The 72,089-nt window shown below is 45.1% G+C and overlaps 1 long non-coding RNA gene across 1 annotated transcript; it reads left to right on the plus strand.

The window, feature by feature from the left end:
- The first annotated feature begins 44,305 nt into the window (after positions 1 to 44,305).
- Positions 44,306 to 50,105, plus strand: LOC138746354 (uncharacterized). The gene is made up of 4 exons (XR_011346895.1): positions 44,306 to 44,416; positions 45,542 to 45,731; positions 46,349 to 46,429; positions 49,744 to 50,105. It is a non-coding gene; the product is annotated as an uncharacterized lncRNA (long non-coding RNA).
- Positions 50,106 to 72,089: the final 21,984 nt, after the last annotated feature.

A 72,089-nucleotide genomic window follows, 5' to 3' on the forward strand; every position in this document is an offset into this window, starting at 1 on the left:
TCTGTTATTTCTGTTATTGCTTGACTTTGAATATCTGTTGTAAGTACTTTGAGACTTCAATAATGTAGCAAATGTGCACAGCAACATTCCAGTCAGGAGTTTGTATCTCCTGGTTGACGAGCTTTTCTCTTTTTTACACAATGCTTTCTAGATCTCGTCAGTAAGAAAAGAAATATTGTGCATGTTGAATATGTCATTATGTCTAAAATTAACACTGGAAAAGAGTCAGTAACACCAAGGTAAATAGCACCCTTTAGTGGCTGGTCCAGTTTCCTGACGGGCACAAGTTATCACTTGGTGGCGACAGTGATGTGAAAATGTGGGTAAATTATTTTGTATATGATTTATACATGTTAAAATTAGCTGTTGTTTGTTCCAATTTCAGGTAGGTGTGGTTGCAAAGTGGGTAAGGATAGAAAATACTTGGGGATAAAAAACTGGGGCTTGCATTTGATGGTGTGAAAGTCAAAATGGAAACTCAGAATAAGGCTCATCTGATTTAGCAAGCCACTGGCTCTTATACTTCCACCAGAAGAGAATCTAGAATTGAATTTTGAGTCATTTACGGTGGGTAACTTCAAAGTCTGTTGATAGTAAGACTAAATTAAGAGCCCTTTTGTCCCTGGCTGTGCTGAAAGATTGTTTTGTTTATTAACTAAATCTTTCTGAAAGGGAGAATAGTGTGAAGCGGCTTTCCAACTCGTTGGTGATGAATCTTGCAGTAAGATCTTTCAAATAATTATAGATTCCTAATTCCTCCCAGTCCTCGGGCATTTTCTCCTGCAATCTACATCAGTTACCACCATCCAGGGATTCTCATGAAGGGTAAGTTTCAAATTCACCTCCTCCAACCATGTCCGCGCCCTCTGTGGCAAGAAACCCAATCCAGAGTAAATGACAGATTGGCTGAGCGCCTCCACTTGGATCACAATGGCCATCTTGGCTCATGGTCACAAGATGTTTTAAGTTCCATTCCATTCCCACACTGACCTTTGTCTTCTGCCTCCTCCATTGTCTGGGTGAGGTCAAATACAAAGGAACCATCTCTTATTGAATTTGTGAATCGATGGTATGAATATGGAATTGTCCAAGTTCATGTAACCAGCCCACACCCCCCCAGGTTTTCTCTCTGTCCTGTTGATCCACCCAGTTCCCCTCATATTTTCCCTTCCAAACCAGATGACTTATAAATGTGGGCAGAGAAATGGTAGATGGGAGTTTAATCTGGACAAGTGTCTTGCACTTTGAGAAGAGTTGTAGTCGTGTTGCAATGAGGGATCTTGGGGTGCAAGCGCGAGCTCCTTGAAAGTGGCAACAAAAGTGTAGGGTGTTTAAAAAAAAGTATTCTTCATTGAGCAGGGCATGAAGTATAAACGTGGTTAGACCACATTTCAAGTGTTTTCTGCATTTCTAGTTGCTGCATGACAAAAAGAGTTTATCAGGGGTTGCTTGGGATAGAGCATTGGTTCTGGGGAGAGGTTGGACAAATTTGGATAGTTTTCTCTGGAACATTGGAAGCTGAGTGATGACCTGGTTGAAATTTATCCAATTATTGTAGTCCTGGAGAAGGTAGATTTCTTCTTCCCCCTCCCCTGTGGGAGATGTAAAAATACTACGATGCCTATATTGAACTGAGAGGGGAAAAGGAGAGAAGTGAGGCAGGTTTTTGCACAGTGCGGTGGGGGTCTGGCCCACGCTGCCAGGATAGTGGTGAAATCACCACGATTTAAGAGGCATTTGGTTGGGCACATGAACAAGAGGGAATAATGGGTGATGTGTATGGACCATGTGCTGACAGATTGGATTATGCTCTGTTGGGTGATGATTCATTTCTTTTCAAGGATTGTTGCCGATGGGCAATAAACTTTTCACAAAGGTCTATCTCCAATGAATGTATTTAGAACATTTCCATGAGTTAATTCCCTGTAGAAACACCAGTTTATCATTCAAGCTGTGTAGCTACAGCAATAATGCAACATTTGAAGGCCATCATTACTGAATCCATTTTAATCAGCCTTCACCTTGTACAATGTTCAGTTGAGACAAGAAAATCAAAATGCAACTTTTAACCTCAAGGAAAGATGAGTAATCCTCTGTACCACAGAATTATTGCTGAAAAAATATTTGGAAAATTTTGTGAATTCAGCTTCCAAACAGTTGATGAAGAGGAGCCACAACAACATTTTTAAAAATTAAACCCAGAACATTTATTAGAAGATGTTTATCACAATAAACATGTTCAGGTTCAGTCATGATCGATTCGAGAATGGCATGTGGCAATAATAAAAGGAATGCAGGATAGATATATTCCAAGGAAAAAGAAATTAATGATTTGAATTGTGGTTTAAATGGTTTTGTGGCCAAATTTGCGGAGGTCATCAAGATAGGGGACAGAGTCGGAAATGTAGAAACCGTAAAGTTGCAGAAGGATATTGACAGATTAGGAAACTGGGCAAAATGATGGCAGATGAGATTTAACACCGAGAAATGTACAGTTGTACATTTTGGCAGTGGAAATAAACAGGAAGCATACTATTTGGATGGGATGAAAATTCAGACCTTGGATGTGCAAAGGGACCTGGGTGTCCTTGTGCAAGGAAAACTAAAAGTTAATGACCAGGTGAAATTGGTAATGAAGAAAGCGAATGCTATGTTGGCATTCATTTCAAGATGAATAGTGTACAAGGGAAAAGAGATGTTAATGAGGCTCTATGGGGCACTGGTGAGACCTCCTTTTGAGTACTGGGTGCAGTTTTGGGCCCCCTATCTGAGAAAGGATGTGATGTTGTTGGAGAGGGTTCAGAGGAGAATGATCAGGATGATTCCCAGAATACAAAATATAATGTACGAGGAGTGTTTGACAGCTCTTGGATTGTATTCATTGGGGTATCGGAAATTAAAAAAGAAAGCTCATGGAGACATTTTGTATTTTGAAAGGTTTAGTTAGGGTGGATGCGGGTAAGATGTTTCCCTTGGTGGGTGAGTCGAGGACAAGAAAATTAGAGGTTATCCATCCAAAACAGAGATTGGGAAGAACTTCTTTCGCCAGAGTGTCATGGAGCTGTGGAACTTATTGCCTCATACAGCAGTGGATACCAGATCACTGGGAGTATTTAAACAAGAAATAGACAAGTATCTCGTTAGTGAGGGCATGAAGGGATATGCGGAAAAGGCTGGAAATTGGAAGGAGTGTAGAGTAGCTCAGTGTGTATTTACGGAGCAGATTCGATGGGCCTGGTGGCCTGGTTCTGTTCTTTTGTCTTGGGATCTTGTTCTCATTTGAGAGAGATTATCGAAGGCAACTGAGAAAAATGGAAACAATTTGAGGCAATTGTTGGAGTAGGTTATTTGTTTGCCATCTCTATTTAAAATTCCAAAATTATCTGTCACTTTGGATCAGTGCTGGTCCCTCCAATCCCTGAGGAACATAGTCTTTCTAATATGTCATGTGTTCTTTCAGCTACAAATGATTCTCTTTTTCAAACATGGCCACAGGTTACTCGTGCTTCATTTCTGTCTTACAATCTTTTTGGGTGGTTTTTCAGTTGTAAATGTGGAAAATTCCATTTTGGGAGTGGATTTCTTGTCACGTTTTTCCGTGATGTATTTGAAAAAACGTTGTTGTGTGGACTGCAGCTCTTGAATGCAACTGAGCTGCATTTGTTGTCCTTCCAATGCCATCTGCTGCCTGACAAGCCTTCAACCTGATTCCTGCCCTTTCTAAGCCTTGCGCAAGTGTTTTCCTCGCCTCGTGACCCCATCGTAACGGTGTACAGACATGCAATAAGCCACCATATAAAGGCAGGGTCTGAGACGCAGGTCGTAATGCCCCCAGATTATCTTAAAATCGCAAGATTGGATTGGCAAGAGTTGGTGTCGTCCACAGATCTGACGGCTGCTGGGCTTCACGGTTGCATATGGTTCTGAAAAATAGTAGGGATTGGCGGCCTTGCAGAGATGATCGTCCCCTGAACAATTCCACCGTGCCTGACTGATACAATATTCCAAATTGACAAGACTTCTCAGCCAACCTCCACGGCAAATATGCATTTGCTAAAATAGATCTAGTACATGGTTACTATTAGATTCCATTTGAGTCTTCGGATGTCACGAAGACAGCAGTGATGGTCCCGTTCGGCATGTTCGTGTTTCTGAGAATACCATTCGGTCTATGGAATGCAGCTCAGACATTCCAGTGGTTCATGGACCACGAACTCACTGGCCTTGGGTTTTTTTTGGTGCTTGTGTTGATCGAGGAGATTCTGGTTGTAAGTGTGGATGAAGAGAAGCACAAGAGCCACCTTATCTCATTGTTTCCGAGGCTTGAGGAATGTGGCATCGTGATAAATCCCAGGAAAGTGTTTCTAGAGCTGCTGATCTTGTATTTTTGGGACGTAGAGTTATGCAACATGGTATTTTGCCGGATGAATGGGAAGTGCGTGAATTTTGAGTATTTCCTCCCCCCATTAAGGTTTGCCAATTGTGATGGTTTTTAGGTATGAGGAATTTTTATCGCTGTTCCCTGGTGAATGCCACAGAATCTCTATTACCTCTTGCTGAACGACTCAAAGGATCTGATGTCTGCTTCAAAAAGACCTTAACTTTGTGTATGCTTTCCATGATGTGAACACTTTTCTTGCAAATGTCACTAAGCTTGTACATCAAATGCCTAAGGCCTTAGTCTCTTACAACAGATGCATCTGTCAGTGCTGTGGGAGCAGTGTTCGAACAGCTAGTCTGTGGGCAATTGGAACCTTTGATGTTTTTTTTCAGCGAAGCGGTCACCGGTTCAGGCAAAGTATAGTACATTTGGGCAAGAACTCTTAGCTATCTATCTCGCAGTGAAACATTTCTGTTTTAAAAAATATATATTTATAGTTTTGTATACAGTTCAATATAATAATAGAATCGTATCCAAATGATACGTTCAATGATCAAAATAGAATAAAAAAATAAATGTTGTTCTGTACATAAAAGTGAGAAGAGGAAAAAAAGTATAAAAGAAAAAAATACAGATCTAGGTGCAAAGCTCCTGTGATTACTATTCCCTCCCAAAAGGAAAGGCAGGATATTAATAAAATAGTAGAATTAAACCAACATGATAAGGTTCAACCATTAAGATGAAAGAAAAGTGGTGGTGGGGTGGAGAAGTGAATACATTAGATATCCAAACCCATATCTAAATATGGTTTCCATATTTTGAAGTAGGTATCATACCCAGTTCTAATATTATAAATCACCTTTGCTAAGGAAATACAATTTTGCATTTCCCCACAATCAATTTTAAGATGGGATTCAGATCTAAAACATGAATTTGAAAAATTAGGAATAAATTAATTGATGTGCCATTAAATATAATTGATGAATAAGTTATTATTAACTAATCTATCAAAAACATTAAGTACTGTCCCAACAAATGTCAGACCAGCAAAAAGGGTCAATTTCAGTTCCCAAATCCAATTCCCATCTTTCTTATGATTTATTCAAGTCTGGATTTGGAGATTCCTCTTGAAGTAGAAGATACAATTTGGAAATGTTTCTTTGTAATTCCCTCATGGATCCCAATTTCCAATCCAATATTTCAGCTTTTTTATTGGAAGGTCATCCTTTGACCATTTGTACAGACCACCAGCCTCTTATGCATACTGTATCTCTACTTGCCAAGGGAGATTCAGCACTTGCACTTCATCCTTCAATTTTCATCGGACACACGTGACATCTGAGAGAAAGCGAATTGGTACCCAATCCAGGTGCGACATTACATACAACTACTGACATCAATTTCAATGCCATGGCTCATGTACGGTGCACTGATCCCGATTTCATCCGGTGTAACCAGATCAACTCTGGTCTCCATCTTCAAGATGTGACCCTGGATGAATTGGCTGAAATGTTGGTCTGACTTTTTTCCCCCAACAGGAAGGACTAGGCTATTTGTGTGGGCAGCTATGAGGCAGGAGATTTTCCCTTCACAATCTATCTATTCCTGGTGGAACAGCATCAATCAAACTGGTTAAGGAACATCTTACCTGGGTTCATTTAAAACAGAATGTTGTATTATGGGCAAGGACTTGCTTGCTGGGTCAATGCCCTAAAGTCTCCAGGCACATGAAATTCAAGCTAGGGGATTTTGTTGTTTTGGATTCCCATTTCCAGCACGTGCACCTTGTGGCTTGAAAGGTCCACTTCTGCCATCTCGGCAATGTACTTTTCTGCTCACGTGTGAGGACAGGACTACCAGGTGGAAGGATGAAATTCCTATCATCGGCATCTCTGCAGAGACAATTGATGGGACTTTTGTGGATCATTGGATTCCATCATTTGGTGTTCTGGGCACTATTACAACAGATCGAGGGTCTCAGTTCGAGTCAGCATTGGTCCGAGCTCTCACTGATCCTCTGGGCACTACCTGAATTATGGCTAAGCATTTCAGGGCCAACAGCTTCTTTGAGCATTTTCCTTGACGATCAAAAGCACCATTGACATCAGGTGGCAAATCATCGACATGGAGCGAACGTTTGCCCATGGTTCTCTTTTGTGTGACTACAGCTCTTAGGGCAGATCATGGATGTTTAGTGGTAGAGCTAGTCTATGACTGTATGCTGACCTTGCCAGGTGAGTTTGTGAATCTGAGTCCAGACACAGTGCTCATGAACAGGTCAGTTATCTTGATTTTCTTGGAAAAATGAGATTACTTTGATGTTCTCCTATGTGGCAGCATCATCTGCAGTGGATGTGCCAAATGATTTACAACACTGTACTCGTGTGTTTCTTTGGCATGATGTTGTTCGTAAACCACTTTAGCCCATTTACGATGATCCTTTCCAGGTCTTATGGCACCATCCATAGTGTTTTGAGATTGACAGGAATGGAAAAGGTAACACTGTTTCCATCAACAGGTTGAAGCCTGTGTATTTTGAATGTCCATGTTCTGCATTAGGGCCGGAGGGCCGGTGCGCCGGAGGGCCGGTGCGCCGGAGGGCCGGTGCGCCGGAGGGCCGGTGCGCCGGAGGGCCGGTGCGCCGGAGGGCCGGTGCGCCGGAGGGCCGGTGCGCCGGAGGGCCGGTGCGCCGGAGGGCCGGTGCGCCGGAGGGCCGGTGCGCCGGAGGGCCGGTGCGCCGGAGGGCCGGTGCGCCGGAGGGCCGGTGCGCCGGAGGGCCGGTGCGCCGGAGGGCCGGTGCGCCGGAGGGCCGGTGCGCCGGAGGGCCGGTGCGCCGGAGGGCCGGTGCGCCGGAGGGCCGGTGCGCCGGAGGGCCGGTGCGCCGGAGGGCCGGTGCGCCGGAGGGCCGGTGCGCCGGAGGGCCGGTGCGCCGGAGGGCCGGTGCGCCGGAGGGCCGGTGCGCCGGAGGGCCGGTGCGCCGGAGGGCCGGTGCGCCGGAGGGCCGGTGCGCCGGAGGGCCGGTGCGCCGGAGGGCCGGTGCGCCGGAGGGCCGGTGCGCCGGAGGGCCGGTGCGCCGGAGGGCCGGTGCGCCGGAGGGCCGGTGCGCCGGAGGGCCGGTGCGCCGGAGGGCCGGTGCGCCGGAGGGCCGGTGCGCCGGAGGGCCGGTGCGCCGGAGGGCCGGTGCGCCGGAGGGCCGGTGCGCCGGAGGGCCGGTGCGCCGGAGGGCCGGTGCGCCGGAGGGCCGGTGCGCCGGAGGGCCGGTGCGCCGGAGGGCCGGTGCGCCGGAGGGCCGGTGCGCCGGAGGGCCGGTGCGCCGGAGGGCCGGTGCGCCGGAGGGCCGGTGCGCCGGAGGGCCGGTGCGCCGGAGGGCCGGTGCGCCGGAGGGCCGGTGCGCCTCCTGTCTTGCAGTATCATACGCGATCAGGCTGAACTGTCAACCATCCAGACCGTTACCCTGGGGACAGTTCCATTCAGTCACCTCCTTGCATGGAGCGGAGGCTGGAGGTGGGGGCTGTCACGGTGATGTATCTGCCTGCTTTGGGAACGGTGCCAGTTGCCGCTGATGATGTCATTGGATCGTCGCACTGGAGGAATAGCCCACGTGCGCAGGTGCGTTAAGCGTCAGTATATGGGTGATGGATCTCGGACGCAGGAGGAGTTGTGAGAGAGGGTCAGGATCACCGTGTGGTACTGAGCTAAGGAGAAGGTCAAAGGGGTTTGGCTGGGTGATGTTTGGGGAGTTGAAGAATGCAATGTTGTGTCTGAGGAGGATAAAGAATGTCGACTCCATTGTCTTCTGGAGGAAACGAGTGAGGGTACTCTTTAATTGTTTGTAAACGATGGTATATCAGTGCCGTTACAAATCTAACCCTTCCCTACCTCACACTCATTACTCTCTATTATATTTCCATCCATGCATCTTCGTCTTTTGAATGTCCTCATTGTACCAGCCCCCACCTCCACCCCAGCAATGCATCCCAGACCCTCACTTCTCTGTAATTTTTTAAAACTTGTTTAGACGATCAAATCAAAAGATGAATGAAGTTCTACTGCTTCATCTCGTGATCTCATCATCATTTCTTTGCAAATTATGGGCAAATTGAGAGAAAAATGTTTGTCTTAAATAGACACTATGAAGGAGAGGGGGAAGGGTGGATCCCTTATTATATCTGCTGGTCAAATACTGCGAGCTGCATTGTTACACCTCTTAACAACATATGTTGAAGAATACTGCGGAATGGTAATGATCTAAAATACCCAAACTGGAGAAATAAATTGAGATGAATGCCTTTGGAATGAACTTTGGAAGGCATCATTGGGTTTTCGTGACTTGCTCATGAACCAGAATTTCTCTCACTTGGGTTCTGGCTCCTGAGCCTATTCTCTTGCTTCCATTTCAATGAAGTGGCTACTTTCCCTTCCTGGCTCCCATGCAAGCTCGCTGTGGCTTCTTTTGTACTGACTGTCATTATGTTGTTGCAAAGTACTGTCCATCCATCTTTTCTCAAAATCTGTACTAATCCGTATCAATTCACGAAATATTGATGCTCTCCATTTATTGACTTCCTTGATTTGAGTTTCTTCCTGTCCAACATGGTTCAACAGTGGATGGCAGAATCGCAACTCTGTTGCACTGCCAGTGATAGGGATGGGGTTCAAATACTACTCTCTCTGTGAGGAGTTTTTATGTTCTCCATGTGTGTTTGTAGGTTTTCCCTAGGGTGGGGGAGGGGGGTCCAGATTTTTCCCACTGTTCAAAAAGCATGAGCGTGTTGAAGGTGAATTGGGAGGCACAGGTTTGTGGGCCTAAAGGGTCTGTTAGTGTGCTGTAACTAATCTTGAAGTATCACATTGACTCTGATATGTCACTAATGTAAATCTTGGTAGTAATGGTGTGTATGATTCAGCTTTGTCTTGATCTCTGCGGCTATTGGCCTCGCCTCTCATGCGGAACCCTATAACTTGGGTGTTTTGGAATTACCTCGTTGTGAGGAGTATATCTGAATGAATAGCTTCACTAATTACTCACCATGTTCATGTTTAAAGTCCATCTATCCTTGTCTGCCCAGTCTGGACTGGAAAATTGTAAATGTTACTCCACTCTTTAAGAAGGAAGAGAGGCAAAAGACTGTAAATTTTAGACCAATCTTCACATTTAAAAAATCACGTAATTTGTTATCTTTTCCAAATAAATACAAGCTTTCATTTTGCCAACTATTCATATTTAAATCCACATAATTTTTCCAAGTAATCCCAATACATTCAATTAGAGATTTATCCATTCTTAAACCCATTGTTAAAGTTGTAATATACCCCATTTTAAAAAAGCAGTGGATCTAACATTAAAGTAGTCTCCAATAATTCTGTCTTAAACTCTTTAATTTTTATCCTAAAAGACTTACTTTATCACACAACCAGACAGAATTGAAAAAAAAAAGTACCAATTTGAGTCCCACAATTAAAACATAAATCCGAATGACTAAATCCATATCTTTTTAACTTTTCCGGCATTTAATACAACTGATGTAGAAAATTGTAGTTCACCAAATTTAGTCACACTATCTTCACACAGAGTAGTCCATCCTTCTTGGGATAATTCTAAGGATAAATCTTTCTCCCATTTAGGCTTCGATTTATCTAAATCCAGTTTAGCTATTTTTTCTTGCAACAAAGAATACATTTCTGAAATAAATCCCTTTCTGCCCTATTTACAATTAAATTTTTAAATTTAGTTAACTTAGGCATGTTCAATTCCCGCCCAAAACTCTTCACTACTGGAGCATGTACTTGAAAATATGCAAGCAAAGAATTTAACAGTACCTCAATTTTTTCCTGAAGCCTAACATAGGAAAAAAATATCCCATCTTCAAAACAATCTGCTAACACTTGAACACCTTTCATCTGGCAAATCTTTAAACACTGAGATTATTCATTGAGAGGGAGATGTATTTATCCTGATATGATGGAATTTGTAATGAAACCTTATCTCCAGTTCCTATTGCCAGATTTCTTTTATACCAAGTATCACATAAATGTCATAATACTGGCACATTATTATAATGCAAAAGACGAGGAGTCCATCCAAATATACACTGATGTATAATAAAATGTGAAATCTGTGATAATAACATTTTAGCCCAGTGTGGAGGTTGATTAACATTGAACATCCTATTAATAAATTTTAACTGATAATTAACTAATAATTTAATGAATAATTCTGAAAATGAGGCCATTGTAGTCCCTAATGCATATTGCCATGTTAAGTTTTGCAACAATACTCTAGCCAATGTACCTTTCTATAAAAATATTCTGATTGCTGCATAACTCTTTAAAAATATGTTTGGAAGCGAAGATGGAATTGATTGAAAAAGGTATTGAATATAAGGAAAATTATTATTTTTAATACAGTTCACATGTGCCATTCATGTCAAAGGAAGGTTTTTCCATTTGATTAAATCAGCTTTAATTTTATCAATAGAGAAACATAGTTCAACTTACACAAATGTTGATAATCCACATCAACCATTACCTCTAAATATTTAAGTTTCATTTTTCATCTAAGCTGTGTAATCTGTTTACAAGCAGGATAATCTTCCTCTGTAATTGGTAATATCTTCCTCTTATCCCGATTAACCTTATAACCAGACATTTCTCCATATTGTACCAAACAGGTTTGCAGATGTCATAACAATTACTGAGGATTTGTTAAATATATTGGTACAAAGGAACCTTATATTCTCTTCCTTTATTTTAATCCCACTAATTTTATCATTTTGTCTTATAGCTTGGGCTAGCGGTTCTATCACCAATGGTGACAAAGGACAACCTTGCCCAGTGAAGCGTGTTAAATTAAACGTATCTGAAATTTGTCCATTTGTCACCATCCTCACCAAGGGATTTTTATACAAGTCTTTAACCCAACCAGGCAAAAAAGGTCCAAACTTAAATCTTTCAAGTATTTAAATAAAAAGTACCTTTCAACTCGATCAAAAGCTTTTTCTGCATCTAATGCCACTATCATTGATTGATTCAAACAATGTCTTGACACAGGAATCAACGTCAACAGTCTAACAATATTTTCAGAAGAAAATCTATTCTTAATAAAACCTGCTTGATCAACATGTATTAAACATGATAAATACTTCACAAGTCTATTAGCCAATACCTTAGCTACTATCTTATAAACTACATTTAATAACGATATTGGTCGATATGAGGCAATTTTCAATGGGGCTCTTCCTTTTTTGCAATAACTAAGTCTAGCTCTAGAAAATGATTCTGGAAATGCTTTTGCTCTTCTGTAGCTTGTTTAAGAACATCCATCAAAACAGGAGACAAGACTTCATAAAATTCTTTATAAAACCCTCCTGTAAACCCATCTTCTCCAGGTGATATTCAATATCACTTCTTCAATTTCTAAATCACTGAAAGGAACTTCCAATTCTGTCCTATCTTTATCGTCCAAAACCGATAACTCCAAACTACCTAAAAAAAACTCAACACGTTCCTCATCCTGTTTTAATCAAAAGGATATAAATTCTGGTAAAATGAGTGAAATTCATCATTCATTTCCTGAGGTTTAAAAGTAACTCTTATATTATTTCTTATCGCATTTATTGTCCTTGATGCCTGTTCAGTCTTTAATTGCCAAGCAAAACTTTATGCGCTCTTTCTCCTTACTCACAGTAATTCTATTTAGATCATTGTATTAATTTTTCATATTAATATGTTTGCATTATATTATAACAGTTTCAACTGAATCAAAAAAGTATTTTTATCCACAGTCGAATTTCATTGGGATTCCTTCTCTCAAATTGTTATTTCCTTCTCCAAATTTTGCCTCTCTGCCAAATGCTGCGTCTTAATTCTTGCAGAATAATTGATTATCAGACCTCTTAAATAAGCTTTTGAAGCATCCCACAGAACAAATTTACTTTGTACTGAATATGTATTAATTGGCAAATAAGATTGAATATGGTCTTTGATTTAACTTAGAAACTTTGGGTGCTTCAATAACATCCCATTAAACCTTCACCGGTTAGGGGTGTCTACATTATGCAAACCAGAACATGTGCAGGTGCACAATCCTTTATCCAGATCCCTTTGGGGGGGGGTGGGGGTCACTGTGTTCTGAATTTCAGATTTTTTTGGATTTTGGAAAGCCAGATTTAAGCCCACCCAAATTATGCTGCTGTATCCACCCCCACTCCATTCCAGTCACACTGATATTTTTGCTCCACTCCTCACCTGCCTGACTCGCGCTGCCATCTCTCTCCCACTTGCTGATGTTTGGAGCTTTCCGGATTTTAGATGTCTGGAAAAAGGATTGTGTACTTCTACTTAACAATGAGGAATGATCCGATAAAATCCTACTCATATACTCTGCATGTATAAATTTACCCTGTAATTGTGCTGATGTTAAGCAAAAGTCGATTCTCAAAAAAGGATCATGTCTGAGTGAATAAAAAGAAAAGTATTTTTCTGTCAGAATTAACTTACTCCACATTTCCACCAAATTCAAATCTTTCATTGAGTCTAACATCCATTTAGCCATTTTGGTTCTTTGTACAGTTTTTAGAAATTTATCCAACACACAATTAAAATCCCCACCAACCAAAATATTTTCATTAGCTTGACCCAGATTCAAAAAAGTTTCAGAAATAGCATCTTCGTCATTTTCATTGGGTGGATAAACATTCATCAAAGTCCATGCTTCAGCAAAAATTTTACAATTCACCAACAGCTCTCTACCCAATGTGGCAGAGAATGATTCCAACTGAAACGGTATCTTCTTATGAACCAAAGTAGCAACTCACCTCTAGCTTTCGAATTAAATGAAGATGAAAAACATGTCCTACACAATCTCTCATCAATTTCATATGTTCTTTCTCAGACAAACGAGTTTCTTGCAAAAAGGCAACATCAACCTTCATTTTCTTTATATATGCCAATATTCCCCTCCTTTTCATTTGATTATTAAGTCCTTTAACATTGAAGGTCACAAAATTTAAATGAGCCATAACTTAATTTCCTCTTGAGATTGGCACTTCACAGAGCAATTACATATTTTAAAAAACCTAAACCCCCCCTTTCAAACAATAAGAAACCCGTGTAAAAAATGTAAAAATCTACAAGTACAAAAGTCGGACCCCCCTCTGTGGACCAGCTGCAGTTAATACCACATTTGACAGATGACTTTAGAAGTAGCAGAGTCAATCACCACCCCCCCAACCGAACATTAAAACATCCCAGTGATAACACCCACATTGAGCTTGAGCTTCATCTTCAACATCACTCACCAATTCTGATTCCAATTCGTTTCCCTGTTCTGTTCCCAATTTTAACCTTGGGCATTTTCCCCATCAATTCCTTCAAATCTGGGAAGGAATTTGCAAAAGATAATGCACCATAAGGACTCTTAAAACATTGAGACTGATCTGGCCCATAAATCACCTTAAATATAATCGGATACCAAAAAGTAAACTTATACCCTTTCTTCCATAGCACTGCTTTGACCAGATTAAACTCTTTCTGTCACTTAATAATCTCCTGACTTAAATCAGCTTAAAATAAAACCCTATTGCCTTGAACCATCATTGGGCTTTGATCAAGGCGAGCTTTCTGAACTGCAAGCCGCAATATAATTTCTCTATCCTGATATCACAAACATCTTAAAATAACTGCTCTTGACATTTGACCCAGAAAAGGTTTTCTCCTTCACACCCTATGACCCCTATCTAAAAGGTCTCGACTCCCAACATCTCTGGAATCCATTTCCAGAAATAATTTTGCAGGATCTGAACCATCAATATCTTCCGGCAGACCAACTATCTTAATATTAATTCGACAACTTTGATTTTCTAACGAATCAATGTTTTTTAACAAATCTCTCTTCTGGACATCCTAGCCTGTAAACAACTCCTCAATATGATCTATGCTCTCCGCATAATGGTCCCCACAGTCCTTACAGTCAATAAAAATGTCTTCGATCTTCTTAAATTGATCTTGTCTAGTGTCCACTGCTGTTAAACTCTTATTAATATCAACTTGAATAAATGTAATTTATTCACACATACCAGCCATTATTTCCTTTATACCAGCAAATTGATCATTTAAAGTTTCAAAATATTAGGTCATAGAAGACATCATCTTTTCATTTGGTTGGATCAGTTCTGTAGACATGAAGTTGACTTCCATCCCTGTTGCAGGGGCCTTAAAGACTGGGGAAGGTGTCTGTGGTTAAACAACAGCTTTCATTGGAGATGGAGATGTTGTTAAAGCCTAAGGCCTTCCTTCAGTAAGTCCAACTGCAGCAAATAGTCATTCGTGCTCTTCTTCTTCTCGAATTTCTGAGTTGTCCTCCTCCACCTCATACCTGGCTGCCCTACTGCGGATTTCCTGCATGTGAGAACATCCATCCATGCTGAGAAGCTCAGTAGCACCAGATGAGCATCTTCAGATGGGCCGCTGCATACAGTCATTCGCCTTCCCGCGAACACGCGCGCACATTCGGGCACCCACCCCCCTGGTCTCCTTAGTCAAGCCAGGCTTGGGTCGGATTCCACGCTCACTCTCCTGGCCCACCCCCAGGCCAAAGATCTTGGCGATATCTTGCGTCTCTGGAGGCGCAGAGGATGCAGACGTTTCTTCCAGCTTCTCTTGGGTTCCACATTGAGGATTTGGATCTATCTCTAACTGCTCCTGAGTTTCCTTCTGGAAGGTCGGCCTTGCTTCTTCTGCACTTTTCACAGGTTGAAAACCTAGGTTTTTTTCTAAGTTGCTGGTAATGAAATGGTATTGTATTAACTGACCAGTATCGGCATGGGCTGGCCACCCTCCTGATGACATCCTCTCCGAGACTCCTCCCTGGACTCCTCCCCTGTGACCCAGGCCATAAAGGTCGAGCCACCTCTTCCATCCCTTCACTTACCTAGCTTGCACGCGGGCCTGCAGTCTTGTGTGTAATAAAGCCTATCGCTCCCCTTAGTCTTTGTCTTTTTGATTATTAGGGCAACTGTCAGTGCCCAACACTGCTGTTTTCCTTTCTTCATTTCCAGAATCCTACAGTAGTAAATTAATGTTCAAAACATTGATAAAGTCAAATAATTCACTACAGTTCGAGTATTGAATAGTTCAGTCAGGGAGAGGTGTCTTCTCACGTCATTTTCCGATGCCATCTTTCCACGACCCCCCCCCCCTCCCAACCTCCCCTCAGCTGACTCCTTGAACACCATCCAATCCATGAACTCTAGGCAGCCCTGCAGCTGTCTTCCCTCACGTGACCACCTTTTGGTTGTCCTGATCTCTTAAGTGTTGTGAGCAATTTTAGGCCCCATTTCTAAGAGAGGATGTGATGGTCCAGAGATGGTTTAAAAGAATGACCCTGGGGATGAGAGGAATAATTTGATGGTTCTGGGCCAGTACTCGCCCGAGTTTAGAAGGATGAGGCAGGACCTCATTGAAATCTGATGAATAGTGAAAGGGCTGGATAGAGAGAATTTTGCCAGTACTGGGAGAGTGTAGGACCAGTGGGCACAACCTCAGAATAAAAGGATGTCTGCTGAAAACGGAGATGGAGAATCATTTTCATCTCGAGCAGTGATTTTCAAACTCCTCCTCCACACCCCCACCCCCTGGATCATATTCCACTTAATCCTTGTGCCAGAAGAGCTCTGTAGTAAGGAATTACTTAAGGTGGAATGTTATTGGAAAGAAAAAGTTTGAAAACCACTGTTTTAATTGTACGTCATTGACTTATTCTGTGTGTGGTTTCATAACTCTAGAGGAAATGGACCAATGACAATTTTTCTCAAGCAAAATTTTTCCTTCACAATTGGGTCAACGGCAGTCTTTCTCAGCCTTTTTTCCCATTCATATTCCACTTTAAGCAATCTCTTACTCATTTTTCGACACTCCAAGGAATAAAGTCCCAACATGTTCAACCTTTCCTTGTAGCTCAACTCCTGAAGATCTGGCAGCTTCCTAGTAAATCTTCTCTGCACTCTTTCAATCTTACTAATACCCTTCCTGTAGTAAGGTGACCAGAACTGCACACAATACTCTAATTTTTCCCTCACCAACATCTTTTACAACCTCACCATAACTTCCCAACTCCTAATTTCAATATGTTCATTAATGAATGCCAAGATGACAAAAGCTGTCTTTAGATCCCTGTCGTCCTGTGACACCACTTTCATGGAATTATGTAACTGTGTTTTATCTCTTGCCAATTTCTATCACTTCTTTGTTCAATTTCATAATGTTGACTTCTGGACTATTTTATTGTGCCCCTTGATCTAGAGAGTTCTGGCAGAGCAAAGCAATTTTGTTTTCTTTTGTCAGGTCAAATTTTGTCACATTGATCCAAAAACAAGTATTTTCACCATTCCTTCATTTCAGATTCTCTGCAGCTGTCGTATTGTACCTCACAGTGACAGCATCATGTTTGTCTTGTTTATCCTTTACCCCTCCATCCAGACAGATGTGCTGATCAGCGAGTCGACTCCACTCATCCAGCACCACTGCCATTTCTGCTGCTCGGGCATTTCATCCCACATATTGAATTTGTTATTTCCCCTCTTCTTTTTTCTCAGCAAAGAGAATCAGGTTAATTTGATATTCTTTCTGAATCCCAGTGAAAGGTTATCGACCTGAAGGTTTTAGCTCCAATTACTTTTCCAGTAGATGATCCGCTGAGTATTTCCAGCATTGAGTTTTTATTTTACTGCCTTGGTATATTGCTGAGTACTTTGAATGGGAGAAGAAATGTGGGTTGGGTTAAGTAAAGATGTCTAGAATATGGAGTGGATTTAGAAAAATAGACGTAAAAATGGAGGGTCATGGAAATAGTTAATTCATCTTTTTGAATTTTGGAGTCTCCTGCTGGAAAGCGCAGAATACTCATCGGGCTTAATTCAAACCTGCCGGCAGCAAACTCTTAATGAGGTCCCATCTTGTCCTGTGGAGCCCAGCACATATAACCATATGACCGTTTACAGCATGGAAACGGGTCATATTGGCCCTTCGAGTCTGTGTCAGTTCACATGAACAACTCCACTAGTTTTCACCTCCAACACTCTGGCCATATCCCTCCAACCCCCTCATATCCATGTACACATCCAACCTTCTCTTAAATGACAGCAAGGACCCTGCCGCAATGATCTCTTCTGGAAGATCATTCCATTCTGCCACCACTCTCTGAGTGAAGAAGCATCTTCTAACATTCCTCCTAAAGTTTGCCTCTTAACTTGAACTCATGCCCTCTTGTTCCAACCACCCCTGCCCTCAGGGGAAAGAGTCTACTCACGTCTAGTCTATCTATTCTTTTCATAATTTTGAATACCTCTATCATAACCCCCTTCATCCGTCTACGTTCCAATGAATAAAGTCGCTGTCTCCTTCATCTTTCTCTGTACTCTAGATTTTGTAAGCCACGTATCATTTTTGTAAATCTTTTCTGCACCCTCTCCACCTTATCCATTTCCTTTCTCTATTTGGAGACCAGAACTGAAAACAATTCTCCAAACCTGGCCTCACCAATGCCTTAAACAGTTGCAGCATCACTTTCCAGCTATACTCTAGTCTATGCTATGATTTATGAAGCCCAGCAGACCATATCTCAGGATAAGACCCACTGTCTTAATGTCCCTCATATGGAAGATTTTGCCTCCCATCTGCACACTTCTGTGCTTTCTCCACGGTTGATCTTATCATGAGATACCATCAGATCCCATCCATAAGGAAGACATTCCTAAAACGGTGATTATTACCCCTTCTGGGCTTTTTGAATGTCTTAGGATGCCACTTGAGTTGAAGAATGGTGCTCAAACCTGCCAGCGGGTTATAGACACTTTGGGCAGAGATTTAGAGTTCCCTTAGATCTACTTGGATAACATCTGGTAAAAACAATGGCATCACGAATATGCTGTCCAGACCGACTATATATCATATCCAGGGTGACATTGATATTTCTGAATTAGCCAGTATCCAGGCAATGGACCCAGATGTTCAGGCATACAGTCCGGCCATTACTAACCTGGACATACAGCAGAGGGCAGCATAACTGGGTGGCCAACCTTACTTTGTGACATGTTTTTGGGCTACATTAGACCAATGTTTCCTGCATCTTGGAGGAAACACCTTATTGACCAGATACACAGCTTATCTCATCCGTCCATCAGAACATTTGTCAAGCTCATGTCAAATAAATATGTATAGCATGGACTGAGAAAAGGCGTCGTGCAATGTGTTTGCACATGTACCTCCTGCCAGACTGCCAAAATTCAGTGCCACACTAAGGCACATCTTCAACATTTCCTGACAGTATGCAGGCAGTTGGAACATGTGCATGTGGACCTGCTTGGACCATTGCCAGAATCTAAAAACATGAGATACATTCTAACAGTTGTAGAACATTTCACGCGCTGGCCAGAGGCCGTCCCGTTGCCATCCAGTGACACTGAGACAAGGGCCAGAGCAATCATCGTCAACTGGATGGCTAGATTTGGTTTTCCCACATTAATTCAATCCGCGGAACACAATTCACCCACGTTCCCACCAGCAACTGAAGTCCACTTTTAAGGCCCGAATCACTGGTCCCAATTAGGTTGATGAGTTGCCATGCATTCCTTTGGGAGTGCGCACAGCTCCAAAGTAAGATATGTCTGCATTGTCCGCAGAGATGGTTTATGGTACGGTCCTTACAGTTTCATGGGACATTCATTTCAAAACCAACTCTGATCTGAACTACCTTCCACAGCTTCGACATGGTATCGTGATCAGCAAAGCTTTTCCAACCCACTGGCTTGGATCCCCTTAACAGAATGTACCCCACCACTCCTGGACACTGATTTTGTTTTTGTGCGCAGACAGGACCGAGGAGTGCTGATACAACAAGCGTATGAGGGCGTTTTCCGCGTGGTAAAGAAGAATGGGTTTGAGTATACTTTAGACATTGGGGGACATTCGCAGCTGTTTAGTTGGGACAGACAAAACCTCTGCCCATTTGGATCCCGCTTCACCCTTTCATTGCCCCCAGCCGAGACGATGAGGGTGTCCACCTAAGGTGCATGCAACTGGTGTTTTACTTTCTGGTGACGGTTCTGGTGGGGGGTGGGGTGTGTATCAGTAATGTAGCGGGCCGAGAGAGCCAGGTTCTTTGGCGGGCACATGAAATCATAAGGCAGACAGCTGGGAACTCATCCATTTAATTGACCGCATGCACGTGGTCCTGCGTGTCGAGGAATGGCACGTTGATCTGTGATTTCCCCTGCCGGAAGGTGCAGGACACTCACAGGGCTTAATTTAAACCTGTGGTCCCGTGGATCTACAGCAAACTCACAAATGATGTCCCACCTTGACCCATGGAGCCTGGGACACGGTGTAAATAGAAGAAGCCTGTAAAGACTGAATAAAGCAGTTTTGTGTTGACTAACCTGGTGTGTGTGTGTGTGTGTGTGTGTGTGTGTGTGTGTGTGTGTGTGTGTGTGTGTTTCATCCATCTCACAACCTGTGGGAAGATGCTATTCCCTAGCATGTAAGTCTTGATTTTGATGATGGACGTGGTTAAACATGCTGTTCACTAGATCAAAATGGTCTTTGTACTATTCCTTGAGCCCAATTTGAATAACACTCCCAGTAAATGTCATCCACAGAAAAAGGGAGACCCCAGTGATCCTCACTACTCTGCATCATTGCTGTCTGATGCTATACAGCAACTAGACCATCCAAAGGTCGGGATTCAACTGCGCTCCTGTAAAATCTCAGGATGAGAGCCGTTAGCCTTGACTTTCTCAGGTTCCTTGGGAAGTGTAGGCCCTTCCTGACCGATAAGGAGGTGTGATCGTTCTGTGTATTAATACGTGTGCTGTATGGATGGGAATTTTATGTGATTGTATTGTCTATTCTTGCTCTTTAACAATCTTTAGTGGATAGAAGTAGTCATTGTACTTTAGGATGTACAATCATGTACAGATTGTCTTTAAATAGCCATTTGGCCCAGATGTCTATTCAGTCCAAGAATACTTTCCATCACAGGCAGATTTTAAGCAATAACACCATTCATACTTAAACAAACATTGTTTTTAATTTTCTTTTTAAAAAAAACAGGATCAAACTTTAACTTATCACTATTAACAGCCTTCCATTACCCCCTTCTAATTCGAAGTGCAGGTGTATTTAATGTGCATAAAGTTCTTTGACACAACTCCAAGTTCACCGGTGTCTATCAATTCTTATACTGTGCATAGAATTCAACATTTATGAATTTGAATATGAATGATAAGCTCTGGTGCTTAAAAGTAAATGTTTACCCTCCAGGAAAGCTCTTGTTGGTTTCAGAGAGGGATTTCCTGCTCATTGAACACACATAAACTGATTCCCTCTGATCAGCCACTTTGGTGTCTTGCCAAAGAACCTTGACCCATAAGGGTTTTCCAAATGATAACCTCTTCTGCAGGTCACCATTGATTTCCTTTTGTTTCCCTTATTTCAGGTGAAACATCATTTCTAGCCAGCCATTTCCTGTTTTTCAACAGGCTGAACTGAGAACTCACGAACCATCTTAAAAACAAGATGCTGGCTTGCCATCTCTCTCTCTCTCTCTCTCTCTTTTAGAAAAAGCCTATTTGGTCTCTCTTGTCTGCTTGCAAAACCACATGACCTTCTTAGAATAGCAAACTGGTATCAGCCAGATGACTGCACTGGACTCAAACTTCTGAGTCCATTAATCTGTTGCTTTAAAACAATAATCCATTTACACCTGCTTTTGAAATTCTTTAGCAAAACAGTCTCCTTGTTTTGTCTTTGTAAAGACTCTCGGCGCCTGAATGACTCACTCTCAGCAAAGCTCTTGTATTTTAAATAAGAGCTATTTTGTGCAGTGTATGTGTTTGTTTGTGACCTAAACGACTCCTCCAATCCATCTCTTTCAAAAACATCTCTATATACAATGTAAAATACATAATCTGTCACAGGACAGATGCAGCAGAGGAGTTGTGATCAAATCAATGGTGTCCTTGCAAAAAAAAAGTGGGAAGAGGTATAATCTGTTGAGTGGAGTTTGTAATAGTTTGAAACTTGAACCTCTCTCTATTTCAGGAGACAATTTACTGTCATGTAATTTAAAAGTGTCATGTCACACAAAATTGCTTTTTTCTTGCTATAAGGCAGACAGACTTACCTCTGGCAGAAATTTCCTGAAATGCTTCTTGCAGTCAGAGAAAGACTGAGTGCTCCCCCCCCCCCACCCCCCACCACCCCAAACCCTGGGCCAAGTCACTGAGGGTCTGTGGATTCTCTTTTAATGCTCACAGATGTATGCTCCAGTTTTGAACCTCTGACATAATTAGGAACCATTTAGCACTCACTCGTATCCCAGGTCTGATACCTGACACCCTTTTAGCCAGTTTTGACCAAGTCTCTAGCAATCCACAGCCTGGTGTGAGTTCCTTGACTGCTTTGTCCAGAAGCCCACAGCCTGCGTGGGTTCCTCTCTTCAAGTCACCAACAACCTGCCACCTATGTGGGTCTTTCAGCTGCAGAACCCCCCACTGGTCTGCTGCCTTGGTCACTGACCCATGGATTGAATCCTCTGCTTCTGAGATGTTGGTGGGGTGTGGTCTTTCTGTTTTCTGGTGCCCTGCACTAGTCGTCCGCTTCCCCAGAGTTCACGGTGGCGAAGAAATCTAACAAATCTAAATTTAAAAAAAATTAACTAAGAGGAGAATCTCACATGTCTAGAGGGATGGAAAGGGCATTATTACAAATTGAAGCCTGATATTTGAATATTCAGGTGCCAAATTTGCAAATATTTCTCAAGCTATATGTAATTTTTTCCAAAGGAATACAAATTTGAATTTTTGCATGTCATCTTGGCATCCCTAAAAATATATGGGATTTCCAAGTAAGTTCAATACATGTCCTCATCACCGCTAACGTTAATTTAACAAATTTCAATTGATATATTAATAGATTTAATTTGGTCCTTGTTCCTTCCATATTTCTTAATAAAAATAAGGTCAGATTCTGTGGAAAAACATCTCCTATAACTTGTTCCATAAATATTGTAATTCTCCCCAAAAAGATCTTGCATTAGGACAAAGATAAGTTGAATGCAAGAAAGTTGCGATATCTTCACCACACCTTAAACATTGATGTGATAAATCTGATTTTATTCTATTCAATTTCACTGGTGTAAGAAGTAACTGTAGAAGAAAAACTAGTTGTGAATTCCTTCCTCACTGCTGCAGTGTGGAACTTTGGTCAATAGATCCAAAATGCTGCATTGAAGTGAATTAATACAACTCCCCTGGATCACGTGATCAAGAGAGCAAAAATAAATTATGAAAGTAAGCTTGCGGCAAATATAAAAACCGACAGCAAAAGATTTTATAAATATGTCAAGAGGAAAAGATTGGTGAAATCCAGAGTAGGTCCCTTGCAGTCAGAATCAGGGGAATATATAATGGGGTGTAAGGAAATGGCAGACCAATTAAATTCTTACTTTCATTCTGTTTTCACAAGAGAGGATACAAATAACCTCCCAAGGATGTTGGGAAACATAGAGACTAATGCAAGGGAGGAACTGAAAGAAATCAGTATCTCTAAGGACATGGTCTTGGGGAAATTGATGGGATTGAAGGCAGATAAATCCCAAGGACCTGATAATCTACATCGTAGGGTACTCAAGGAAGTGGCCATTCAGATAGCAGATGCTTTAAGAATTATTTTCCAGAACTCGATAGACTCAGGATCAGTACCCATGGATTGGAGGATAGCTAATGTTACCCCACTATTTAAAAAGGGGGGTAGAGAAAAAGCAGGGAATTATAGGCCGGTGAGGCTTACATCAGTAGTGGGCAAAATGATGGAATCCATTATTAAGGATGTAATAGCGGAGCATATGACTAGCAGAGAAGGGATCGGACAGAGTCAACATGGATTTACAAAAGGAAAATCGTGCTTGACAAATCTATTGGAATTCTTTGAGATGGTGACAGGTAAAATAGATGGGGGGGAGCCAGTGGATGTGGTGTACCTGGACTTCAAAAAGGCCTTCGATAAGGTCCCGCACAAACGACTGGCTTACAAAATCAAGGCTCATGGGATTGGGGGCAAAGTATTGATGTGGATTGAGAACTGGCTGGCAGGTAGAAGACAGAGAGTTGGGATAAATGGCTCATTTTCTGAGTGGCAGGCGGTGACCAGTGGGGTGCCACAGGGATCTGAACTGGGACCCCAGCTGTTCACAATTTACATTAATGATCTGGATGAGGGGATTTGATGTAATATCTCCAAATTTGCAGATGACACTAAGCTAGGAGGGGTTGTGTGCACGGAAGTGTGAGTCAGGAAGCTCCAGTGTGATTTGGATAAATTGAGGGACTGGGCAGATACATGGCAAATGCACTAAAATGTGGATAAATGTGAGGTTATCCATTTTGGTAATACAAACCGGAGGGCAGATTACTATTTGAATGGCAATAGATTAAGAGATGGGGAAGTGCAGAGAGACCTAGGGGTACTTGTACACCAGTCTCTGAAGGCGAGCATGCAGGTACAGCAGGCGGTTAAAAAGGCAAATGGTATGTGGCCTTCATATCAAGAGGGTTTGAGGATAGGAAAAAGGATACCTTACTGCAGCTGTACAGGGCCTTGGTGAGACCACACCTGGAGTATTGTGTGCAGTTTTGGTCACCTTATCTAAGGAAGGATGTTCTTGCAATGGAGGGAGTGCAGAGGCGATTCACCAGGCTGATACCTGGAATGGCAGGAATGACTTATGAGGAAAGATAGTGCAAATTGGGATTGTACTCGCTGGAGTTTAGAAGATTGAGAGGGGATCTCATAGAGACATAAAATTCTGGCAAGACTGGAGAGAATGGATGCAGATGGGATGTTTCCAATTGTGGGAAAATCCAGAACCCGGGGCCATGGTTTGAGGATAATAGGCAAACCATTTAGGACCGAGATGAGGAGGAATTTCTTTACCCAGAGGGTGGTGAATCTGTGGAATTCATTGCCACAGAGGGCAGTAGAGGCAGGTTCATTAAATATATTTAAGAGGGAATTAGATCTATTTCTTCAGTATAAGGGTATTAAAGGTTACGGAGAGAAGGCGGGGACGGGGTATTGAACTTTAAGATCAGCCATGATCTCGTTGAATGGCGGAGCAGGCTCAAAGGGTCGAATGACCTACTCCTGCTCCTATCTTCTATGTTTCTATGTTTCTATTGCCAAATCAGTTTCCTGAGGAGGTTTTCAAATCCAATAGCCTGAGTCACCTGACTCCAGGTGCAGCTTTAAGATAAAATCCTTGCTGACATCTGCTACATGACTGATGTAAAAACAATTATACTGAACTAATTTATGTCTTGCATTGAGATCCTGATATGGACCTCCCCATATTTGCCAATCAATTACAATATTCAGATCCATTTCCCACCTTTGTCTCAACTTATGAACTTCTCATTTAAAAGTTCCTACTTGTAATAAAGAGGACATCATCAAATAATTTTTTTTAACAATTCCTCTTTATAAGGAATTTCTATTTCAGTATAACATGGTTGGTCCCTACTTATCCTTCAAATATGCTCTTAGTATAAAACGCAAAGCTTACCAGATTCATGTAAAACAGCAATAATTACAGTAATACTAAAGCAAGGGAAAGATCCACTCACACCAGCGTCATATTGACCAATATCTTTACTTAACACAGATTATAAGAAAATAGCTAAATTATTAGCAAATAGATTAGCAGAGTATTTACCGAAAATGGTAAATCTAGACCAAACTGGATTTATCAAAAAAAGACGCACAACAGACAATATTTGTAAATTTATTAACTTAATTCATGCAGTAGAAGGGAATAAAGCACCAACAGTAGCAGTTGCTTTAGACGCAGAGAAGGCCTTTGACAGAGTAGAATGGAATTATTTGTTCAAAGTATTGCAAAAATTCAGTTTACCGGAGAAGTATATTAATTGGATTAAAGCATTATATAAGGGACCATTAGTGAAAATGACAGTAAATGGACATGTATCAAAGCAATTTAACTTAAGCAGGTCAACACAACAGGGATGCCTACTATCACCTTTATTGTTTGCGTTAGCTATAGAACCACTAGCAGAATTGATAAGAACAGAAAATAATATAAAAGGGATAAAAATAAAAGACAAGGAATATAAAATCAGTCTATTTGCGGATGATGTTATAGTGTACTTAACAGAACCAGAACTATCAATAAAAGAATTATATAAGAAATTGAAGGAATATGGAGAAGTGTCGGGTTACAAGATCAACGTAAATAAAAGTGAAGCAATGCCTATGAATGATGCGGATTTCTCAAAATTTAAGAAAGAATCACCATTTAGGTGGCAAATGCAAGCAATAAGATACCTAGGTGTACAAATAAACAAAAATCTCGGCCAACTATATAAACTCAATTATTATCCAATAATGAAAAAATTACAGGATGATTTAGAGCATTGGAAAGATTTACCATTAACACTAATAGGAAGGATAAACTGTATTAAAATGAACGTTTTTCCAAGGATATTATACCTATTTCAGGCATTGCCAATACAACTGACAGAGAAATTCTTCAAGGAGTTAAAGAAAATAATAAGGAAATTTTTATGGAAAGGGGGGAAACCGAGGATAGCACTAGATAAATTAATGGAATGGTATAAACAAGGAGGCTTACAACTGTCAAACTTTAAAAATTATTATAGAGCCGCATAATTAAGATACCTATCAGATTTTTATCAAACAAGGGAAAAGCCAGATTGGACTAGATTAGAATTAGATAAAATAGGGGAAAAGACACCTGAACACATATTTATAAATGGGATGAAAAATTGGTACAACATAGAAGTTCTCCAGTATTACATCATCTACTCAATATTTGGAAGAAGATTCATGTAGAAAGAAATAATACAAATTATCAATTACCAAAACTAATATTGACGCAAAACAAGTTACTCCTTTTTACAATAGATAACCTTTCCTTTAGAGAATGGGAGAAAAAAGGGATTAAAAGAATAGAAAATTGTTTTTCAGGAAATAGATTATTATCCTTTGAACAAATGAAAGATAAATACAATATAACTCAAGATACAGCACTGGCATATTACCAATTGAGATCCTACTTGAAGGATAAATTAGGAAGCAGTTTGAGTTTGCCAGAGGGAAGTAACTTTGAATATGTGATTACAGCTACAATGATAATCAAAAGATTTATAACAAATATGTATATTAAACTGCAAGAAAAGGGGAATGAAGAAACAAATGGTAAAACTAAACAAAAATGGGAACAGGATTTAAATATAAAGATAAAAAAGGAAACATGGGAGAAGTTATGCTCTGGAACGATGAGAAATACAATAAATATGAGGTTACGTATGATACAATATAACTGGATACACAGGCTATACATTACACCTCAAAAGTTAAATAAATGGGACCCAACAGTATCTGATAGATGTTTTCAATGTAAAAAAGAAATGGGAACAACAATTCATGCAATCTGGACATGTGAAAAAGTAGAAAAATTTTGGGAAGATCTCAATCAGATATTAAATAAAATAACAGAAAACAATATGCCAAAGAATCCAGAGATCTTTCTCCGAAGTAACATAAAAAACAAAGAATTTGGAATTGATTTGGAGGATGCACAAAAAAGATTTGTTAAGATAGCTCTAGCCGTAGCAAAAAAATGTATTATGTCAACCTGGAAATTGGAAGATAATTTGAAAATACAACAATGGTATATAGAAATGAATAAATGTATTCCATTAGAAAAAATAACATATAGTTTAAGAAATAATATTGAAATATTCGAACAAATATGGGAGCCTTATATTAAACACAATAGCGAAAACCTACTGGGGACAATCACTACCTAAGTTAACGGAAGGAAAAGGAAATGAAAAGAATGGACTCAGTGGAATTTCTGGTGTATTTTTATTGAATGACAACATTGTCTGACTGGTTTAATGTATCCTAGATTTTATACCTTAAATGGACGGGAGGGGGGAAGTGGGGAGGGTGGGAGGGGAGGAGGGAGGGGGGGGAGAAAATGACATTGTATATGTGTGAAAAGGAAAAAATGTGTATCATGGTTAATGTGATTTATGGTGTGAAAAATAAAAAATTATATAAAAAAAAATGCTCTTAGTTGGAAATAGCAAAAAAGATTGCGATGAGTTATATGATATTTATTTCTCAGTTGCTCAAATGACATTAATTGACCCCTTTCATAACAATCTTCAACATTTATAATCCCCTTACGAAACCAGCTATCCAGCAATTGATGATCCTGAAGATACGAGGATACGAGGATTTTGAATCAAAGCCATTCTGGGTGATGTACATCCACTTACACCAATTACATCATTTATTTTATTCCATATATTAATCAAATGTTTCAACAATTGTGTTTCTTTATCACCAACCATTAATTTTGATTCCCACTTGTACATAAATTCTTCTGCTTTTCCCTCTCCTATTTTATTTGATTCTATTTTATCCCTTTCAAAAAAAGAAGCCTCATTTGAGCTGCTCCATAACAATTTTTAAAATGAGGAAGCTGCAGTCCTCTCAATGCAGAATTTGCATTGGGTTACTTGTAACATGGGATTCAATCGGAAATGGGTTCACGTGACATAAAACCACGATGCAGAATGTTTTCTAAGAATGGAACACAAGAGGAGGGTTGTCTAGGTCTCCAGCAGGATATAGATCACAAGATATAGGAGCAGAAGTAGACCCGTCGAGTCTGTTCCACCATTCTTCCACTCAGCCCCACTGCCCAGCTCTCTCCCCATTACCCTTAATTACTTGACGTATCAAATACCTGTTAATCTCTGCCTTAAATACACCCAATGACCTCACGTAGGTTTTACGACGCACTGACAAAATAATTTTTTCCACATTTGTTTTAAATTGACACCCTTTTATCCTGAAATTATGCTCTCCTGTCCTAGAATCTCCTACCAATGGAAACATCTTTGCCATATGTACTCTGTCCAAGCCTTCCAGCATTTGAAATGCCTCTGAGGTCCCCCTTATCCTTCTGTACTCCAACTAGTACAGTCGAAGAGTCGACAATTGTTCCTCATACACTAACCCTTTCATTCCTGATATCATTCCAGTAAATCATCTCTGACCTTCTCCAACACCAGCACATCTTTTCTCAAATACAGCACCCAAAACTCTAATTCTGATTGAATGGAAAGGGAATTCTCCAACAACACAAACACAACAGTGAAATGATATTATGTCTTGTTGATATTTACCACTCGGGAAGGTTCTTGTTGTGTTGTTCAGGGAAGCATTAGTGTTTTTGTGACTCAATGTACCAGCATCTGAAGTTTGTTATCTTTTCAGAAAAGCTTGATAGCTTTAGCATGGAGCAGAGCTGAACCAGGTCTTTGCAGGTATTTAAGGGAGTGTGTTGGCAGGGCTTGTTCTGGACCAACAATCTCACCAAATGACTCTGCTTGAAATCAAGATTCAAACCATTTTGAGCAATACAACAGGAATTGTTCAACAAGAGCCTGGTGTTCCCTGAGGAGTTTTCTTTCAATAGTGGAAATTATTTTTTTAAGCCCGTTAATCTTCCTGATACAGATGTTTGTATTTAACTTTCAGGTTGCTATCTGTTGTAAACTTGGAGGCCTTTAATGGGGTGAGTGGGTGGAGTCTTTGCTTTAACCAAGCAGTTCTCTTGCAATTTTCCAGCTGTTGGATGCGATTCAGTTGCTTGCAAGTTTAGCAAGTGGGATTTTGATGTGAAATTGCAACTCACAGCATCATTTTTGTGTTTGAAAATGCCAATGTGAAAATTTTAACTTCAGTCTTCTTGGTTTGCTCAAGTTTACAGAGGAAACGTTGGGTGAAGCTGAGAAGACAGTGTTGGATGCCCATTTGGCGTATCGGCTGGGCAAAGCAGAAAGCACAAAATGAGGGGCTGAAAAAATAATGAAGCAGACTGAAGTGCCGTTGAACCAAACCCAGGTAAAGAATTTAATTTTGTGCAGCGTACTTAAGAGACCAAACGATTTAGGCTTTTCGTGATGACCTATTTAAATGAACAAAATCTGATTAGAATAGAAGTTTATGGAATGTTTGGAAGTTGCCACAAAAAAATGGAGCATATAAATTAGATGTTGTAATTAAGATAAATGAACAATTCAATGAGCCTGGTGTCACAGTATCTGCCTCCCTCTACTGTACATCACCGTTAAACCTTCTCCCCAGTATGAACCTGATGTCAAAGTATCTGACACTGTTAATCGTACATCAATGTTAAACCTTCTCACGAATGTGAATCCTGTCTCAAAGTTTCTGCCTCAGTCTATCGTACATCAACATTAAACTTTCTCCCCCCTGTGAACCTTGTGTAGTAGAATCTGCCTCAGTGTACCGTCCATCACCGTTAAACCTTCTCCCCACTGTGAACCTGGTGTCACGGTATATATCTCAATTTACAGTATATCACCGTTAAAACTTCTCCCCAATGTGAACCTGGCGTCACAGTATCTGCCTCAGTCTACCGTACATCACCGTTAAACCTTCTCACTACCGTGAACTTGGTGTCACAGTATTGATCTCAGTCTATCGTATATCACTGATAAACCTCCTCCCCACTGTGCACCCGATGTCACGGTATCCATCTCAATTTACCGTACATCACTGTTAAACATTCTCCCCAATGTGAACATGGTGTCACAGTATCTGACACAGTTTATAGTAAATCACTGTTAAACCTTCTTACTACTGTGGAATCCATCTCACATTTTCTACCTCATTCTACCGTTCATAAACATTAAGCCTTTTCCTCCTGTGAACCTGGTGTTAAAGTATCTGCCTCAGTTTAAAGCATATCACCATTAAGCCTTCTTACTGCCCTGAACTCAGCGTCACGGTATATCCCAACGTCTACAGTACTTTACCGTTAAAACGTCTCCCCACTCTGAACCTGGTGTCGCAGTATCTCATACAGTTTATTGTACATGACTGATAAACCGTGTTAATGTTCTGAAACCATTGTCTCAGTATCTCTCATCAGTCTACCATACATCATCGTTAAACATTTACACATCTGTGAACGGGTGTCACTGTATCTGACACAGTTTATCGTACATTGCTGTTAAACCTTCTCCCCACTGTGAACCTGGTGTCACTGTATCTGACACAGTTTATCGTACATTACTGTTAAACCTTTTCACTGCTGTGAACCCAACGTCACAGTAACTGTCTCAGTCTACCGGACATCATCGTTGAACCTTATCCCCACTGTGCACCTGGTGTCACATTATCTACCTCAACATACGGTATATCACCATTAAACCTCCTCCCCACTGTGAACCTGGTGTCACTGTATCTGCCTCAGTCTACCGTACAACACCGTTAAACATTATCCCCATTGTGCACCTGGTATCACATGATCTACATCAACATACCGTGCATCACCATTAAACCTTATTCCCATGTGAACCTGGTGACACAGTATCTGCCTCAGTCTACAGTACATCACCATTAAACCTGATCCCCACTTTACTCCTGGTGTCAAATTATCTACCTCAACATACCGTATATCACTGTTAAACGTTCTCCCCCTGTGAACCTGGTGCCACAGTATCTGACACAGTTCATAGTATATCACTGTTAAACCTTCTAACAAATGTGAATCCTACTATAAAATAATGCTCCCCTTCGAAGTCTCGCTGTATTCGAATCCCACCTATTTTAAAAATTCCCAAAAAAAGAGAAAAATCAATCCCGAAACAAGCTACTCAAGAGTAGTAGCCCCCTAAAAATCTGGGTGTGGTGAAGTCCACAAGTGGCAGGTGACTAAAGGACTCAGTGTCACCCACCCCCAGTCAGACTTTCACAAAGTACTGAAACAAAAACATTCAACCCATTGATTCCAGTCCCAATGATTGTTCCGGATCTTCAATATCGAGAAGACTTTGCGTCAATTCAACTTTTTTCCATTCTTTCCATATTTTCCAATCTTCCCATTTCCATTCCCATTGACCCTTCCCTTCGGTGACAATGGTGACGATCACCCATTTCCTCGAACATCTGGCAATGAATTAGCAAATATTAAAGCATCTTGGTCATTTTCAAAAAACTGAGATTGAAAATTCCCATAAAAATCTTTCAATACAGCCGCATAACGAAAAGCAAATTTATATCCCTTTCACCACAATACTTCTTAGGCTGAATTAAATTCTCGGTCTCTTCTGATAATTTCTTGACTCAGATCTGCATTAAAAAAAACCCTATTATTTTGAACCATCAGTGGAGCCTGATTTTGCCGTGTTTTCTGCACCGCCAATCGGAGGATCATTTCTCTGTCTTGATATTTAAAACAGCAAATCTAAACTGCTTGTGGTAATTGGCCTGGAAACGGTTTCTTCCTTAACACTCTGTTCGGTCGATCTAATTCCAGTCCATCCGGAACGAATTACCTGCCCTACACTTCTGGGATCCATTTCTTCAAAACCTTCACCGGATCCGAACCTTCCATATCTTCCGGAAGACCTACTATCTTAACATTATTTCTACGACTTTGGTTTTCTAATGAGTCAAACTTCTTCAATAATTCCTTCTTCTGAATCCCCCAATCTACAAAAGGATCTTCCACTTTTTCCATTTTTTTCTCTATTACGCTCCACTTGACTCTTGCATTCAAGAAAGCCTCCTCAATCTTTTTATAATGATCTTGCACAGTATCCACTGATCGTGTCCATCTCGTAACATCATTCTTAACTACATTTATATCTTGCTTCATAAAAGTTATTTCTTCACACACAGTGTTCATTTGAGTTTTCATTTCCGAAAATCTGATGAGTCATCTGCATTGACATATTTGACATATCTTCCATGAGCTGAGCAATCCCTTCCAGAATTGGAAACACAGAATCCAGTCCAGGATCCATCACCTCCCTTTGAGACCGACCTTCTTTTGCCGCAGTCCCCAGTTCTTCAAATTCTAATGAAGTTGAGCATCTTCTTCCTCCATAGCAATAGGTCATCTTCCGGTGCTGCTGCAGGTCTGGACATCATTTTGATCCTCCACTATTCTAAAGTCTATAAACAGTATTTTTAATCACTTTTACAACTTTTAAAATCAAGCATTTAATATTCTAACTGGGGAAGGGTGGAACCACACATCTACCCTCTGCGCCATCTTGTCACAGTATCTGACATAGTTTATAGTAAATCACTGTTAAACCTTCACATTACTGTGAATGCTGTCTCTCAGCTTCTGCCTCACTCTACCGTTCATCAACGTTAAACCTTCTCCCCCTGTTTACTTGGTGTTAAAGTATCAGCCTAAGTTTACCACACATCACCATTAAACCTTCTCCCCATTGTGAGACCAGTTTTACTGTATCTGCCACAGTTTATCGGACATCACTATTATATCTTCTCACTACTGTGAACTCGGTGCTACAAAGCCTGCCAGTCTACCGTATATCACCAGTAAACCTTCTCCTCAATGTGAGCCTGGTGTTACTGTATCTGCCACAGTTTAGTGTACATCATCATGAAAAATTCTCCCCAATATGAAGCTGGTGTCACTGTATTCGCCAAAGGTTATCGTACAGCTGTGTTAAACATTTTCCCCACTATGAACCCGAAAAACAGTAACTGTCTCAGTTTCCCATACAACACCAATAAAGCATTTTTTCCCACTGTGAGCCCAGTATCAACGTATCGACGTAGTCTCCTGTACATGACCATTAACTTCCTCCCCACTGTGAACCAGGATTCACAGTATCTGCCACAGTTATTGTACATCATTTTTAAACTTTCTCACCACTGTAAACCTGGAGTCACAGAATCTGCCTTATTCTACCATACATCTCTGTTAAACCTTCTCAGTACTGTGAACACAGTGTCACAGTATTTGCCAAAGTTCACTGTACATCACCGTTAAACATTCTCCCCACGTTGACCCATTTTTCACTGTTTTTGCCACCATTTATCATACATCACAGTTCAGCCTTCTCCCCGCTGTAAACTTGGAGTCACAGTATATTCCACAGTTTATTGTACATCACTGATATACCTTCTCCTCGTTGTGAATGCGGTGTCACCATATCTGCGTCAGTCTTCCGTACATCACCATAAACTTCTCCCCAATGTGAAACTGGTGTCACTTTATCTGCCACAGTTAATATTACATCACCGTAAAACCTTCTTCCAACTGTGTACCTGGTATCATAGTATCTGCCACAGCTTATCATGCATTACTGTTAAACCTTCTCACTACTGAAAACTTTGTGTCACAGTATCTGCCGAAGTCTACTGTATATCACCGTTAAATATTCTCCCAACCGTGAACCTGGTGTCACAGTTTATCGTACATTACTGTTAAACCCGCTGGATAAGCTCCAGATAGCAAAAGAGGAGTTCTCGCATCTGCAGGAACTGGCGATCATTCATCGCTCCGACAGTCCTTGGGCCTCGCCGCTCCACCTGGTCCCAAAAGCCTCCGATGGCTGGCGCCCGTGCGGAGATTATCGACGGCTTAATGACACGGCAGTACCTGACCGTTGCCTCATCCCTCACATTCAGGACTTTATGGCCAATCTGCATGGTGTGAGAGTATTCTCCAAGATCGATCTGGTGTGCGTGTATCATCAAATCCCATTGCACCCCGACGACATCCCCAAAATGGCCATCATCACCCCCTTCGTCTTGTTCGAATTTTTATGCATGCCTTTCAGGCTCAAGAACCCGCCCAGACCTTCCAGCACCTCATGGATACGGTGCGCAGGGATTTGAATTTCGTGTTCATTTATCTGGATGACATTCTTGTCGCCAGCAGAGACTGGGCACAACACAAGTCTCACCTGCACACCCTCTTCTCCCGACTGGCCGAATTCAGCCTAATGATCAGCCCGGCCAAATACCAGTTTTGTGCAGAAGAAAATTTGGATGGGATGAAACTAATCCAGAATCCATTGCACAAGATTGGAAAAATTAGATTGAGCGACTTCATAAACTTGGAAGTTTTGACGTCAACAGACTTTGGAGTGGCCACATTTGGTCAGTTACACCATTTTTCTGATGTAAGTGAAGTTGGTTTTGATCCTGTCAGTTACTGAGTCCTGTGAAGTAACCAAGTGCGAGTAGATAGTGGATTTGTATTGGGAAAAGCCAGAGTGGCTCGATTAAAGTCAGTCACCAGACCTTGAATGGAATTGACTGCTGCTATTATGGCGAGCAAAATGGACGCTATGTTAAGAAGAGAATTCCAGATGGAGTTAGCAGATCCTGTGTTTTGGACTGATAGAACATCAGTGCTTAAATATATTAATAATGAAATCATGAGGTTTCATCTCTTTGTGACTAACAGAGAGAATGAAAACCTGGACAACAACAAATGGCAGATTTACCACAGGACAGAGTTTCACCTGATGAATTCCCATTTACATCCATGGAAGTTGATTATTTTGGTCCTTTGCAAGTAAAGTGAGGACGAAGTGTTGAAAAACGATATGGAGTTATTTTCACGTGTTTGACTATGAGAGCAATTCATATTGAAGTAGAGTCATTGTTTGATACAGACTTTTTTATTAATGTTGTTTGGCGTTTTATTCCTAGACGTGGTCAATTAAAATAATTATGTTCTGATAATGGATCTAACTTTACAGGAGCTCAACTAGAATTATGAAAAGTTATTCAAAATTGGAATCAACATCAAATTCCTGATGCATTATTTCAGAAAGAAGTTAATTGGATATTTAATCCACCCATAGTTATGGGTGTGGTACGGGTTAGTTGGTTGTGGAGAACGTTTACAAAGGTCTGTACTGGGCAGTACTGGGCAGCAATGCTTAATGTTGTAATGGATGCGGAAGCTCTGGGAAGGGGTAAGGGAGGGACTGGCCAGGAAGTCTGCAGATGCTGGGGCCGAGGGCAATGCACAAACATGCTGTGGAAACTCATGGATAGTTTTGTGAGGAGCAGGTCCTGCATCACGAGTCAAATTGAGTATTTCGAGGAGGTGTCAAAGGAAATAGATGAAGGTCAAGGTCTGTATGTGCTGCACGTGGATTTTAGTAAGGTGCTTGACAAGGTCGTCACAGTGGCCTCATTCAGAAGGTCAGGAGGCATGGGATGCATGGAGCCTTGGCTGTGTGGATTCAGAATTGGCTTGTCTGCAGTAAAGAGAGGGTAGTAGTAGATGGAACAATGACTAGTGGCGCTTCAAAGGGATCTGCTCTGGGACCTCTGCTCTTTGTGATTTTTATGAATGATGATGGGAGTGGAAGGGTGGGTACGTCAGGGGATGACACAGAGGTAGAGATGTTGTAGACAGTGTAGAAGGTTGTCATAGGTCATCCAGTTTGCAGAGAACTGACAGATGGAGTTGAATCCTGTAAATACAGATGTACTTAAACAAGCAACTGGTACAGGTTTATTTCCAGAGTCATTTTCAAGGGCACGAATAAAAGTTATTCCAAAGAAGGTTGGAGACCCATTAAAATTAGCTTCATATAGTCCAATATTTTTATTGAATGCGGATTACAAGATCGTGAGCGCAGAGCACTTGGTTAATGGCAGGATTATGAACAGTGTGCAGGACAGAGAAATATTTAGATCCTGCTCCATAAATCATTCAAGGCTGCTATGCAAATTGAGAAGGAGTTTAAGATGGTGTATTGTGTGCTGGCCTTCAGGAGTCAGGGAATTGAGTTCAAGAACTGAGAGGTAATGTTGCAGATGTATAAAATTCTAGTCAGACCACACTTGGAATATTGTGTGCATTCCTGGGGCGAGAATACCAGTGGACGTCTAAATAAGGTGAGACGAGGGAACTTTAGACAAGATGTGAGGGGGATATTTTATTCACACAGAATGTAGTGGGTGACTGGAATGCATTGCCAGGGGTAGTAGTGGAGGCTGGTCCACAAAAGGCATGAAAAAGATTTTAATATAGGGACAGGAATAAAAGAAAAACAGAAGGTACTGGTGAGAGGGTGGGAAGAGTAATATTGTTGTGGGGTAGGTTCAGATGGGTCAGCTGACGGGACTCTACTGATCCATCCATGATTTGTCCAGCATCTTGCTGCCATGTCGTGGTGAACCAGGGTGTTGACTGATGGAGACACAGTACTCTGAGGTCTGCAGATATAGATTGTGGTTTTCTCCATAACACACTTCCTCAGGTAAAGCAGAGGAAGGGAAAGGCCCTAGTGTGCAGGGGTAGGGAGAGGGGTGATGGGGGAAGAGTTGGGGCCCTCCAAAGTCATCATGATCAGGCCACGGAGACAGCATCTTTATCACTCGTATTTCTCTTCCCAGGAGAAGGAGCGATCTCAGAGACAAGACACGAGTCCAGAAGAACATTGCATCCCAGCTGAACAGAGGACGGACAACATCATGATGGCCTGAACCCCTCCCCTTCTCCCTCTGGCCCTGCCAACTCCATTCCCCACCTCTTCCATATTCCTTCACGCACGTCCCCCTCCCATTTCTCCCCTACCTCTCCTCCATTACAACCCCCTCCCGCTCACCTTCCCCTTCACCTACCTTCACACCTATGCCCTAAACTCAGCCCTCCTCCCTTCGCCTCCCCTTCCACTCTCCTTTCCCCCTCCCCTTCACCTCCTACCTTTCCCCTCCTTCCCTTCCCCTCCCCTTCCCTTCCAACCCCTAACAGGGGAAGGAGGGATAGGGGAAGGGGGTAGGAGAAAGGGGGTAGTGAGAGGGTAGGGGTAGGTAATGGGGTAGTGGTAGGGGGTGCGTGTATGGGTTAGGGGAAGGGTGTAGGTGTAGAGGATAGGGGTAGGGTTTAGTTTAAGGTTGGGGAAGGTGGGTAGAATTAAGATAAGGGTCATGGACAGGTAGAGGTACAGTTAGGTTTAGGGTTAGGAGATGTGGGCTCGGGTTAGGTCGAGGTTTAGGGTTAGGTTTAGAGTTCGGGGAAGTGGGCTTGTGTTAGGTTTAGGGGAAGGGGGTAGGAGTAGGAGGTAGGGGTGGGGTGTGAGTTGGGGTTTGGGGAAGGTGGGAAGAATTAGGGTTGGGTTTAGGGGACAGTGTAAGGATAGGGTTAGGGGACAGGGTGGAAATACGAGTTAGGGTTGGGGATGTGGTGTAGTGTTGAAGGGTATCGGTAGTGTTAACGTTAAGGTTAGGGTTTGTTAGGGGTTAGGGTTAGGTTGGGGAGGGGAGCGTGGGCGTGGAGCGGGGCACAGGAAATGGGGAGGTGATGAGGGAGGGGAATGGGCAGGGAAATGAAGAGGGGTATGGTGTAGAGGAAATGGGAGGTGAATGTAGGAAGGCACCCCTTCCCCCACATTATCCCTGCCTCCTCTCCTCCTTCCAGAGGAAGCCGGACTTCATTCCGGCCAGAACCTCCCTGTAGTTTCAGAGCCTCTGTTTCAGGAAGTGCCTTCGACGCTTGCCGCTGGACAGACATCTTGTCTCTTGATTCATTCTATACCGTTGATATTAAATTTAAAAATGGTTTGGTCTTTTAAAGCTTGAACTCAAAAGGCTGGTCCAGATAGACAACACAGAAACAGGCCCTTCGGCCCCACTCTCCTGCTGGCTGTGCTGTTGTAATCAGTCCATATTCCTCTCCACCTCTTCATTCTTAGCTCCCATCAAGCTCATGTTGCCTTGTCAATCTCACGGCCTGTGGGAAGAAGCTATTTCCCTCCCTGGCTTCTCTGCTTTTATTCCTCCATATCTCCTTCCTGATGGTAGGGGGACAAAGATGCTCTTTGCTGGACATCTGGGAGTCTATTTCCAGAGCCCATCCCTGCAAAAAATTCAGGGGTCCCTTGCCTTGAGGTTCCACCCATGTTGCCTCTCCCCCAGCATTCTCTCATCAGAACACAACTGCACCGTGCTTCCCCTCCTCTCCCAGGTCTCAGTATCCCCCTGACAATTCCGGTGAGCTGCCATGTCTACACCTGCCCCACCTGCTATCAAATGCCCTGCATCCTCCTTCCCCGTTGGTTTCCTCCTGTTATCAGGCATCAGGATGGACCCCACCCTGTTGAAACTACCCGTATTCTTACTGATCTCTCTGAGCCTCTGCCCTCCATCCCGGGGTCTTGGTTGTCTTGTGGTGATGGTGGAGAACAAAGTACCAACTCAAGGAGATGGGGAGCAGTAAGGAGACCCCCAGTTCCAGGAGACAGGGAGAACCACAGAGATGCCCAACTCTCTCAATCCGGTAGAACCTGGTCATCAGGTGCAAGGAGCTCTTGGTACTGCTGCACGTGAGGCAGGTGTGGCCCATCCACACACCTCCACCCTGTCAATTCCCAAAACACATTTCCTATTCATGTGGGGGTCCAAAATGGATAGAGTCTGGAGGACCATGTGCGTCGTCAATCAATGGGGGCATAACCCTAACCAGCATGGCTATTGTGTATGGCTGTGCTTGGAAACAAAGTGCAAGGGCACCAAAAGCCACTACATGCAGAGGTTCTACCTGGCTCAGGTGTTGCGAAAGATTGGTCTGGCCCTGATGCCACACAATGTCCTAGTCAGCAGGACTTTGCCCCATCACCTTCATGGGAATGGTTGCATCGACAAACACTATTGACCACAGGGCCATCAGGCAGTGGTCAGCATGGAATTCCTGCTGACACAGAGACTAGGACTTGATGAGATATTGCAGGGTGGTCCCCTGAGCAGAGCATCCAGAGACAGACATGCAGAACTGCTGGAAGACCAGAATCTCAGTGAAAGATGCCCTTTGGTCTGCCTGAAACCCAGATAAGAGAAGCAAACACTAGAAGCCCAAAGCAAAGGGAGGAAGGTTTAGCAGCAATATCAGGGGTACTTGTTTTTACACAGAGTTGTGGGTGCCAGGAATGCCTTGCCAGGAGTGGTGATGAAGGCTGAAATATTAGCAGCATTTAAAGGCTTCTTGGACACATGAATGAAGGAAACATAGAAGATAGGAGCAGGAGTAGGTCATTCGACCCTTCGAGCCTGCTCCGCCATTTAACGAAATCATGGCTGATCTTAAAGTTCAGTACCCCGTCCCCGCCTTCTCTCCGTAACCTTTAATACCCTTATATGAAGAAATATATCTAATTCACTCTTAAATATATTTAATGATCCTGCCTCTACTGCACTCTGTGGCAATGAATTCCACAGATTCACCACCCTCTGGGTAAAGAAATTCCTCCTCATCTCGGTCCTAAATGGTTTGCCTATTATCCTCAAACCATGGCCCCGGGTTCTGGATTTTCCCATAATTGGAAATATCCAATCTGCATCCATTCTGTCCAGTCCTGCCAGAATTTTATATGTCTCTATGAGATCCCCCTCTCAATCTTCTAAACTCCAGCGAGTACAATCCCAATTTGCGCAATCTTTCCTCACAAGTCATTCCTGCCATTCCAGGTATCAGCCTGGTGAATTGCCTCTGCACTCTCTCCATTGCAAGAATGGAGGGTTATGAAGGAGGAAGAGTCTAGTTTTTATTTTGCTTGGAATTGATAGATCAGCGCAACATCGAGGTCCGAAGGGCATAACTGTTCGACGTTAACCTGCTGGTCTTTTAGCACATGGAGATGTGGGTGAGGGAACGCTGCCCACCGGCCTATTCCAGGTTGCTGAGAGATGCACTGAGGCTTGGCGCAGCCAACACGAGGGCGCTGTGGGGAAGGACTCTAATCCTCTGGGTCTTAAGGGGCAGAGACTAAGGGGAACCCCTTCAACCACAGAGTGCAGGGAGTAACCACAAGGTGTCAAAGTGGTAGAATGATGCTAAACAGAGAACAGGTGCAGTGAAAGGAATATAGGCATGCAACACGAGGATGAGAAAAGACATGGAACAGTTGTCCTCTTGGACAATAATTTTAGAATAAAGTTAATTTTGGTGTGAAAAAGAGAAAAGCCCGAACTCAGTCACCTTTGTTTCATGAGGTACATTCTCCTATCCAGGAAAGCTCCTCTGTACCCGTTCAAATTTAACCCGAGGAAACTGTATTCATGGTGGAAACTTCTGCAAACACACAACGGGACCTACGCACAGAGAGACAAATGATACACGTGCAGTCCCTCCCAAAAAAGAAATAAATTCTGTTGAATCAATAGCAGAGTCATGGAGTCTTTGTCTGAGTTGGTCATCCATCATTCTCCATTCTCCCTGCTCGCAGGAAGAATCTGTTTCTGGGCCTGGTGCTCCTGGCTCCGATATTCCTCGACTTCTTTCCCGACGAGAAGAGCTGCCAAATGCTGTGGGCAGGTGGAAAGGATCCTTGACGACGTTGACAATGAACCCGGTTTATCCCATTGATATTTGGGGTGGGTGGGTTGGTGAGAGAGAGTCCCCATGATCCTATCTGCCACTCGTGGTCCTGCCGATCATTTAAAAAAAATATTTATAAACTTAAAACCACAACAAATTCACACAATGATAATGCTCATCTAATGTGTGGCATGTATAAAAGAAAGAATAAAGAAACCACCCCCACCCCCATCCACAATATCCTACCCCCTCCCCCTTCTCTCCTCAACAGAAATGTCTGCTACAGTGGTGACCTCAGCAGGACCCAGCCCTTCAGTTGGACTTGAAGATCACGGTCCAGGTGGCTCTTCAGATGGTTTGGTTGAAGCTCTCAACGTTCTGGTTGTCGCAGCCCCACATGGGGTTTAAACAGGCCAAGGACCAGTTCCACCTCCAAGACATCACTGCTGATGACATCCATTACTCCTCCATGATGTTCTTGCTCATCAGGACATGGCAGCAAGGCTCATCGACTTCCGACATCAGCCTCCCGAGCAAGGCAAATAGGATGCACTCAAGGAGCTCTTAACCCACACCTTCAGGTCACGCCTTTATCCTCCACCTCATTCTGTTCCTGCTGTTTCAGCTCTCACCAAATGCCCTGGACCCACTTTTCAGGAACTCTTCCCTCTACCTCCCTACGTCATTGGTATCTCCATGTACCACAACCTCTGGCCCACTTTAGGATGTCTTGGACACCAGCAGCAACACCCCAGACACTGGCACCAGGGAGGCACCACCTGGAAAAGGTCCAGGGTCCTAGTCCAACAGTCCTTTTCCTGAGAATCCAGGCAGCAGAGAAATATCAATGGTTGCTCAAAGCAAAATCCTCATTGCGGTGCCCACCAACAAGTTGAGCACAAAGTTTTGCGGGTCTTTTGGGTTACTGGTGCCAACATATTCCCCATCTCACCCTGCCCCTCCATCTACTGTACAATGTTGCCCAGAAAAAAAAACTCTACGCTTCATTGATGACCTGAACAACAAATGGCTTCTTAAATGGCAAAACACGCTGTTGAACACCACTGCCACTGACCACAAGCACCCCCCAACCCCTCAAAACTGGAAGACCCTTTGAATTACTTGTCTCTGCCATGAAGACAATGGCCTAGTGGAGCCTCGAGCAAAAGAGGCAAGGTCGCCGAGTCCCACACAGCTTCTGGTTCAATTCCCTCCTGGAACCTGCCTCCCGCCACTCCCCATCTGAGTGTCAGATGCTCGCCTGCTCACCACAGAGAACCAGATGGCAGCAGAGACAGTCACACGCCAGCCACACCTCCCCAACATGTGATGGGTTAAATCTGCGGATGCCACTCACAGCGGACCGAAGAAGTGGTACATGGCAGACCGCACAGAGGCCGGGCCCGAAGGGCTGAGCCACTTGCAAGAACAGATCATGTCCTGTCCGAAAGTGACAGCCTACCACCTGAATGACCCCGAGAAGAGCTTGGCACCATGGCCTGGGCCAAACCATTCAACATCCTCGATGCTGGACAGCAGGAAAAAGCTTGGTTTACTGACGGCTCCGGCTGATGGAGGTGCGAAAAACAGCGGTGTAAGGTAGGAGCGCTCCAGCCCACCACAGATAAAGTACTGACATAAGAGGGTGAGGTGGAGGGGAGAGCCAACTGTCCAAGTTGGCAGCTGTGGCACTGATCCGAAAAGGGACAACCAGGCGGGCCCAGGAGCCTCTTTTCCAATTAGTGCCACAGGATTTCTGGGCTGTGCCAAACAGCACGTCAGTGTGGATGGGTCGGCGTCAGGAGACAGGGAGGCAGATCCATGGCTGCCTGCTCTGAGGACAACAGCACTGGCAGATCTTCTGAGAGGTGGAACAACAAAAGAATAGTCAGGGTCCACCACGTGGATGGACACATCTCCAGGAAAACCGCTGAAGCTGACGCGATGCCACTGTGGACTGAGCTGCTCAAATATGCTCTGCCACTATTTTCCCCAAGCAGAGTGACCCCGGAGCCTTGGCAGCATTGGTGCATCATAAATGTGGGCATATGGGGGCACTATGATGGACAAAGGATCTGGGGGTCTCATGATGTTGCAAGAACTGTGAAGGCCAAATGCCCTATTTGTCAGCAATTAAAACCAAGGGCCACATTTGCTGGGGTTCGGGAGCTGGCCAAGTCTGATAAATTGACCATATCAGGCCTCTCCCCTGCCAAAATAAAAAGTGATATGTTCTCACGATGGTCAGCACATACTTGGATATCTTGCCAGCGGGCCGATCAAGCACCATTTAAGCGTGCTCCATATGTGGAATACCCTATCGGGTAACGTCCACCAGCAATGGGTGGTGATGCCAAGTATTTGGGGCCACCTGCATATCCCCTACCACCCACAGGCATCCAAGATCAATGAGTGAATGAATGACCTGTTCAAGGTATCATATGTGACAAGTTGATTGTCAAGTCTTCTCTCCACGAGTGGTTGCAAGTGTATCGATTAATCCGGTGAGTTGGTGTCTCTGTGTGTCTTTTACTCCTCATGCGACTTCACTCCGTGTCAATAAAAGACAACTGTGTTCAAATTCGCCACCCTTGGGACCCCTCAAATCAGTTTCACACACATAATAATTGGTGCAGTGAGCAGGGTCCTTCGAGTTCCGACTGAACACAGCTGCAGTGGAGATGCTTTGGATCGGGGCAGGAAATCTAGTGCAGGCAGGGAGAACAAGATGTGCGTGTCCACTGACGAGAGTGCAGGGTTGGGGAGCTTGGCAAGCATGCTGGCGGACCACGGCAAACTGGTAGACTGGTCCAAGCTCCTGGATCCACATCTTGAGAAAATAGGTCACCACGTGTTGTCCCACTTCAAGAAGTCCGGGGTTCCCAAAATTTAAGGGGAATCAGAGGGTGCCTTTTGGCTGCCAGTGTTTCTCCTGAGAAACCAATGTGAGATCAAAGAAAGGAAAGATTTGCAGAGGGCCCAGGAAAATAAGGAGATAAAGGTGGTCCAGCAGTGCTGCTGTGCACTGCAGGAGGCAGCGCAGACTCCCCCAACCTGAGCCACTGATGTCGAGATGAGAGGGACAGAAGTAGCCAACAGGCATGCCGATCAAGGTCAGACTCCCCCCCCACACCCACAGTGAGTGAGTTTGTACTGGCCATGGAGCGATTAGCCGAAGCCATTTGCCAGGATTCTGGCATTAAAGGTTTCAGAACAGGCCAGGAAGAGCATGAAATCAATTTATTTGCAGAAGTTGTTCTGATATATCTGACAGACCGGACACACTCATTGCCCAAGTTGTGCTTCACGCTGGAGGACTATGGGGAGATCTCTGGGTATAAGTTCTTTTGGGATATGTGCAAAATCATGTCACTTAGGAAGAGGGATTAGAGCCAATGTCAAGAAAATAGTCAACAAATGTGGAGGCAAAATGGAATCAAATATCTAGGAGTTAGAATAGATAACAACGAGTAATTTAGACCAGCTGAATTATTCTCCCCTTGCTTGGGGAAATTGAGGAGGATTTAAATGGTTGGATGTCCCTGCCCATTACACTAGTGGTGTCACAGAGAGGGGAGGTGTCACAGAGGGGGGAGATGATGACACAGAGGGGGTGATGATGTCACTGCATGGGGCAGCCATAGCTGAGTCGTGCCATGGCACAGCAATAAAAGAAAGATGTCTCTCCTGGAAGGGGATTCTGGCCCACGTGTCGGAGTAGGACGCTGTCTCATCCCAGGGACCCTCTGATCAACAGGGTTGTGTTTGGAAGCACCCTGCACCCATGGGTGAGATAAAGAGCCTGTTACAGGCTCCCCTACTGGGACAGAGACTCCTCTGGCACCATCCTTCACCCAGTGTGGGCGGAGAGAATGGAGGCTGCAATTAATCTCTTCTCCCCATCCTGAGTGCAGGGCACTTTATGAGGCAGCTGGAGGGTACTGGGGAGGGGAGAACAATGGCATGTGAGGGGATACAGGGATGGGGTCTGTAGGAGTGGAGGGGAGAACGAAGAAACGGGGTTTCACCAGGGGCTAATGTCAAGGGTGATTGGATCAGAGGTAGGGGACATAGGGTTGAGCTGGGGGGATGGGGTGCAAGGGGATGGAAGGCACTGGGGAAACCATGGGGGTGGTGTTGGGTGGGGGGAGAGTGTGGTAGAGGAATCGGGGCAGGGGAGAGTGTGAGGTGTCTGAGGGAGAAGAGAAGTTGCGAGGGGGATGGAAGGTAGACCTTTCAACAGAAATGGGACAGAGCTCCCCCTCCACCTGGAACGGGATCTATCCACTGAGAGACAGGACCGCTGCTCCACCCACCACCCCCCCCCCCCCCGGTTACAAGATCCCTTCCACCCTTGAATACACCCCCACACCCCCACAACTGGGATAAGATTCTTTGCCCCAGTGGACCTGGATCAAGGTGCTAGAAAGTGTTTCTGTTGCGGCGGACCCAACAGAGTTGAGCGGTGAAGAGTGGGGCTCTCTCCGCACCACCTGCTCCCTCAGGCGACGAGGTCTCGCTTGCATCATGGAAGATCACGGTGTTGCTGAGCTTCTGGGAATGTGGAGGGCTTCTGCTAAACCCGTGGTAGGGTTCAGAGTGGTTCATCTCCCCGGGACGTGCTGAAGGTCAAGGATGACCCGATCCTCCCATGGAGGGAGGGTTGTAGACAAAGTGAACGGCTGCGGAACTGGCCTCAGTCTGAGGAGAGTGATCAAAGAGGGACCTGGGGTGGCAATATTTCTACTGAGAGGCTGGAACAAACCACCAGAGGATCAATTCTGACATTTAGGTGATCCTTGGAAGGGAGTTAGAGGGAGGGGTAGAGACTAACTTGGACAGCAAGGCTAGGTTGGGATAAATGACCTGTTGTGTACCCTCTGGGTGTGTAAATGCTGCTGCTTCTGCCCCAGAGGACATGGCAATAAGGTCACAACAGAGGTGGCCTCACTGGGTCATGGACCCAACGTCTCCAAGGTGGTGTCCTGCACAGATGTTAAAATCATCGACAGTGGATCTTTCGGTGTGGTGTTGCAGGCAAGGCTGGTGGACTCCGGAGAGCTGATTGCCATCAAGAATATCTTGCAGGACAAGAGATTCAAGGTGAGGGGGAGGAGCAGTTGTGTGGAAATGGAAAACCCTGATATTTAACTTTAGGGCCTACAGCACGTTCACAGGCCCTTGCGACACATGAGCCCGTTTCACACAATTACACCCAATTGACAAACACCCCAAACACATTTTTGAAGGGTGGGTGGAAAGAGGAGCATCTGACAGAGACCTAAGCAGCCATGGGGTTTGGAAACAGAGAAAGTCACACAAACCCACAACAGCACCCCCCTACACATAACCCCCCACCCCACACACACACACACACACACACACACACACACACACACACACACACACACACACACACACACACCTGGCAAATAGCAGAGAATTTCTGCAAATTAATTGTTTTGTAGAAGCTGGGAAAACAATCATAAAAACTGAAATGATACTTCATTGAACCCCCTGACGAGTCCCCGCTCCAGTGACACGAAATGTTCCCCCCCACCCCGACTCTCGATGAGTCCCACACTTCGGCCTCCCTAGGAGTTCCCCACCTCTGACCTCTTGACGAATCTCCTCCCCGCCTCCCCCCTCAACTTGGACAAGTCGCCCCTCAGGGCCCCGACCCATCGCCCAGCCTTGCTGATGTTCCTCTCTCGCCATAGAACCGCAAACTGCAGATCGTGCGAAAGTTGGATCACAGCATCATCGTCCCTCTTCTCAACTTCTACTCCTCTGTAGTCAAGGTAAGATCCACCTGCACCCACTCCACCCTCACTCTGATGCATCTCATTTGCTGCTACCTTCCCCATTCCTTCAATCGATCTGTCTCGCTGCAGCCTCTCTGTTGCCTCCATCCTGCCCCTCTGACCAGTGCCGACTCTTTTACACTGGCTGCCCTGCTCCTCACCCATTAACTCATGACCTCTTGCCATTTCAACTCCAGACAGCAGCAGCCAAGACCACAAGACAAGGTCGCCAAATTCGGCCACTCAGCCCCTCCAGTCTGTTTCCCCAATTCATTTCATGAATGTATTTTCCCCCATAACTCACTTCCCCAGAACCTTTTCGTGCTCTTCCAAATCAACGCCTGCTCTGAATCTTCCCAACAACTCAGCCTCCACATGTTCAACCCCAGCCAACACCTGGCTGCAAACATTTCTCATCTCGAAACGTCAATGGTTTTTCTCTCCTGGTGAATCCTTGCCTCACGAGGGAGGGCGGTCAGAGCTGCACATTTTTGCAGTCTCACCAGAAGCTGAATGATGGGGCAGCGGACGGGTCCACTACGGCCTGTTGGCGCTCTGCTCGCTGAGCCCTTGGATTCATGCCATGTTGTGTTGAGCACTGGGGGCATCAGGCCTACAGAGAGCAGGAGGGGCTGGCACTCCTGTTGGGAGAGGTGCTGGATGTTGGTGGGTAAATCCAAAAGAAAGAGGAGGCTTATTTGAATCTGGGTCTGGACTATGTTCGCGAGACGGTTCACTGCATGGCCCAGCTCTTCAACAAGGCCAAGCAGCCCATTCCCATGATCTAGATCAAGGTGGTTGTGGGTCTGGGTGGTCAAGTTGTCCACTGGGGCAAGCTTGGATGGTGGGGATGGAGGATATGGAGGAGTTTACTGGCTGAGTCTCGCTGGGGACTGGATATCGATGAAGGGTGTATGAGGGTCTCAATGGGTATTGGTGAGGAGAGAAAGGTTAGTGAGGGGAGAGGGGTGGAGAGGATGATGAGGATGGATGTTGATTGGCAGGGAGGGGCCCTTCACCCACCTCCCCTTACCCTCAGGATCCAGACCTGGCCAGTGTGGAGGCAAAGTGGGTCATGTTATATTGTTGTGTTGCCAGATGTTCATGTACCAGCTGTAGCAGAGCCTGGCCAACATCCATCCTCAGGGGGTTTGCCATTGAGACATCAAGCCCCAGACGATGCTGGTAGATCCCGAGATGGCCTTCTTATTGCTCCTTTATTTCGGCAGGTAGATCCACCCGTGTCTGCCCGTTCACCACCTCAACGCGGTCCTGATCCCTCTCCCCAACACGGCCTTGTCCCCTCCCCACCAGCTCTCACCCCTCCCCCACCAGCTATCTACCCTCCTCCCTCTCCCAACTTGCCCCTTCCACAGCTTAATAACTAATTCTAAATAAGATTGTGGGGGGGCTTAGATGGAATGAACAGCCAGCAACTTTTCCTAAAGTGTCAGGGGCAAATCCCAGAGTGCATCCGCTTCAGGTGAGGGGAGATTTTTTTTATGCAGAGAGTTGTGAGAGCTTTGAATGCGTCACCGGAGAAAGTGGTAGTGGCTGGGAGAATAGGTACATTTAAAAGTCTCTGAGACGGGCATGTGGATGTAAGGGAACAGAATTTTTACATGATAGAGGAATTTGGGGATATGGCGAGAAGGCAGGTAGGTGGAGTTAGGTCATAAATTAGATCAGCCATGATCGTATTGAATGGCGGAGCAGGCTCCATGGGCCATTTTTGTCCTACTCCTGTTCCCACTTCCTATGTTCCTGTGGGTGTGCTACAGGTAAAGGTTGTGGAGAACATTTACAAAGGTCAGTACAGCCTTTATGGGCCAAAGGGCCTGTATTGGGCAGCAATCCTTGATGTTCTAATGGATGCGGAAGCTCTGGGAAGGGGTAAGGGAGGGACTGGCCAGGAAGTCTGCAGATGCTGGGGCCGAGGGCAATGCCCAAACATGCTGGGGAAACTCATGGATAGTTTTGTGAGGAGCAGGTCCTGCTTCACGAGTCAAATTGAGTATTTCGAGGAGGTGTCAAAGGAAATCGATGAAGGTCAAGGTCTGTATGTGCTGCACGAGGATTTTAATAAGGTGCTTGACAAGGTCCCCACGGTGGCCTCATTCAGAATGTCCGGAGGCATGGGATCCATGGAGCCTTTGCTGCGTGGATTCAGAATTGGCTTGTCTGCAGAAAACAGAGGGCAGTAGTAGATGGAACAATGACTAGTGGCGCTCCAAAGGGATCTGCTCTGGAACCCCTGCTCTTTGTGATTGTTATGAATGATGATGGGAGTGGAAGGGTGGGTACGTCAGGGGATGACACAGAGGTAGAGATGTTGTAGACAGTGTAGAAGGTTGTCATAGGTCATCCAGTTTGCAGAGAAGTGACAGATGGAGTTCAATCCTGTCAATCAGATGTACTTAAATAAGCAACTGGTCCAGGTTTATTTCCAGAGTAATTTTCAAGGGCACGAATAACAGTTATTCCAAAGAAGGTTGGAGACCCATTAAAAGAAGCTTCATATAGACCAATATCTTTATTGAATGCGGATTACAAGAATGTGCGGGCCGAGCACTTGGATAATGGCAGGATTATGAATAGTGTGCAGGACAGAGAAATATTTAGATCCTGCTCCATAAATCACTCAAGGTTGCTGTGCAAATTGAGAGGGAGTTTAAGATGGTGTATTGTGTGCTGGCCTTCAGGAGTCAGGGGATTGAGTTCAAAAACCGAGAGGTAACGTTGCAGATGTATAAAATTCTAGTCATGCCACACTTGGAATATTGTGTGCATTCCTGGGGCGAGAATACCAGAGGACGTCTAAATAAGGTGAGCTGAGGGAACTTTAGGCAAGACGTGAGGGGTACATTTTACTCACACAGAATTTAGTGGGTGGCTGGAATGCATTGCTGGGATAGTAGCGGAGGCTGGTCCAAAAAAGGCATTAAAAGGATTTTAATATGGACAGGAATTAAAGAAAAATGGTGTGAGGGAGGGAAGGGTAACATTGTTGTGGGGTAGGTTCAGATGGATCAGCTGAACGGTCTCGACTGATCCATCCATGATTGTCTAGCATCTTGCTGCCATATCGTGGAGAACCAGGGTGTTGCCTGATGGAGACCCATTGCTCTGAGCTCTGCAGAGATAGATCGTGGGTTTCGCCAAAACACACTTCCTCAGGTAAAGCAGAGGAAGGGGAAAGGCTCCAGTGTTCAGGGGTAGGGGGGATGATGGGGGAAGAGTTGTGACCCTCCAAAGTCATTGTGATCAGGCCTCAGAGACAGTATCTCTATCACTCATATTTCTCTTCCCAGGAGAAGGAGCGATGTCAGAGACAAGACACGAGTCCAGAAGAACCTCGCATCCCAGCTGAACAGAGGACGGACAACATCATGATGGCCTGAATCCCTCCCCTTCTTCTCCCTCTGGCCCTGCCAACCCCATTCCCTGCCTTTTCCATGTCCCTTCACCCACTTCCCCTCTTCTCCTCTACCCCTCCTCCATCCCAACCCCCTCCCGCTTACCTTACCCTTCCCCTGCCCTCACCTATGCCCTAACCCCAGCCCTCCACCCTTCACCTCCCCCTTCCCCTCTCCCCTTCCCTTCCCCTTACCCCTTCCCCTTCCCCTCCCCCTTCCCCTCCCCTAACCCTCCCCCTTCCCCTCCCCTTCTCCTCCTCCCCTTCCCCTCCCCCTTCCCTTTCCCCTTCCTACCCCTAACCTAGGGGAAGGAGGGGGAGGGGAAGGGAGTAGGAGAAAGGGGGTAGTGGAAGGGGGTAAGGGTAGGGGTTGTGGTAAGGGGTAGGGTAGGGGGTGCGGGTATGGGGCAGGGGTAGGAGGTAGGGTTCGGGGAAGTGGGTAGGTTGTAAGGGATAGGGTAGGGGTAGTGGTAGGGGTTGCGAGTATGGGGAAGGGCTAGGAGGTAGGGTTAGGGGAAGGGGGTAGGTTGTAAGGGATAGGGTAGGGGATAGTTGTAGTGGGTGTGGGTATGGGGAAGGGGTAGGAGGTAGGGTTAGGGGAAGGGGGTAGTTGTAGGGGGTGCGGGTATGGGGAAGGGGTAGGAGGTAGGGTTAGGGGAAGGGGGTAGGTTGTAAGGGATAGGGGTAGGGTTAATTTAGGGTTGGGGAAGTTGGGTACAGTTAGGGCTAGGGTTAGGAGCATTGTAGAGGTAGCATTAGGGTTATTGTTAGGAGACATGGGGTAGGGCTATATCTTGGTTTATGGTTAGGTTTATAGTTCGGGGAAGTGGGCTTGTGTTAGGTATAGGGGAAGGGGGTAGGAGCAGGGGAGTAAGGGAGGAGTGAGGTTTGGGGTTAGGGGATGGTGGGTAGCATTAGGGTTGGGGTTAGGGGGCAGCATAGGCGTAGGGATAAAGTTAGGGTTAGTGGACGGGGTCGGGGTAGAGTTAGGGGACGTGGAGTGGTGGTAGTGGGTATCGGTAGTGTGAAGGTTAGGTTTAGGATTTTGTTAGGGCTTAGGGTTAGGAGTAGGAGGAAGGGAAGGGGGAGGGGTATGGGGGAGGCGAGCAGGGAACGGGAACTGGGGAAGGGAAGTGGGGAGGGGATGTGGGAGGGGAACGGGCAGTGGAAAGGGGAGGGGAACGGGGTAGAGGAAAGGGGAGGTGAACGGTGGACGGCATCCCTAGCCCCTCCCCTCCCCTTCCCTTCCCCCGCATTTCCCCTGCCTCTCCTCTCCTCCTTCCAGAAGAAGCTGGGTCTCTTTCCGTCCAGAACCTCCCTGTGGTTTCAGAGCCTCCGTTTCAGGAAGTGCCTTCGATGCTTGCTGATAGACAGACATCTTGTCTCTTGATTCATTCTGTACCGTTGATATTAAATTTGAAAATGATTGGTTTTTTTAAAGCTTGAACTCAAAAGGCTGGTCCAGTTAGACAAAACAGAAACAGGCCCTTCAGCCCCTCTCTCCTGCTAGCTGAGCTGTTGTAATCAGTCCATATTCCTCTCACCCTTTTCATTCTTAGCTCCCATCCAGCTCATGTTGCCTTGTCAATCACACGGCCTGTGGGAAGAAGCTATTTCCCTCCCTGGTTGCTCTGCTTTTATTCCTCCATATCTCCTTCCTGATGGCAGGGGGACAAAGATGCTCTGTGCTGGATATCTATGAGTCTATTTACAGAGCCCATCCCTGCAAACAATCAGGGGACCGTTGCCTTGAGGTGGCACCCATGTTGCCTCTCCCTCAGCATTCTCAGAACACTACTGCACCCTCCTTCCCTTCCTTTCCCAGGTCTCAGTAACCCGCTGACAATTCCAGTCAGCTGCCATGTCTATACCCTGCCCCACCTAAACCGATGGATCGACCAGCGCATTCTCCCCTCAAGAGTTCGAGGAATCCACTCTCTCGCAATGTCCTGCTATCGAATGCCCTGCATCCTCCTTCCCACTTGGTTCCTCCTGCTATCAGGCGCCTGGATGGACCCCACCCTTTTGAAACTACCCGTGTTCTCACTGATCTCTCTGCGCCTCTGCCATCCATCCAAGGGTCTTGGATTTCTTGTGGGGGTGGTGGAGAACAAAGCACCAACTTCAGGAGATGGGGAGCAGTACAAAGACCCCCAGGTCCAGGAGACAGGGAGAACCACAGAGATGCCCATCTCTGTCATTCGGGTAAAACCTGATTATCAGGTGCAACGTGCAAGGAACTTTCGGTCCTGCTGCACGTGGGCCAGGTTTGGCCCATCCCCACACCACCACCCTGTCAATTCCCAAAACAAATTTCCTATTTATGTGGGGGTCCAAAATGGATAGAGTCTGGAGAAGGACCGTGTACATCGTCAATCAATGGGGAAAAGGGTGTAACCAGCATGGCCATAATTGTGTGTGGCTGTGCTTGCAACTAAAGTGCAAGGGCACCAAATGCTGCTATGTGCTGAGGTTCTACCTGGCTCAGGTGTTGCGAAAGATTGGCCTGGCCCTGGTGCTGCACAATGTTCCAGTCATCAGGACTTTGCCCCTTTACCTTCCTGGGAACGGTTTCATCGACAAACACATTTGACCACAAAGCCATCAGGCAGTGGTCAGCAGAGAATGTCTGACACAGAGACTCTAGGACTAGATGGGATACTGCGGTGTGGTCCACGGAGCAGAGCATCCAGAGACAGACATCCAGAACTGCTGGAAAACCAGAAACCCGGTGAAAGATGCCCTTCAGTTTGCCTGAAACCCAGATGGGAGTAGCAAACACTAGAAGACATCTGTCCAAAGCAAAGGGAGGAAGATTTAGGGGAGATATCAGGGGTATTTTCTTTTACCCAGAGTTGTGGGTGTCAAGAATGCCTTGCCAGGAGTAGTGATAAAGGCCAAAACATTAGGGGCATTTTAGGGTTTCTTAGTTACATTGAGGGGCTGAGACCAAGGAGGATATTCTCCAACAGCAGAGGGTGGCAGTAACCACAAGATGTCAAAGTGGTGGCAATGAAGCTAAACAGAGACCGTCTAATGTGACTGTGCGCCTGGCTGCGGGAATTTGGACTTACTATATAAACCTTGCTCAGTGCTAGTTCAGGTTGGAAACGTTTGACTTCCTTGGGGGTCAAATCAACAGGCACGGAACTAAACCCTGCTTGAAAAGGTAGAGTTTGTTAAGTGCTTCCTCAAACCCCACATAATGAAGGGGCTGCAAGAATTCACTGGTACGATTAATTTTTATCACCGATTCATACCGGTAGTTGCCGACATCATTTTTTTGTTTTTAAAATTTATTTTAGATTTTATAACATGAATAACATATAGAATTACATTTAAAAAAATTAAGAACAAAATAATGAAATTAAAACACAGTATCAGTATCTAAATAAACAATACCCTCCCCAATAATTATTACACATTAATAACCCAACTCAAATTAGTCCAACCCCCCCTTCCCCCCAAAATAAAGAGTGAAGAATTAATAAAGTTAATAATATATGTGAGAAAAAAACCCACTTACAAAAAAAAACATAACCGATTAAAATACTAACAAAAAGAAAAGTAATTAATACTAAGATATCAGACTTAAAAAACATATTTCAATCAAACTTAAATGCATATATTTAACAAATGGAGTTAAGATGAAACATATATTTAACTCAAACTTAATATAAAAAATTAGTAAAATTAGTAACATTGTCTATCAAAAATTATTAAACAATAATCAATTCTTTAAAAAAAATTGTAGCATGAGAAAATAAAAGATGAAAAAAAAACTTTCTCTATAGAAATAAACCTTCACCAAATATCAACTAACTTCACATCTATCATCATATTAGTCACATAAACCGCCATCTTAAAACAAAATTCCAACCTCATTAAACATTGTACAAATCAAATTTGTTACTCTTCCACCATTTTTCCCTTTTAATCTTGAATAATTATCCAATAAAAGCTACAATACCACATTTAAATATCCCCAATCAGTACGTTAAAATTCAGATATCCAAATAATAAAAACACATCTACAACGAAATCTATATCTTCAACAAATGGAGCATAAACCACAAACAAAATTCAAGCCTCATTAAGAATTGTACAATTCAATTTATAACTTTCACCATTATTCCCTTCATTCTATAACTAAAATAGCAAAATAATATACACCAGAATTACCACTCCTTTCACCTTAAAGTTAAAGAAAAAATGTTAAAAAAAACTTATCCATCCCATTCACATTTAAATTTCAAATATTCCTTATCTACTGAATAAACTTTACAAAAAAAGCCACATGAATTTTTAGTTTTTTAAACAATCACATACTTCCTTATGCTTTTTTTTATAAACACAAAAGAAAACCCTAAACTCTTTAATCTAATAATACAAAAAAAGGAAACAACAACAGGTAGGAGGTTAAAAATACCCCCTCCCGTCTAAACCGCGCAATGTGGTAACTACCAAAATAAATGGGTGTGAGATAACTCACACGTAGCAGATGACTTTCAGGAAATAGTGCCCATCCAGTTCTCTCCCCCAACTCTCACTTCATCTTAAATTAACATCATCATTATTTAATATTCCTTTTCTTAAAAAAAACATTAAAAAAAAAGAACAACTCTTCTTTTAATCAGCTCCAACTGCCGAGTCACCATTACAACCATTCCTTCTTGGAGCACGGCTCTTTTCTTCCATCTCTTGTCTCCTTAGAGATCGCGGCGGACTACGTGTCTGTTGAAACCGAGTAATTGGCAGCTCTTGAGCAAATGCTATAGCTTCCTTTGGAGAATCAAAAAACTTTTGTTGGCAACCATCTTGAAAAACCTTCAAAACAGCTGGATATCTAAAGGTTGCCTTATAACCTTTCTTCCACAACAACTCTTTAGCAGAATTGAATTCCCGTCATTGGAACATAACTTCTTGACTCAAATCCGCATAGAAGAAAACTCGATTATTTTGAATCATCAAGGGTGATTTTCTCTGTTGTGCATTTCTAATAGCCACTCGTAAAATTATTTCTCTGTCGTAATAATTCAAGCAACGAACCAAAACAGGTCTTGACTTTGACCTGAAATAGGTCTTCCACGCAAGGCTCTGTGAGCACGTTCCAGTATTATACCTTCCGGGAAATGTTCTTTACCCAGCACCTGCGGAATCCATTAGTAAAAAATTTTCTTGGGTCTGGTCCCTCCATTCCTTCCGGCAAACCAATAATCTTTATATTGTTCCGTCTGGATTGGTTTTCCAAATAATCAATCTTTTTCACCAAATTTTTATTTTGAGTTTGTAAGTCTTTGACCATTTTGGTCACATCTGAAACATGATCTCGTATTTCGTCTATATCTTCTTCACACGAATTAAATTTATCTCTCACTTCAAGCATAAAAGCTCCAAACTCAGCCATCTGTTGAGAATGTATTTCCACCACAGAGTATTAAACCTAGTACCAAGTTCAGTCATAATCTTGGATAATCCCTGCATTGTATAAGATAATTTAGATTCAAGATTCACAAGAATCTTTTTAATTGGAAGAGATTCTGGCTCAACAGATTCCTGCTTCTTCCGCATAACCAAAGGGTCTTCTGTTGCTTCCTTCATTCTGGTTGCCTTCCTTGTAGTATAGCTGCGTGTGGCAACCCCAGCCACAGCCTCTCCAGCAATGACTGGAGGACGCTGGCCGGGGTTTTCCCCAGTCCATAATGTATTAATTTCTCCCAGTACATCAAGTTGTATAGGTTCTTTTATCTCAAAAGGTGCAGTTTGCAGTGCCACCGCTACAGTTGACAAATGCCTTTCCCCAGCCGGTACTTCAACTGATGTTACTACAAGTGGTTCATTCATAACATTGCCGTCAGATGCTACTGCACATGTGCGAACCTGAGTAACTCTTTGTTCTAAAGGCTGTTTGGCACCCTCTTTAGGGGGCTCTACCGATGTAATATTGAACTCTACATCCGAAAGCTGTACCTTTCTCCTGGGATCCATTTCAGGCTGAGTCTCGATGTCTTTCCTGAAGGTAGGCTCCAAAACTTGAACTTTTGGAAAATGTAGTTTTTTGATAATCTGTTGTCGTTTTTTTTTGCTCTTTTCCACCAATTTTACCATCATAAGTTAAATTAACAGCACTGAAGTTATCTAAACTTTTAAAGAATTTTAACGGGCATTTCTAGACAAAACATTAAGATAGAGTCAGGAGAGAACTGGAAGGCACGTCTGAACCTTACGCCATCTTGCCATGCCCCCCGTGGCCCACATCATGCGGAGAAAGGTAAAGACATTACCTGGGACAATGAGGATTTGGAGGCGATCCAGAAGGCCAAGGACACACTGGCCAACACAACCCTTGTGGTACACGCCAGGCCAGAGACACCCACCACTCTCACAGTAGATGCTTCCAGCACAGCAGTAGGGGGTGCACTGGAGCAATTCATCGAAGGGGAATGGCAGCCCCTGTCCTTCTTTAGCAGACACCTCTGGCCCCCTGAACTCAAATACAGCGTCTTTGACTGAGAGCAATTGGTGCTGTACCTGGCAGTCAGGCACTTAAGGTATTTTTGGAAGGTAGACAATTCAGTGTCTTCATGGACCCGAAGCTATCAACTTTTGCCTTCCATAAAGTGTTGGACCTGTGGTCGGCCAAGCAGCAGCGACTCCTCTCATATGAGTCTGAGATCACTACAGACATTCAACACATCATGGGTGACGCACTGCCCCACCCCCGCAATCAAGTCTATCCAGGCCCTGTCCCAGTGAGTAGACTACTTAGCCCTCGGCAGGGGACAGCAGGACGACCCTGAGATCCTTGCAAGCAAGACAGCAGTGTCCAGGCTCAGGCTGGAGGATGTTAACATCGACCCTGGTAAGTAGACGCTCCTCTGCGACATTCCAATTGCAAATCCCACCTCATCGTGCCGACAGCATGGAGATGGCAGTTTTATGATGAGGTGCACAACCTGACGCACCCGGCCATCAGTACTGTCAAAATGGTGGTCAATAGGTTGGTGTTGCTGAGCCTCCAGAAACAGGTTGTCAGTGGGCCAAGGCCTGCACACTCTGCCAGATGACCAAATTACAGACATACGTGAAGGCACCATGCCAGACATTCGAGCCAGCATCACATAGGTTCAGCCACATCTACAATGACATTGTAGGGTCACTACTGGCCTCCCGCGGGACGAGTTACCTTCTCACCATGATTGCCTGCTCCATGAGGTTCCCCGAGGCGGTCCAGCTGGCTGACACAACCACTTGTGTCCTCCATTAAATTGGAAGCGGTAATAAATATAAAGGAAAGTTTGATAATAAATAGTCTCGCTTGTAGTTGGGGTACAATGTATTTCTTGAGATCAGAGGAATCCTGGAGCCAAGACAAAGTGATCCTGTGTTTCCCAAGGATTTGATTGAGTTATTGGGTTAGTTGTAAGTGGAAGGGCCGAAAGGTCTCCTGCTCCTTCCACTGCCTTTGTTTTCTTTCTTGCGATGCTGATTGGGTTCACCTGTGTGTTCGCTCGCTCGCTGATTGGTTGCTTCAGTTGCGCGAGCCAATGGGTTGATTCGGCGAGGCCGCTATTGGATTGGACGCTGAAGTCGGGTTGGATTGATGGGCGGGTTCGCGGGCTGATTGGCTCTTGCTGTGAGGAGGCGGGACGTTGGCGGCGGCGCCGTCCGATCGGGGTCCGTCGCGTCGCCGCGGGCGCGAATGGGATGAAGTTGGCGGCAGCGCCGGGACCTTCCTCAGCCGCGCGGTCCAGGGAAAGCGGGCGACCCGCAGACCGCCGGGACCCACCCGGGAGCGGCCGGTACCGGCGGGGTGTTTGGGTGGAGCCGAGGCGTCGGTGCAGGGGGCGGGGAGGGGAGGGGGATGAGGGAGAGGGAGGGGGATGGGAGGGGCGGGAGCCCGGAGGGGGCGGGGCAAGTCAAGGAGGGGAGGGGGCGGGGCCAGGCAGGGGTAAGGGGGAGTTGGAGGGCGAGGGGGAGGCTGTGCAAGGAGGGGAGGGAAGGGGAAGGGGAGGGGGAGAAGGGAGGGCAGGGGGAGAAGGGAGGGCAGGGGGAGAAGGGAGGGCAGGGGGAGAAGGGAGGGCAGGGGGAGAAGGGAGGGCAGGGGGAGAAGGGAGGGCAGGGGGAGAAGGGAGGGCAGGGGGAGAAGGGAGGGCAGGGGGAGAAGGGAGGGCAGGGGGAGAAGGGAGGGCAGGGGGAGAAGGGAGGGCAGGGGGAGAAGGGAGGGCAGGGGGAGAAGGGAGGGCAGGGGGAGAAGGGAGGGCAGGGGGAGAAGGGAGGGCAGGGGGAGAAGGGAGGGCAGGGGGAGAAGGGAGGGCAGGGGGAGAAGGGAGGGCAGGGGGAGAAGGGAGGGCAGGGGGAGAAGGGAGGGCAGGGGGAGAAGGGAGGGCAGGGGGAGAAGGGAGGGCAGGGGGAGAAGGGAGGGCAGGGGGAGAAGGGAGGGCAGGGGGAGAAGGGAGGGCAGGGGGAGAAGGGAGGGCAGGGGGAGAAGGGAGGGCAGGGGGAGAAGGGAGGGCAGGGGGAGAAGGGAGGGCAGGGGGAGAAGGGAGGGCAGGGGGAGAAGGGAGGGCAGGGGGAGAAGGGAGGGCAGGGGGAGAAGGGAGGGCAGGGGGAGAAGGGAGGGCAGGGGGAGAAGGGAGGGCAGGGGGAGAAGGGAGGGCAGGGGGAGAAGGGAGGGCAGGGGGAGAAGGGAGGGCAGGGGGAGAAGGGAGGGCAGGGGGAGAAGGGAGGGCAGGGGGAGAAGGGAGGGCAGGGGGAGAAGGGAGGGCAGGGGGAGAAGGGAGGGCAGGGGGAGAAGGGAGGGCAGGGGGAGAAGGGAGGGCAGGGGGAGAAGGGAGGGCAGGGGGAGAAGGGAGGGCAGGGGGAGAAGGGAGGGCAGGGGGAGAAGGGAGGGCAGGGGGAGAAGGGAGGGCAGGGGGAGAAGGGAGGGCAGGGGGAGAAGGGAGGGCAGGGGGAGAAGGGAGGGCAGGGGGAGAAGGGAGGGCAGGGGGAGAAGGGAGGGCAGGGGGAGAAGGGAGGGCAGGGGGAGAAGGGAGGGCAGGGGGAGAAGGGAGGGCAGGGGGAGAAGGGAGGGCAGGGGGAGAAGGGAGGGCAGGGGGAGAAGGGAGGGCAGGGGGAGAAGGGAGGGCAGGGGGAGAAGGGAGGGCAGGGGGAGAAGGGAGGGCAGGGGGAGAAGGGAGGGCAGGGGGAGAAGGGAGGGCAGGGGGAGAAGGGAGGGCAGGGGGAGAAGGGAGGGCAGGGGGAGAAGGGAGGGCAGGGGGAGAAGGGAGGGCAGGGGGAGAAGGGAGGGCAGGGGGAGAAGGGAGGGCAGGGGGAGAAGGGAGGGCAGGGGGAGAAGGGAGGGCAGGGGGAGAAGGGAGGGCAGGGGGAGAAGGGAGGGCAGGGGGAGAAGGGAGGGCAGGGGGAGAAGGGAGGGCAGGGGGAGAAGGGAGGGCAGGGGGAGAAGGGAGGGCAGGGGGAGAAGGGAGGGCAGGGGGAGAAGGGAGGGCAGGGGGAGAAGGGAGGGCAGGGGGAGAAGGGAGGGCAGGGGGAGAAGGGAGGGCAGGGGGAGAAGGGAGGGCAGGGGGAGAAGGGAGGGCAGGGGGAGAAGGGAGGGCAGGGGGAGAAGGGAGGGCAGGGGGAGAAGGGAGGGCAGGGGGAGAAGGGAGGGCAGGGGGAGAAGGGAGGGCAGGGGGAGAAGGGAGGGCAGGGGGAGAAGGGAGGGCAGGGGGAGAAGGGAGGGCAGGGGGAGAAGGGAGGGCAGGGGGAGAAGGGAGGGCAGGGGGAGAAGGGAGGGCAGGGGGAGAAGGGAGGGCAGGGGGAGAAGGGAGGGCAGGGGGAGAAGGGAGGGCAGGGGGAGAAGGGAGGGCAGGGGGAGAAGGGAGGGCAGGGGGAGAAGGGAGGGCAGGGGGAGAAGGGAGGGCAGGGGGAGAAGGGAGGGCAGGGGGAGAAGGGAGGGCAGGGGGAGAAGGGAGGGCAGGGGGAGAAGGGAGGGCAGGGGGAGAAGGGAGGGCAGGGGGAGAAGGGAGGGCAGGGGGAGAAGGGAGGGCAGGGGGAGAAGGGAGGGCAGGGGGAGAAGGGAGGGCAGGGGGAGAAGGGAGGGCAGGGGGAGAAGGGAGGGCAGGGGGAGAAGGGAGGGCAGGGGGAGAAGGGAGGGCAGGGGGAGAAGGGAGGGCAGGGGGAGAAGGGAGGGCAGGGGGAGAAGGGAGGGCAGGGGGAGAAGGGAGGGCAGGGGGAGAAGGGAGGGCAGGGGGAGAAGGGAGGGCAGGGGGAGAAGGAAGGGCAGGGGGAGAAGGAAGGGCAGGGGGAGAAGGAAGGGCAGGGGGAGAAGGAAGGGCAGGGGGAGGGAACCGCCTGTTTGCCCCAGGTACCCAAGTCCCCTCTCTGTGTGTGTTGGCTTCCTCCTGCCCTCCACCCCCACAATTTAATGGTCCCATTTCTGACCTTCTCTTCCTCATCTTTCCTTGATGAAGGGACAAACCCACAATGTGTTTGATGTCTCTTTCTCTTTGCTCTATGCCTGTTTGACCTGCTGACTCTCTCTAACCCTGTGGCTTTACCCCCTGATCTTTCGCTGGTTGAACCCAACTGAGCTGGAAGAGTTCAATTCGTGAAGGGTTGTATCTGGATTTGAATCATTTGACACCCTGTAGATTTCTTTAAATTGTGGCTCAAAAGCAACAGAAGGATTTGGAAACCTTGTCATCGGTCCTCTTTCAAACTTGTCTGAATTTCTTGGATGAAGAAACATTGCTCTGAAACTTACTCTGCAAGAGTTTATTTTCCTCTCTTGCAGGGAGGTTTCAGAATCTGTTCCACATGATAAATCTGTTGTCTTTTCAAAGAGACAGTGGAGTGGCTATTTTCTTCCACCAAGATTTCATCAACTCAGTCAAGGGCTGAACTAAGTCTCCATTTAAAAATGGTTATGTTGCAAATGCAAGATTACTTTGGCTTTATTCATCAAAAGTGGCCATTTCCACGGTTTCAACGAGGCTGCTCTCTTGATCTCAAAGAGACGGTTAGAAATGGTCTTCCTCCTTCAAAATCCACTTGTAACTCCTGGTGAAAGGAGAAGACGATGTAACTGTACCTTCTCTGACGACTGTATCTTCAATCCTCTCTTCCCCACAGCATGGACAACATTTTCTGCCTCTCATTTCTCCAGAATGTTTCTCCAGAATGGCTCATCCCATGACACGTGCCGTCATTTCTGCCTTTGAAGTCCATTCAGCCTCTTCAAAAGTATGAATCATGAGCCAATGGACTCCAGCCTTGAATCAAGAACTCGCTTATTCGAACAGCTGCCATCTCTCAGCACTCTATTGACTTAGTTTCAATTTTAAGAACACAGATAATCAACAGATGGTCTCTCGATTTGATCAGCTGTCTTTCCTGACGACACAAATTCTTCCGTTTTTAATAAAGCAAACACTCCAGTATCTCAAGGACCATCATGAAGGTTTTCCTCTTTCGGTTTCAGATGTAGAATGAGCAGACGTTTCTTCTGCGTACATGGCTTGCCTTCTGGCATCTCAAAGGATTGTGTGTGTGACCCTGAATCCAACCCACAAAATAACTTGATAATATATATAAACTAGTGTAACTTTAAAGATTAATATTCGCACAAAATTGTCCATGATAATTCACAGGACAATGGCATCTTCAAACAATAATTTTAATTGGTAAAGATTAATAACAACACTTTTTACTTCACTCTAACTCCACTCTGCACAAATATATATGTGTGTGTGTGTGTTTGTGTATCAAAACCAAAACCATTCCAATTCAGGTAGTGTCCATCTTTTTTTTCTTCCTACAGTCGACAATCATCTCCTTGGTTTTGGTGGCATTGAGTGCGAGGTTGTTGTTGGTCCATGATTGAACCCTGCTTTCAATCTCCCTCCTGAATGCTGACTCGTTGCCCTCCTCATGCAGCTCATGACTGTGCTATCGTCAGTGAATTTGTAGATGGTGTCGTCATACCAAGCCATGCAGCTATAGATGTAAAGCGAGTCGAGCAGGAGTGAAATATGCAACACTCTGGTGTTTGGGAGCTGATGGAGATTTTGGAAGAGTTGTTCTTGACAATCCACACTAATTTGGGCCTGGAGATGAAGAAATTCTGGATCCAATTGCACAGTATGTTATGGAGTCCCAGGACTTTGGAATTTGCTCATCAGCTTTGATGGGAGGATGGTATGGAATGCCAGACTCTAGTCAATAAAGAGCATTCTGATGGATGCACCTTTGTCGTCTGGGTGTTTCAGGGTTTTGGCAGAGCCAGTGAAGATGGCATCTGCCATAGGTCTGGTACTGCATTAACCAAATTGGAGTCGATCCATGTTGCCCCTTGGACAGGAGCTGATGTAGTTCAACACCAGCCCCTCAATCCACCTCATCACTGGATGTGAGTGTCACTCGTCAATCATCATTTAGGCAGGTTACCCCACTCTTTGGAACTGGTATGCCACTCCCTGTCGGAGTGAGATGTTGAAGATATCCATAGCCAGTTGGTCAACACAGGTTATCAGTCCTCTGCTGGGTTCTCCATCCAGGCTTGATCCTTTCCTTTGATTCACTCTCCTGAAGGCAGCCCATGTTGTCATCTTTGGTTACTGATAGCAGCGGATCATTAAGAGATGTAGTGGGGGAGGGGAGATTTGCGATGGTTCTTCCCTGTACTAGTGGTCATATCAGGTGTAGAAGGCATTGAGTTCATGTGGAATGAGGCTTTGCCGCCTCCCATTGCACCAGATTTGTTTTTGCACCACTTTATGTCATTTAGGCCCCTGTCACAGCTGATGGGTATCCTTCGTTGTTTCCATTCTTGTGCTGAATCTCCACCACCGGAGAGATGGCTTTCCATGGTTCGTATTGGCTCCTTGTGTATCTGTATCACCAAACTGTGATTTGGCTCTCAGCAATTTCTGGATATTGTTGTTCATCCAGGATTTCTGGTTGAGAAAACTCCCTGAACAATTTAGTGGGGATACCCTTGTCCACAGCTGTTTTGATAAAGTTTGCTGTGGTCCTGGTACAGTGATTCTGTTCCTCAGCTGAGTTCTTGAACACGATCCAATCCAGAGACTCGAGGCAGTCCTGCAGCTGGCTTCCCTCACGTGACCACCTTCTGGTTGTCCTGATCTAATAAGTGTTGTGAGCAATTTTAGGCCCAATTTCTAAGAGAGGATGTGATGGCCCAGAGGTGGTTTACAAGAATGATCCTGGGGATGAGAGGAATAATGTTTGAGGAGCATTTGATGGTTCTGGGCCTGTACTCGCCCGAGTTTAGAAAGATGAGGCAGGACCTCATTGAAATCTGAATATTGAAAGGGCTGGATGGAGAGTATTTTGCCAGGAGTGGGAGAGTTTAGGATCAGTGGGCACAACCTCAGAATAAAAGGATGTCTGCTTAAAACTGAGATGGAGAAACCTTTTCATCTAGAGCAGTGATTTTCAAACTCCCCCTCCACCCCACCCCCAACCCCACCCCCTCCCCCCGGATCATATTCTACATAAACCTTATGCCAGAAGTGCTCTGTTAGTAAAGGATTATTTAAAGTGGGAGGTGAGTTGAAAGAAAGTTTGAAAACCACTGTTTTAATTGTACCTCATTGACTTGTTCTGTGCGTGGTTTCATAACTCGAGAGGAAATGGGCCAATGAGAACTTTTCTTAAGCAATTTTTTTCCTTCTTAATTAGGTCAACAGCAGTCTTTCTCAGCGTTTTTTCCCATTCATATGCCACTTTAAGCAATCTTTTACTCATTTTTCAACACTCCAAGGAATAAAGTCCCAACCTGTTCAACCTTTCCCTGTAGCTCAAATCCTGAAGACCTGGCAGCGTCTTAGTAAATCTTCTCTGCACTCTTTCAATCTTACTAATACCCTTCCTGTAGCTAGGTGACCAGAACTGCACACAATACTCCAAATTTGTCCTCACTAACAACTTATGCCACCTCACCATAACTTCCCAACTCTTATTTTCAATATGTTAATTAATGAAGGCCAAGGTAACAAAAGCTCTCTTTAGAACCCTGTCTTCTTGTGACACCACTTTCATGGAATTATGCAACTGTGTTTTATCTCTTGCTGCCGATTTGTATAACTTCTCTGTTCAATTTCATAATGTTGGCTTCTGGACTATTTTATTGTGCCCTTGATGTAGAGCGTTCTGGCAGGGCAAAACAATTTTGTTTTCTTTTGTCAGGTCAAATTTTGTCACATTGATCCAAAAACAAGTATTTTCACCATTCCTTCATTTCAGATTCTCTGCAGCTGTGGTATTGTACCTCACAGTGACGGCATCATGTTTGTCTTGTTTATCCTTTACCCCTCCATCCTGACAGATGTGTTGATCAATGAGTGGACTCCACTCATCCAGCACCACTGCCATTTCTGCTGCTTGGGCATTTCATCCCACATATTCAATTTGTTATTTCCCCTCTTCTTTTTCTCAGTGAAGAGAATCAGGTTTATTTGATCATCTTTCTGAATCCCAGTGAAAGGTTATCGACCTGAAGGTTTCAACTCCGATTATTTTTCCAGTAGATGACCTGCTGAGTATTTCCAGCACTGAGAGTTTATTTTACTTTCTTGGTGTTTTACTGAGTGCTTTGAATGGGAGAAGAAATGTGGGTTGGGTTTAAGTGGAGAAGTCTCGATCATGGAGTGGATTTAGAAAAATAGACATAAAAGGGGAGGGTGCATGGAGATAGTTAATTCATCTTTTGAAATTGTTTTTTGAGCTATGATTATTTTCTGATGTACGCGCAGTGTTCAGAATTAAAAATTTATTGTGATGAACATGTCAGAAAATTTGCCGTTTTGTGGCAACAATTTAGGTGCAAATATTGTTATAAATTACATTTTAAAAAAAGAAATCCATTTGTGCAAAATGAAGAGTAAGTGAGGGAGTGACTGTGGTTCCTTGTCCATTCAAAAATCTGATGGCAGATGGGGAGAAGCTGTGTTTGTACCATTGGGTGTTCGTCTTCATGCTCCTGGACCTGTTTCCCTGGTGATCACAGTGTGAAGAAGGCCTGGTCTGGGTGGCGAGGGTCCTTGAGGATAGAGGTTGTTTTCTTGAGACTCTGCCTCTTGGAGAAATCCTTAATACATGGGCGAAGGATGAAAGGGGAAAAGTTTAGTGGAAACATGAGGGGGAGCTTCTCCACAAAAGGTGGTGGGAAAGTGGAACAAGCTCGTAGCTGCATGAGGAAATGTGAGCTCAATGTTAGCATTGAAGAGTTTGGACAAGTTCAGGGATACGAAGGAGATGGAGGATGATGGACTGGATGCTTGTCAGTGGGACAAGGCTGAATAAGAGTTTGGCACAGACTAGAAAAGGTCTGTATCGGTGCTGTAATGTTCTGTGAATCCATGGAGTGATGCACTGGGTCGTACATCTACAACCCAACAAAACTACCATGGTGCCTGCACAAAAGCACACAATATGCAGCACGTAATGACCAAATGAATAATCTAAATAAATATATGTAGAGGGCCAAGCGGGCACACAGCCCACGTTGTGAACCGTCGGTGACGCGGTTCTCCGACGTCTCGCAATACCATAAAACAGACCACTGGGCACTCACCCATTTAATGGACCACACGTGCACGGTGCTGCATGCCGAGGAACGGCACGTTGATCTGTGGTGTCTTCTGCGGGTAGGTGCAGGATATTCACAGGGCTTAATTTAAACCTGCTGGTTCCATGGATCGATAGCAAACTCTTAATAATGTCTCACCATGTCTTATTTGGCAGCCTATAATATACCCCAATAATAGTACCCTCATCCTTCTTATTTTTTCATTTTACCCACACTGCCTCCCTCGATGAGCCCTCCAGTCTCTTTTATCTTTCTCTGGATTCTAGATGTTGTAAGCCAAGAAACATTTTTGTAAATCTTCTCTGCACTCTCTCCACCTATCTCTATCCTTCCTTTGACAAATGAGACCAGAACTGAACACAATACTCCAAACCTGGCCTCACCAATGCCTTCAACAATCGCAGCATCATTTTCCAGCTGTACTTTATGCTATGATATATGAAGGCCAGTTTGCCATAACCACCCTGTCTACCTGGCAATCCACCTTCAAGGAACTCTGTACCGTAACTCCAAGATCCCTCTGTTCCTCTGCATTCCTCGATGCCCTTTCCCTTAACTGCATATGTCTTATTTTGGTTATTTTTTCTGGAATGCAGCAACTCACACTTGTCGACATTAAATTCCTTCTGCCATCTTTCAGTCCACTTTTCCAAACAAACCAAATCCTGTAATCTAAGAAAACCTTCCTCACCATCCACCACTCCCCCTATTTTCATATCATCTGCATATTTGCTTACCCAGTTAACCATCCCATTTCATTCCCCAACCACAGATCGAACATTGCCCCCCCCCCGTAGTGGGCATCTCCACATACTGCTGCAAAAAGTAGTCCTGAACACATTGTTTAAACTCTAAGCCATCCTGCCCTCTCAGTGACTGTGTTTCCCAATCCATGTTAGGAAAATTGAAATCCCCAACCAACACCACCCTATTCCTACTGCAGATGTCAGCTAATTCCTTGCACATTTGCTCTTCTAGTTCTCCCTTCCCATTTGCCAGACTATAATGTACCCCTATAATAGTAACCTCACCCTTCTTATTTTTTAGTTTTACCCACACTGCCTCCCTTGATGAGACCTGCAGTCTTTTGCCTCAGCACCGCTGTAATATCTTCCCTGACAAGTAATGCGGAATATAAAAGAAGTCTGTAAAGTTTGAATAAAGCCGTCTTGTGTTGACTAACGTGGGTATGTGTATGACTTTAGTAGCTGTACCCAAGTTGCCGCCAGAAATGGTGAGCCCCGAATGCAAGATTCAGCTGAAGCTTGAATCTCCAGTGATCATGGACACAACGACTGCAGCAGCTGCCACCACGGCTGCAGTTCAACCAGGTTCTGCCTATTTCTCCTGGAATTGACTAGACATGAGCTTTTAAATATGGAGGGCCTGAGTGACAGGGATCCATCTGATCTAATGAATGAGATGCTCGTATTAGCAGATGGCCATTCTCATTGTTTACTTTTTGAGATTCTATTCCTGTCCAAACTCCCGGGTCGTGTCGCAATACCAATCGTTAACATGGATTTCTGCCATCCCCATGATGTAGCGTGGGAGGCTGACAGGCTCGATCATTCTCCAACACAAGCATCTGCTCACAAACAGCCTCTTTGATCAGTAGATCCATCTCCTGTGTCCTACAAGCCTCCTATACCTGCAGTTCAGTTAAAAAAGGATGAGTGCACTGATAGGCGGTGAGAATGGTGTTTCTACCATTGCCAATGGGGAAAAAAGCACATAGATGTGTACCGCCATTTATCTATTAGAAAAAAAGGCAGGAAATGAAAAGAACGGCTGCCAGTTGGGGCCTCGACAGCTGGCACAAGTACCGACTGGCCTATTGTATCTTCAAGACGACGCTGGTAAGTACAAATATCCTGCCAACCTATTTTGAAAAAAACATATATATAACAACACCTGGCTCTTCAAGCAGCAAATGGAACTACAATTCCCTGCTTTGGCACAGGACGGGTCGCAATTGGGAAAGGAGGTGCAACATTCCTTTGGAATTGCATATTGTCTTCATTTGCACAGGTCATTTTGGGTGCAGATTTTTGAAGGTCGCATGACTTGCCAGTAGACGTGAAGCGGAGGAAATTGGTTTATGCCACCACTTTGAAAACATACCCACTGGTCTGCAGCCAAGGGAGAGTTTCCCATATTGGGGTGCATATCCTGCACAAAGATGCCTATGCTGCCCTGCTCAATGAATATCCTGCTATTATCTCTCCTAATTTCAACACCTCCAAAACAGTCCCATTACATAGACGCTTCAGACCCGCTGATTTATGCCAGTTCTCGTCATCTTCCAACTGATTCACTGCGGCAGGCAAGGGCAGAGTTTATTGCAAGGGAGAAATAAGGCATCATTCAGTGCTCCAACAGTCCTTGGGCATCACCGTGACACATGGTACCCAAAATAACAGGTGGATGTAGACGCTGCGGTGATTACCGTAGGCTCATTAACTACACCCGACAGATACCCTCTCCCTCATATGCAAAATTTCGCTGTCCATCTGCACATTTTCCATGTTTTCTCCAAAGTTGATCTTGTCAAGGGATACCATCAGATCCCGGTGTATAAGGAAGACATTATTATTCCTTTAAGGCCATTTGAATTTTTTAAGGATACTATTTGGGTTGAAAAACGCCGCTGAAACTTTCCAGCATCTTATAGACGCATTAGGCAGAATCGCTTCCATACACTTGGACGACATCCTCATAGCCAGTCAAACTGAACAGGATATCTCCAACTGCATTTACGCCGGCTGTTCCAATGGCTGGAGGAATTTGGTCTTCCCATCAACCCTAGCAGATGTCAATTTAGCAAGTCCACCATCGATTCCTGGGACCAAGATCACACCTAACGGTGTCTTTCCCTTAGCCAGCAAGGTAGAGGCAGTCCATGCTTTTTCAACACCTATCACGATTCAGGGCCTGCAGAAATTCTTGAGCACGAAAAACTTCTATCACCGGTTCATTCCAGCAGCTGCTGACATTCTTCGACCACGGTTTCCGATCCTCACCACAAAGCACGGGGATGTTCCCTGGACAACAGAAGCAAAGGTTGCATTTGTGATGCCAAAGACGCTTTAGTCAACGCAGAAATGCTCCCCCATCCTAACCCCAACACATCCTTGACATTTAGTCCTAATGCCTCGAGTACGGCCATGGGTGTGTTTCTTGAGCAGTATGTCGATGGCCATTGCCAACCCCTCACATTCTTTAGCCAACATCTATGGCCATCAGAGATGAAATATCGTGCATTGCATCGAGCCACAAGGCACTCCAATTTGTTTTGGAGGGTTGGCATTTCACTGTGTTCACAGACCACCAGCCACTCGTCTTTACCTTCAGCAAAATAACAGATCCATGGTCGGCAAGACAGCAGGGCCACTCTCATACATTTCAGAATTTACCACGGACATGCGCTATATTTCTGGTAAAAACAATGGCATCACGAATATTCTGTCCAGACTGACTGTATATCATATTCAGGGTGACTTTGATATTCCTGAATTAGCCAGTGTCCAGGCAATGGACCCCGATGTTCAGGCATACAATACGGCCATTACTAACCTGGACATACAGCATGGGGCAGCACAACTGGGTGGCCAACCTTACTTTGTGACATGTCTTTGGGCTACACTCGACCAGTGATTTCACCATCTTGGAGGCAATGCCTTATTGACCAGATACACAGCTGTCTCATCCATCCATCAGAACATCTGTCAAGCTCATGTCAAATAAATATGTAGGTCATGGACTGAAAAAAGGTGTCGCGCCATGGGTCTGCACATGTACCTCCTGCCAGACAGCCAAAATTCAGTGGCACACTAAGACACCTCTTCAAACTTTCACGGCATTATGAAGGCAGTTGGAACACGTTCATGTGGACCAGCTTGGATCATTGCCAGTATCTCAAAACCTGAGATATATTCTAACATAACATAACAATTACAGCACGGAAACAGGCCATTAGGCCCTTCTAGTCCACACCGAACCAAACACCCCTTTCTAGTCCCACCTCCCTGCACAATGCCCATAACCCTCCATCTTCTTCTCATCCATATACCTGTCCAACCTTTTCTTAAATAATACAATTGACTCCGCCGCCTCTATTTCTCCTGGAAGAGCATTCCACACGGCTACCACTCTCTGAGTAAAGAAGATCCCCCTCATGTTACCTCTAAACCTCTGCCCCTTAATTCTTAACTCATGTCCTCTTGTTTTAATCTTTCCTCCTCTTAATGGAAATAGTCTATCCACATCCACTCTGTCTATCCCTTTCATAATCTTAAATACTTCTATCAAATCCCCTCTCAACCTTCTACGCTCCAAAGAATAAAGACCTAATCTGTCCAATCTCTCCCTATACTCTAGATGCTTAAACCCAGGTAACATTCTGGTAAACCTTCTCTGCACTCTCTCCACTCTGTTTATATCCTTCCTATAATTAGGCGACCAGAACTGCACACAGAACTCCAAATTAGGCTGCACCAACGTCTTATACAATCTCAACATCACCTCCCAACTCCTATATTCCATGCAATGATTGATAAAGGCCAGCGTACTAAAAGCCTTCTTCACCACCCTATTCACGTGAGTTTCTACCTTCAGGGAACGATGTACCGTTACTCCTAAATCTTTCTGCTCTTCTGTATTCCTTAATGCTCTCCCATTTACCACGTATGTCCTATTCTGATTCTTCTTACCAAAATGAAGCACCTCACACTTATCAGCATTAAATTCCATCTGCCATTTTTCAGCCCACTTTTCTAAGCAGCCCAAATCCCTCTGCAATCCTTGAAAACCTTCTTCATTATCCACTATTCCACCTATTTTAGTATCGTCTGCATATTTACTAATCCAATTCACCACCCCATCATCTAGATTATTAATGTATATAACAAACAACAATGGGCCCAATACAGATCCTTGAGGCACACCACTGGTCACCGGCCTCCAACCTGACAGACAATTATCCACTACCACTCTCTGGCCTCTCCCTTTCAGCCAATGTTCAATCCATTTGACTATCTTAAAATTTATACCTAAAGACTGCATCTTCCTAACTAACCTTCCATGTGGTACCTTATCGAAAGCCTTACTGAAGTCCATATAGACAACATCCACTGCGCTACCCTCATCCACATTCCTAGTCACCTCTTCAAAAAATTCAATCAGATTGGTCAAACATGACCTTCCTCCCACAAATCCATGTTGAGTGCTCCTGATCAGACCCTGTCTATCCAGATGTTTATAAGTACTATCTCTAAGAATTTTCTCCATTAATTTACCTACCACAGACATCAAACTTACAGGCCGATAGTTGCCAGGCTTCCTCCTTGAACCCTTTTTAAATAACGGAACCACATGCGCAATGCGCTAATCCTCCGGCACTATCCCCATATCTAATGACATTTGGAAAATTACCGCCAGAGCCTCTGCTATTTCCTCCTTCACTTCTCTCAATGTCCTGGGGAAGATCCCGTCTGGTCCCGGAGACTTATCCACCTTTATATTTATATTTATATTGTTGAACGTTTCACGCACTGACCAGAGGCCATCTCGTTGCCATCCAGTGACATTGAGACAAGTGCCAGAGCATTCATTGTCAATTGGATGACTAGATTTGGTTTTCTGACTCACATTACTTCACACCACGGAGCACAATTCACCCACAGTCCAATGGCCTTATAGAACATTTCCACCGGCAACTGAACTCAAACTTAAGGCCTGAGTCACCGGTCCCAATTAGGTCAACGAGTTGCCATGGATTCTATTGGGAGCATGCATGGCTCCAAAGGAAGATATGTCTGCATTGTCCGCAGAGATCGTTTATGGTACGGTCCTTACATTTTCATGGGACATTCATTTCACAGCCAACTCTGATCTGAATGTTCTTCATCAGCTTTGACATGGTGTCATGATCAGCAAACCTTTTCCTACCCACTGGCATGGATCCCCTAAACAGAATATGCCCCCACCACTCCTGGACGCTGATTTTGTTTTTGTGTGCAGACAGATCCCAAGAGCGCCGTTACAATGAACGTATGAAGGCCCTTTCCGCGTGTTGAAGAAGGATGAGGTTGTGTATACATTGGACATTGGGGGACATTCACAGCTGTTTCTGGCGACTGTTCGGGGGGGGGGGTGGTTGGTGTAGCAGCTGTCTAGTGGCCGAGCTGGCAAAGTTCTTTGGCAGGCGTGCAAAATAATGAGACAGACAGCTGGAAACTCATCCATTTATTTGACCGCTCATGCATGGTGCTGCGTGCTGTCGAATGGCACCTTCTCTGTAAATTCTCCTGCCAGAAGGTGCAGAACATTCACAGGGCTTAGTTTAAATCTGTGGTCCCGTGGATTGGCAGCAAACTCATAATGATGTCCCAGCTTGTCCCATGGAGCCCGGGACATGCTGTAAATAAAACAAAGCCTGTAAAGTCTGAATAAAGCAGTCGTGTGTTGACTAAACTGGTGTGTGTATGTGTGTTGCTTTAGTAGCTCTATCAAAGTAGCTGCTACATATATAAATATTTTGGGTGATTATCGCACTTCTAGCTATTCCCTAGCCTGTCAGTCCTGATTTTGATGATGGACATGGTTATAGATGCTGTTCACTGGATGGAAATGGTCATTTTATAATTCCT

Source organism: Narcine bancroftii, chromosome 11 (genome assembly GCF_036971445.1).
Source record: "Narcine bancroftii isolate sNarBan1 chromosome 11, sNarBan1.hap1, whole genome shotgun sequence".
Lineage (NCBI taxonomy): Eukaryota > Metazoa > Chordata > Chondrichthyes > Torpediniformes > Narcinidae > Narcine > Narcine bancroftii.